Source organism: Tenrec ecaudatus, chromosome 1 (assembly GCF_050624435.1).
Source record: "Tenrec ecaudatus isolate mTenEca1 chromosome 1, mTenEca1.hap1, whole genome shotgun sequence".
Lineage (NCBI taxonomy): Eukaryota > Metazoa > Chordata > Mammalia > Afrosoricida > Tenrecidae > Tenrec > Tenrec ecaudatus.
In genome coordinates, this window is record NC_134530.1 from 221,695,015 (window position 1) to 221,766,059 (window position 71,045).

Consider the following 71,045-nt stretch of genomic DNA (forward strand, 5'->3'; position numbering starts at 1 on the left):
ATATAGTTGAGATGAATCAGTTCTTTTTGGTACAGTGACTCTGTGCATTCCTTCCATCTTTTTTTTATATTTCCTGTAATATTCAGTATTTTGGTCATGGAATCCCTCAACAGTGTTACAAGCTAAGGCTTGAATTTTTAATTCAGTTTGTGTTAGTCTGGGTAAACTAGAGAAACAAATTCATAGACAGTCATATGTTTATATAAAGTGTAATTGTACATTAAGAAAACATCCCAACCCAGTCCAGATCAAGTCCATAATTCCAATATTAGCCCATATGTTCAGTACCAATCTATAAATTCCTTTTCAGATTCATGCAACACATGTAATGGCACTGAATACAGGAAGAGCACAGGCCAGTGGGTGGAAAGTCTTATGGATCCAGTGGCAGTAGAAGCATCTCAACATTGGCAGGGGTCTCCATGTGGCTCCTCCAGCTCCAGAACTCTAATGTAGCTCCATGTGTCTTGTCAGCAGGAATGTCTCACAGGGAGTGAGCCTGTATTTGGTCTCTAGTGAATTATTTATCTCTGTTTTTGCACCTCCCAAATGAGGTCATCAAGTTGCGACCTGATTGACAGGCAAGACTCCCCCCTTCACAAGTTGACAGGAGATTATGTAACTGCCACATAGTTCTTTCAGCATGATTAACATGCACTTCGTTTTTTGTTTGTTTTTTTTGGTGGGGGGGGGCGGCTCTCTAACGTAAGGTCGTGGCACACTTCATCATAATACTCTTTTCTCGAACTGCCCTTTGGAATATTCTGCTGAGCTCTTTCCATCATTTATTCCTTTTGCTTCAGCCACTCTATGTTCAAGAACAAGTTTCAAAGTCTCTTTTGACATAGACTTTTTCTGTCTTTTGAAGACTCTTTTGCTTTCTTCATGTATAATGTTCTTAATGACACCCCACAGCTGGTCAGGTCTTCTGTCAATAGGGTTCAATGTATCATTCCCAAGGTGTTCTCTAAATTCAAATGAGAGACACTCCAGGTTGGATTTGGCCTCTGGTAGATTTATTTTCATTTTCTTCAGCTTCAATCTGAACTTGAGTGTGAACAATTGAAAGTCTGTTCCACAGTTAGCCCTGGGTCTTGTTTTGGCTGAAAATATTGAACTTCATCCTTGTGTCTTCTCACAGACGTAGTCAGCTTGATTCCTGTGTATCTCATCTGGTGAAGTCTTGATGTATAATTGCTGTTGATGTTTTTCAGAAAAAAAGTATTTTCAAGTTGTTGATCTTGCAAAATTCTATCACGTAATTTCCAATTTTGCTTCTATCACCAAGACCATATTTTCTAATGGCTAATCTTTCCTCTTTGTTTCCAATGTTTACATTCCAATCACCAGTGATTACCCATGAATCTTGATTGCATGTTTAATCAATTTCAGACTGAAGAACTTGGTAGAATTTTTCAATTTCTTCATCACTAGCTTTAGCTGTTGGTGCCTAAATGTGAATAAGTTGTATTAACTGGACTTCCTTGTAGAAGTGCAGCTATTATCCTACCACAGACAACAGTGTACTTCAAGGTAGAGCTTCACGGTTTCTTTCTGATGGGGAATGCCCGTGCCATTCCTCTTGAATTCGTCATTCTCTGCCTAGGAAACCATATGATTATCGGTCTCAATACCAGGCCACTTCAGCTCACTAATGCTACGATATGGATCTTCATGCATTCGTTTTACTTTTGGTGACTTCTTTTTCCTAGAATCATCCTGAATACGTTCTATGTTACAACTAGTAGTGTATGTTTGTGGCTGTTTCTTGTCATTTTGAATCCTGCTCCATCAGCAAATGCAAGTGCAGAAAGCGTTACTCTATTGTGTTTGACTCTACCTTGAGGAGGCAGCACTTCCCTATTCATATTGAGTGCCTTCTAATCTGAGGGGCTCATCTTCTGGCAATAGGCGGATAATGAGCCATTGCTAGCCATACATCTCTCAGTAGCAAATCAGACGTGGAGAGCCCATGCCTTCTTCATTGTCTGTTCTTAGTCTGAAAATGCAGCTGAAACCTGTTCACCTTGGGTGACTTCCTTGTTATTTGAGCTATCAGTGACATAGGGCCCAGCCTAAGCCAAGCTACGTTGACCTCCTCCCCAGAAGAATGTAATACAGAGGACAGCACTGAAGATACAGCCTGGGGAGAGAGGCAAGTCTGTCCAGACCACACAGGGAGAGAGAGGGAGGGAGATGGAGAGGGAAGGAGGGAGGGAGGGAGAGAAAACCTCATCACAGCCCACCTAGTCCCAGGGATACTTACTCAGGGCAGCCAATGCACAGAAAGGATCATAGGGTTGGCCCCACTATAAGACAAGACATTCTTCACTGACCCATAGAGCTACAGGGGACAGCACTGAAGACACTCTATGGAAGGTGTGCTTGGTTTGCCCCACACACAGCGGGGGGAAACACAGAGTGTAACAGGGCAGCAAGGGGAACAAAGTAACAAAGTCCCCAAGGAATCCTGAAAATAGACTTCTGACTTGGGGGACAGGGGTTGGCACCTCATCAGACCCAATTGGAAAACACTCATAAGGGTCAGCAGAGAGACCTCAACTGTCTAGGGTTTTTCTTTGCTTTCTTTTTATTTTGCTCTATGTCTATCTATATAAGATGGGCAGGACAAACAATTCTGCGGAGAAAACAATGGGACCAGCAGTCCTGGGAGGACATGGGAGAGGAGGGGGCAAAGAGGGGGAGTGGGGAGCCAACAAACTCAGGGATACGGGAACAACAAGAGATATAAAAATGATGGTGAGGAGGTCAGGTGAAGTTCGAGCAAGTGCAATGAATCCAAGAGGAATTACTGAGAGCCAACTGGAGGGTGATCATCATAGTGAGATAAGAGAAAGGTGAAAGGAAATAGAGGAAGGAAGAAGGAAGCAAAAGCTATTTATAGAGCTATAGCTACAGACATGTATATACAAAAATATATTAATTTATAATGAAAGGGATAAAGGTCAATGTACATATATTTATGTGCTAAGTATTAAGATAGCAAATGGACTTTGGGTCTCTACTCAAGGCCTCCCTAAACACATGAACAGTTTGTTCTAATAACCTGGCACTCTGTGATATTGACCTTGTCAACATGATCACTGAAGACAAAATGGGTGCATAAGCAAATATGGTGAAGAAAGTGGATGGTGCCCGGCTATCAAAAGATAGACTGGGGTCTTAAAAAAAAAGGCTTGAAGTTAAATAAGCAGTCATCTAGCAGGGAAGAAAATAAGCCCATATGGAATAAGCACACCAGCCTGTGTGATTACAAGGTGTCTATGGGATCAGGTATCAAGCATCAAAAGATCCAAAACAAACAATTATATCGATGTGAAAGAGGGGGGTTGGAGTGGAGACCCCAAGCCCATCTGTAGACAATTGGTCATTCCCCCACAGAAGGGTTACAAGGAAGGGGCAATTCAACCAGAGTTCAGTATAGCACCGATGAAACACACATCATTCCTCTAGAGTCCTGAATGCTTCTTCCCACGCCCCACACCCCACCCCTATCATGACCCAGTTCTACCTTACAAATTCAGCTAGACCGGAATACACACATTGGTACAGATAAGAGCTCTCAACACATGGACTTCAGGACAGATAAAACCCTCAAGACCAGTAGTGGGAGTAGTGATATCATGAGGGAAGGGGATTGGTGGTGGGGAACCCATCACAAGGTTGGATATATAGACCCCCTGGGGGATGAATAATAGAAATGAGGGTAAAAGAAGGCAATGGACAGTATAAGACATGAAATAACAACAATATATAATTGAGCAAAGATTCACAAGGATGGAAAGGTGGAGGAGGGAGGGGGAAATGAAGAGCTAAGGCTCTAGTAGAAAGCACCAATGAAACACACAACTTTCCTCTAGCCACTGTCATGATGTCAATTCTACCTTACAAAACGAATTAGACCAGAGCATGTACACAGCTGCAGATACGAGCCTGAAACATAAGGAACCCAGGATAGATTAAACCCCTCAGGACCAACAAGGAGAGTAGAGATACCAGGATGATTAGGGGAGAGTTGGGGAGAAAGGGGGAATCAATCACAAGGATCAATCTAGAACTCCCTCCCAGGGGGATGAATAACAGAAGAGTGGGTGAGGGGCAACAGATTATGTAAGAAATGGACAAAATAATCTATAATTTATCAAGGGTTCGTGAGGGAGGTCAGGCAGGGGAGGGAGGGGGAAGAAATGGGGAGCTGATATCAAGAGTTCGAGTGGGAAGAGAATGCTTTGAAAATGATGAAGGCAGCATATGTGCACATGTGCTTGACACACTGGATGAATGTATGGATTGTAGTAAGAGACGTAAGAGCCCCCGATAAAAGTATTTTGGGAAAAAAAAGGGAAATGTTTTGGAAATGTTGATGACAACATATGTACAAGTTTGCTTAATATAATTGAATGATGGGTTGTTATGAGACTTGTAAAAGCCCCCCAGTAAAATGATTAATAATTTTTTTACAAAAGAAAGAAAAATCAGTGACATGACTTCCAGCATCACAACAAGCCACCACAGGACAACAAAGAGTGATAAATGTGACCGATGGAATGGGTAGTCAAGGAGTGTCCTCTACAAGACTAAGTCATAAAAAGGCACTTCAGCGTGTGTCTTGGTCTCCCTCGGTCTCTCTCATGCTCTCTCGTCGTTATTTTGGAGGAAGTCAACTGACCATGTTCTGAGGGGTGTGGACCATATGGTGAAAACTGAAGGTGTTCAGTCAACAGCTATGTAAGTGATGCACTTAGAAAGAGACCCTTCATCTTCAGTCAAGCCTTCAGGATACTTGCAGACAAGGCCGACAACTTGATTGCAATCCACAATGAGATTCTAGGTGGTTAGCTAGAGCCACCCAGCTGAACTGCTTCCAAATTCTTGACCTAAAGAGACTGTAAAGTAATAACTAATGTTTTAAGCCACTAAATCTTGGAGGTAATTTGTTATGTAACATAGATAACTAATATGGAGTCCTGGTGGTGTAGTAGTTACAAGTTGGGCTGCGGTCCACATGGTTGACAGTTCAAAACCACTAGTAGATCCACAGGAGGAAGACTGGGTTTTCTATTCCTGTAAAGGGTTGTGGTTTCAGAAATCCACAGAGCGTCGTTATGAGTCAATATTGACTAGATAGCAATGAGTACAGATAACTAATACACTTAGTGAAAAGGTAAGCACCTCTGTCAAAGATATACTCAATAAATCAATAACAGAAAAATGAAACCTGTGGCATTTACATGCTCTACTGTCTATGAATTTCTCTAGTTTACCCAGACTAACACAAAACCTTAGTGTTTATGTATCTAAGAAGTATGCTAGCTGATATCCCAAAGTTGACAACAATCCTGTAAGAGTCATGGCATTACCAAGAATACAGGAGCACTGGGGTTGCAGTGGATTAAACACCACAATTGCTAACCAAAAGTTGTGAAGTTGAAATAAATTTTTCTAAATTGTGATTAGCAAAAACATTTTTATTAAAAGTGCTAGAGGAAAGAATATTTTCTTTTTATTCTCTTTATAGATATTATAAAGTTATTACCATATGAAAAAACAAAGATTACAGAAGCAAATTTCCTTCTTTAAGTCTAAATAACTATTCATTTGTTTTTCTTTGCTTCAACAAACAGAAAGTTATTTTCTGATAGTTCAAAAGCGTCTGAATTGAGAGCATTGGCTCTGTGGGAAGCCTTTCTGTGTGGGTTCTCTCTCTTGGGGGGAAGATCCTGGTCTCTTTAGTTTTCATTCCTTGGTGATCATGGTGATCTTTATGTGGTATGACATCTAGCTTTCCTTAGCTCTGCTTACTTGCTCACTTGTTAACCTGTTCTTCTAAATCTTTGGAAAATGTATTCATTTTGCTGCTGTTTTTTAAACAATGCACAGAAAACCATAACCAACCCAACAACCATTCTCTCTCTTTTTTCCTGAGTTGTTCCTTCTCCATTGACATAACTTCAGTGTCCCCTAGAGTTCTTATCTAATCTTTCAAGTTGTTGTTCTCACTTTGATCCCAAAGCTTATAAGAGCACAATGCTCAAAACAGCCATGTTTTACTGGTTATGTTTAAACTATTGCTTAGTTTTAAGGAGATTGCCTTGGACTGTATTCTCTAGAGAAGCAAAACCAATGCAGCTTGGGGCTGTACATAGAAACATTCATGTCAAGACAGTGACTCACACAGTTGGAGAACGTGGCAAGTCTAAGTCCAGGCAGGTCCTAAGTCTATGGGTTAGATGTTAGGCTGGAGGTGTTGCCTAATTCAAGTTGCTGTTGGGGACGATGAACCCAAGATAAAAGGGAGGAAGATGATACGCTGGTGGCTGCAGAGGTGAATAAATCCAAGGTTGGCAGATCACATGGCAAGGCACTGCTGACTCCCAGGATCCGCAGGCAATATGGCAGACCATTGGCTCAACTCTAAAGCACCAAAGGTGGGTGAGCCAGAGGCAGGATCCAGACCCAGGAAGAAGCAAGCAACCTTTTCCACAGCACCTAATTATACTGAAAGCAGGTCATGCCCCCAAAGAAATGCGCTTTCAATTCATTACATTAGGGCTGTCAGCATAAGGATATAGCATCCCATCCCAATCTTCTTACAAATGATTGACTGTTCATAGTAGATCCCATTATGGAGGCAATAACATTGTGTTAGGCCATATTGTGGGGATTATTAGGTCTTAGTCACCAAATCACTGAGAATCCTGGCTTAGCTAACTAGACATAAAACTTAATTACCATACGACTTCTGGGGATGTTGCTAGATTGAGGTTTACAAACAATCTCAGGACAATAGTTTCAGGCGTTCATTCAACCTTCATTGCTCAAGAAATCTGGAGTTCATGAGAATTTGAATTCTGTTCTTCACTTTCCCCCTTTTGATCAGAATTCTTCTATAAAATCTTTGACCAAAATGTTCTGTATTGATAGCCTGGTACCATCCAGCTCTTTTGGCCTCATGACAAAGTAGCCAGTTATTCATGGAAGCAATTAGATACACATGTCATATGAACGGAAACTAAAAAAAAAAAAAGAAAAGAAAAATGGAATTGTTTTTCATAGCTAGGTATTTTTTTTTTACAAAACATTATCACCTTCAAAGTTCTCTCCATTATACTTTATACATTTGTCAAATCTGCTACTCTATTCTTAAAAACACTTTTCAAACTCATCTGTTTGGATGGCTGACAGCACTTCTCTTGTGTTTTCTTCACCTTTTCTATCTTGTCAAATCTCTGTTCTTTCATGTCCCTCTTCATTGGAGGAAACCAAAAGAAGTTGCATGGAGCGAGTTCAGGTGAGTAAGGTGCATGGGGCATGAGAGGCATGCTGTTTTTGTCAAAAACTGGTGCATTGAGATGGCTGTGTGAGCAGATACATTGTTGTGGTAGCAAAACCAGTCCCCCATCTGCCACAAATCAAGCCTTTTTTTGTTGCACACTGTTATGCAATCCTTTCAGAACCTCTAACTAGAAAGCTTGAGTAATAGAGCTGGCGGAACAAACTCCAAATGCACTATCCCCCTCACATAAAAAAAAAACAAATGAGCATCGTCTTGATCTTTGATTTCACTTGACCAGCTTTTGGGGAATGAGGTGACAATGGCTTCTTCCACTGGCTTGATTAATATTTGCTTTCAGAACAGCACCATTTCTCGTCACCAGTAATGACTCTGGGAAAAACCCGCCGGGGTCCCTTTGGAGCTGTTCGTTCAAAGCACAGCATGCTTCGATTTGATGTTCTTTCTCCGGGTCAGTCAGAACCCAAGGCAAACATTTCACAGCAGCACTTCTCATCCCCAAATCAACTGTCAAAATTCACTCAACAGAGCTCCAAGAGTTTAGATGATGTCCCCACCTCTTCAATGGCCTGTTGTCAGTCTTCAAGCACAAGTGCAAGTTGACAGACATCTAGAATGAGGTTTGTCATCAATCAATACTGCACATTTTCACAGCCACAGTGTTTTCTTAAATTGACCATCATAAAAAAACGAGGTTCAAGCAAAACTGCTTTATGAAAAAAATTCACTGCGACCAGAGAGAATCTCCCCAGGTGATGCCACTGGATACACTAACTCAGAATTACTCAATGCTCACCTAGCGGGAAAATGTGCTACTATGAAATCTTCGTTTTGTGTGTGTGTGTGTGGGGGGTACCCCTACCTCCACCTATTCTTGACTCTGCTGTGCTTTTGATTTTTTATTTTAAGCATTTATTGTGGTTTGGGAGGACGCTTACTGAGCAAATTAGTTTCCCATTCAACAATTTATACATATTTTCTGCTCTTTTTGATTGAGCATTTTCTCTGTTTTACTTTGTTGTTGGTGATGGTAGTTTTTGTATGTTTTCCTGTTATGAAATCTAGGGTAGATTCATCTAGAGAGACAGAAAGTGGATTAATGGCTTCTTGGGAGGAGTAGGGTAGGAGAGGTTGGGAAGGTAACACCAGTGAGTACAAGAAAGAAGAGGATGTTCTAAAACTGACTTTGGTGATGATTGAACAACCTCTTAATATGATTGAACTATTAGATTCTATACGATGTGAATTACATGCCAATAAAACTGTTAAAATTATCCCTATTAATTTCCATGTTCCCAATTCAAAAATTTAAACAAAACTTATTGAATGTAAATGTACATAAAACTCAAACCAAGTTTATAATATTAATATCTATTTTAAGTTTAACTCAAAACAGAGAAGCCAATCCTCAGACTATGAAGGGTGATGGTACTTGAAAGATGTCATAATTATTGTTAGAAAACATTGAGTCTCAGCTTCATTTCACAATAACTTTATGTGTAAGAGAGAAAAATGTTTCTTGAGCCTGCACCATCTTTACAATTGTTATGTTTGAGCCAATGGTACAAACCTCTCAGAAATAAATTCCACTTCTTTTCTAAAAAAGGAGGATCCCATCATGGGAGTGATTCTCTAGTGTTAGACCACATCATGGGAGAATCCTGACTTAGCCAAGTTGACACAAAGCCTAATTATCACCGGGGGTGTGGCCTACTCGGATAGGTTGACCCTCTGTGGAAGATAGCCAGCCTCCTTTTTGCTGGTTCAGATTCTGCATCTGATTCATTGAATGGCCATATTGCCTTCTGACCCTGGGAGCTATTAGTGACCTGTCATAGTGCTTATTAACCTTGAATTTATTTGACTCTACAGCCACAAGCTTGACTTTCTGACCTTGGGTTTACCTATCTCTTGCTGCTTCCTCGTTCATCTTCCTGCTTCAGATTCATCAGTTCTGGTAGCTACATGAGTCAGGAAAAGCCACAAGCTTAAAATCTGATACACAGATTTGAAGCAGACGCTTCTGCAACTGTATAAGCGACTTTCCAGATATAAACATTCTTTCTTTCTGCAGATACAGGTTGCTGGCTTTGGTTCTTTAGAGAATTCAGCCTAACCACTCATCAATGTAACAGCACTCTACCCACCACTCTGAGCCTCTCCTTTCCATTCAGCCTTCTTGCTTACCACTCCTGCCTTTTGACCTTTGTTTTTAGGCAAATGTTATCCTTTGGTTTCATATGGCTGTTCTGGGCAGCACACATGCACCTCACAAGTATTATTGTTTACTCTGTAGCAATTCAGTTCTGGTTTGAATGGTGTCTAAGGGTCAGGGGTCCCACTAATCTGTGAGATATGAAATGTGATTTATCTTTAAGATTTAAAATTCTATTCTACATTTTTCTCCCATTCTATTGTGATCCTGAGCAGAGCGGTTGGTAGAAGGATAGCCATGCCCCATCTAGTTCTTCAGGTTACTGGAGGCTGTTGTTTCAGTGGTCTATTAGTCTTCTGGACTAATTGTTTCCTTGAACTAAAACAAAAAAATTTTTTCTTTATTCCCCTTTGTTCTGGATGAGAATAGACCAATGGTCCTAAGCCCTCGAGTTTGTATAACTTAGCCCCTGTACGATCTATCTTGGCTATGTTTACGACACACAGTCGGTCAAGCCTCTCTATGCTCATGATTAAACTCTCATACGCTAGCTATCCCACATCTGGTTGGCTTCCATAGCTACCCATGTATCCAGTCATCCATTATTCGTTGTTGCCGTTATGCAATAGTATTTACCACTGTTGCCTTTTGATGTTAATAACTATTCACTTCTGTGCCTAATTTTAATTCAATAGTTTTACATTTTTATTCTCTTAGAGAGCTCTACAAAGCCTCTGCTCTCGAAGCCAAAATACACGTGACATCCTAAAGGTTCTGGCAATTATTTACTTGAGACAGAATTTCATTGAGACTTCAAAGTGGGGGTGAGGAAGGGAGAGTCTGGCATTGTGCCCTAGGGCTCGAATACTTTAACCAGTCAAGCTGATTCCAACTCATGGAGTGTGCCAAGGTAGAAAGGATTTCCACTGATTTTCTAATGGCTGATCTGTTGGAAGTAAATCTTCTAAGAGGCCTCTGAGCGGACCTGAACCTGTTACCTTTTGGCTAGCAATGGTGCATGCTAATTGTTTGCGCCACCCAGGAACTTTGAGATAGTTTATTCCCTGTTACAAATAAAAGGGTCAGTTCTCCACCCACCACATAGAATTCTATGCCTAGGTGGGGGAGGCGACCTCCATGTGTACTCGGCCCTAAGGCTTCTCCACTGCTCTAGGCTAATATCTATCCCCCTCAATGTCCCTATCACCTGATTATTTTTCTCTTCCTCCTTGGGAGAGACTAACGAAAACTGAGACAGGATAATTCCCATCAATAACTGACTGGCTGAATAAATTGGAATATAGCTTGACAATGAAGTTGGAGCTGCGAAGACCTATACGCACTGCAAGGAGGCCTGGCCGTGCAGCGATTGAGTGCGGGGCAGTGAACCAAAAGGTCAGCTGTGTGCTGTTTGAATGGATCGGATGGGCCCCTCTGGAGGAGAAAGATGTAGCAGTCTGCTTTTAGAGAAATTTCCAACCTTGAAGACCCAATGGGCAGATCTGTCATCTCCAGGACCGCTGCACGTCAGAATCTACTTGACAGCAATGGGTTTACACGCACTGGTTTGCCATTCAAAGTTGCACAGTGCTGTTTTTACTGATCCAGTGCTGCTGTCACAGGGAGGCCGGAAGGAACACACAGACATTTATTTTTCTCACAGTTAGGAGGCCAGCAGTCTGAATTTTGGGCACTGCTGGCTCTAGGGGGAAGGCCTTTGCTCTCTCTTGGTTCTGAAGGAAGAACTTAGTCTCTGTCCGCTCCTGTTCCCCAGCTGTCTTTCCATGACGGGCATCTCTCCTCCCATCTGTTTCTCTTATGCTTATTTCATCTCTTTCACATCTTAAAAGTTATTGACTCAAGATACAGCCGACACCAATGCAGTCTCAATAACCTAGCAAAGCCACTCATTCCCAAACGGGATAATACTCACAGAGAGGTGGAGATTTACAACATATTTGGGGGAGGTGGTCTAATTCAATACATCCTTTTCATTTTTAAATCAGACCAAGGGTCTGTCAAAGTTTAATTGGCTTTTCTTTTCTTTTTTTTCTTGTAAAATAATGGGGCAACTTATAATCAATGATCTGTTAGATTTGATTACTCAATAAAAAGGTAAGCATGTGTCTACTACTCTGTACTGAACACCTTGTTTATGGGTCCTCAGCCCTAGATTTGGTGAAATACGATGTAACTATAAATTACACATAGCATGACTCTCAGGTCAGGGCTGCAGTTTACAAAGCCCCATTAAAATGAAAACGCTTAGGTGCTGGGTTACCATTGTCCACTGTTGAGCCAATTTACGGCGCCCTTATAACGGAGTAAGGCTTCCGGGCAGTCAGTCTGAATGCAGAAGCAGATTTCCTCAGCTTTCTCTCTTGGAGGGGCTGGTAGGTTTGAACCACTGACCTGTTGGCTAGCAGTCCAGTGCCTAACACACCGTGCACCTTTAAAAAGCTCACTGCCAACTGAGCTGATGCCAAGGCGAGCCAGTCCATAGTACAGAACAGAACCGCCCCTTTGGGTCTCTGGGACTGGGACTGTTTGCAGAAGCAGAAAGCCCATCTATCTCCCCTGACCCGGTTCCTTTCAGATTACTAGGAACCCACTTCTGAGGCCTGGTTGACATGGCAATCACAGGTCATTGTCCTGTAAAAGTGGGGGTGGGCCAAGAATTCTAATGTTGAGGCTTCTCACCTTGACGGAGATAAAATCCCAAGTGCGAGGTAGGACCCTTCTGACTAGATAGATGCTCTTCGCTCCTGTGTCAGAGTTGACAGCCAACTGCACACGCCCGAGAGGGGAAAAGGTGCCTGGCCTCCTGTAGGGTCGCTATGAGTCCGAAACGACTCAATCGCAATGGGTTTCTATGGAGTTTATCATCCTGTATCCTTTCTAGGACGCTAACTCAGTCTCCAATCCGGGTGAAGTAAAACGTTGCTGCCACTTGCGTACATTTTTAGGAGTCACTAACTAGCCCAAGGGGATCTTGGACTCCTACTACAGCCGTGTGATAGGTATATTTAGATGCAAAAAGTTAGGATAGCCGAGTATGCTACATTTAGAGGTTATATGAACTTTAAGCAACCACTTATGTGTATTTATAATCAGGAAAAAGATTTTAAAACATTCAGTGAAGCATTATAGGATAATGCTTTTTTAAAAAAATTCCCTCTCCTCGCCCTTCACGAAATTTCTAATGAGCATGAATTACTTTCCCAGTACAAATATTCGTTTTTAAGAAAAGACATCCCCGGCTGCCTAATTTTAGTTCTTCAAATAAACATAAATGTACACATCCTTCAACACTGCATGGCATGGGAAATGTAGAAATTTATACTCGGGGTTCGACTTTTTTTTTTTTAATTTAGCTAACGCATTCGTTAGAATAAACTCAACGCCTACCATCGGGGAGATGACAGTTCCGGCGGCTCTCACATTTGTTATCTCGTCTAATTTCAAAAAGGACTTTTTGGAAAGATAGCCCCAAGAAACCGGGAGCTTTCTAAAAAACGCACTCCCGGCAGACGAGGAAGCCCGGGGCGTAGCGCCTGCCCCACCACGTGACCCTGTGACCCGAGGACGCCATCTCACGCACGGCCTCGCAGCGGGGACTACATTTCCCAGAATCCCTGAGCGTTTGCGTCGTGCTGGCACTTCGACTAGCTGGGCCTTAGAGCCGAGCCCGTAGCCGGGCGCCATCTTTGACGCTGGCAGTCTGGGATTCGTGCTGGTGTTGTTGCTGAGAGGACGGCGGGTGGCAGCGGCGCAGAAAGAAGAAAGACGTGGCAGCCAGCGGGCGCCGGGCATAGTGTCGTCGGTTCGGTAAAGTTCTGTTCTCTGGTAACTAGTCCCGTTTATTAATTCCCGGGTGGCTTGGGGCCAGGGAGGTGGGGAGAGGGCGAGGGGAGTGGCAGCGGCCTCCCCTCGCCCCCGGGTCGCGGCCTAGCCCGGGAAGTCAGAGTGTGGGTCTTTCGGCCCCGCGGCGACGACCCCCTCTCCCCACCTCCCGGCGGCCGCGCTCGCTCGCCGGGCGCGCGGAGAGCCTCGGGCTCCCGCGCACTCCTCATCTACCCTGCCCCCACCCCACTCCCCGGGCGCCTGCTCTCTCCCGGCCTGCCGCCCTCTTCCCCTCCCCCACATCCGGTGTTAGAGAAACTTGGAGCCCCGAGCACCCTCTGGAGGCACCCTGTTCCCCCGACTCCCGGAGAGGCAACTGACGCGAGACCGCTTGCTCCGGGGCAACAGTTGCGCTAGTTGTGGACCCCCGACCTCCTCCTTCCTCCCCTCCCCCCCCCACGCTGCCTAAACCCAAACTGAGTGCCGGGAGCTGAATTTACCTACTCTCGTTCCTCTCCAGGATCCCACTACTTTGGAGCTTTTTCTCAAATTCCACATCCCGAAAGCCACCGACCTCATTCCGGTACCCTACACCCCTTCCCCACCCTAATTACAGTCCCGCCCCAGCCCTCACCTTCGGAGGCCAGCGCTGCAGGGACGCTTCCGCTCTCCTTGTAGGATTGATGAACCCGGAATGAGGAGCACCCCCCAAAACTCCCCTAGTCGGTGCGGAATCTTCCCGGGGAAGCCTTGTATTGTTCGCAGCGGCCAGACCTTGGCTCAGGACCTTGAGGAGGAAAGGAGGCTGTGGACCTAGTGCTAGCGATGCTTTTTAGGGTAAATGTATGTAGGTATTGGGGGAAGGGGAGGGAAAGGCCCCCGAGCAGTGGAAGTGGTGTAAAATAAAGCCCTTATTTCATTTTTTTGCTGCTCGCATAGAGTTCAAATTGTGAGTTACTCATTTACCTCCCGTGTAGCTGCTCCAGTCTAAAAATGTCTGGATACTAAAATTGGATTAACTCTTGATGCAAACAGTAAATTTTAAAATACGGTCTGTAACCTGATTTTATCCTTTTAGTTTCAGGGCTTTTTTCTCTCGCTCTTAAGTCCCTGCCACCCACATTTTTTAAACGGTAGATTGCCTTTAAGTAAAGCCGAAAGGGCTCAGCTAGCATTTGCAGTTCGTGACCAGTATGTGGAGTCTGCTCTAACTTAGCAGAACTAACTTTTTACCGGGTTGTATTGGCTAATCACAATCCTGAATGGTCAATGTTCAATGATGCACAGTGTTCTTGTCTGAATGGAATTTCCTGAGAACATTCAATTTAGGAAGTAAGGGGAAATCAGAGCTGCTGTCATAAGGCATGGTAAAGTACACATAGAAAGAGTCGAAGGCAGATACAGTTCTTGATGAAACAGAAAAGAGCCTAGACTTAGGATTTGGAAAACCCAGCTTCTAGCTGCTGCTGACCAACCTGATGACTCTGGGGGAGTGGGCCCCCATTCTTTTTCTATAACATGAAGAGGTGGGACTGTTTGAATGCTTCAGAACTCAGAGAGTTGGAAGGGAGCTTGAAGCCCTTTAAGAAAGAGTTTGGGAATGTTCTTCACTGCTGTCACTTTTCTTCCAAAAATAGCCTGGCTTGGAAGTCATTGGTCCGGAGGGAACTTGACTCCCCATAGGAATTGGAGAAAAGGTAACCTGAGTAGAGAGGAACTGCTGTATTTCTGCTCAAGTAGGAGACCCACTACAAGATTCTGGGACAGGTTTGGGAGGCGTAAAGAGAATGAGTGTATGTACCTTAAGTGTACCCGTTTCCTCACTGTCTCCTGGCAGAAGATGCAGCACTTTTAGTGGAGCTGGGATTCTGGGATGTGTTCCTATTAATTCTAATACTGATGATGAAGATGTGGTAGAGGGAAAGATGGTGGCCGACGGAGTGGATAGAGAGGCAAAACTACCCTCGAAAAAGAAGAGAAAGAAGGGTTTGCGAATTAAAGGAAAACGCCGCCGGAAAAAATTGCTCCTTGCCAAAAAATTTAGCAAGGATTTAGGACCTGGGAGGCCCAGCGCAGATGCTCCTGCATTGTTAGCTTCTGGTGCCCATGAACAGGATGAAGAAAGTCTTTTTGAAGGCAACATAGAAAAACAGATCTACCTGCCTAGTACCAGAGCCAAGACCTCAATTGTATGGCATTTCTTTCATGTTGACCCCCAATACACCTGGCGAGCTATTTGCAACCTCTGTGAAAAAAGTGTCAGCCGGGGTAAGCCCGGCAGCCATCTTGGCACCTCAACCCTTCAGCGGCATCTGCAGGCGAGGCACTCACCTCACTGGACCAGGGCCAACAAGTTTGGGGTCACTAGTGGGGAGGACGATTTTTCCTTGGATGTGCCTTTATCTCCCTCTTCCCCTGGAAGCAATGGAAGCTTCGAATATATCCCTACTGACCCTTTAGATGATAACAGGATGAGTAAGAAACGGGATAAATCAGCATCTGATGCCCTGCGGGCCGAGCGAGGGCGGTTCCTCATCAAAAGTAACATTGTCAAGCATGCCTTAATTCCTGGCACAAGAGCCAAGACATCTGCAGTCTGGAATTTTTTCTACACCGATCCTCAGCACATCTCAAGAGCTGTGTGTAATATATGTAAACGAAGTGTGAGCCGGGGTCGTCCAGGATCCCACTTGGGGACATCAACACTTCAGCGACACCTCCAGGCCACACATCCAATCCACTGGGCTGTTGCCAACAAAGACAGCGGTGCTGGTGGAGATGGATTAGATGAAGCCGAGACTGAGCGAAGTGATCTCTTGAGTGATCCTCTGCATGGAGACAAGTCTACAGGCAGCCAAGATTTAACAGCTGAGGATCTCAGTGACTCTGATTCAGATGGCCCTCCTGTATTAGAGGTTGAGAATAGAAGATCTGAGAGTCCCATACCTGCTGGGGAGCATGACAGTTTAATGAATGCACAGGAGAGGGAAAGAATGTACTGTGAAAATCCAGTCTCAAGTCAAATTAGTCAAGCAATTATTCAGATGATTGTAGAGGACATGCATCCTTACAACTACTTCTCAACTCCAGCCTTTCAGAGGTTCATGCAGATTGTGGCCCCGGACTATAGGTTGCCATCAGAGACCTACTTCTTCACTAAGGCTGTACCTCGGTTATATGATTGGGTCAGAGAAAAAATTTTCTTAACTTTGGAGAATGTACAAAGCCAAAAGATCCATCTAACTGTTGACCTCTGGACCCATGACCCAACCACCGACTATTTCATTGTGACTGTACACTGGGTCTCATTGGAAACAGTACCTTCTAATAACAGCAGGCTCCCAAACTTGAGAAGATGGGCAGTGCTGTGTGTGACAGGCTTGGCCAAAGACTGTTTGATAACCAACATTTTACAAGAATTAAATGACCAGATTGGTCTGTGGCTTTCTCCAAATTTCCTCATTCCTAGCTTGATTGTAGCTGACAATTCCTCTGGTGTGGTACATGCAGTCAAAGACGGTGGCTTCACCCACGTCCCGTGCTTCCTGCACTGTTTAAATGCAGTCATTCAGGAGTTCTTCAGTGAGCACAAAAGCATTGAGAATATGTTAGTAGCTGCTCGAAAAACCTGCCATCATTTCAGTCATTCCGTCAAAGCTCGTCAAATACTGCAGGAGTTCCAAAACGACCACCAGCTCCCATGGAAGAATTTGAAGCAGGATGAAAGTGGCCATTGGGTTTCTACCTTTTATATGTTACGATGGCTTCTGGACCATTGCTACTCAGTTCACCATAGTCTTGGCAGAGCCAGTGGAGTCGTGCTCACCTCCCTCCAGTGGACTCTGATGACTCACGTCTGTGACATCCTTAAGCCATTTGAGGAGGCCACGCAGCAAGTGAGTGTGAAGACCACAGGCTTGAATCAGGTGCTACCTTTGATCCATCATCTGCTCCTCTCCCTGCAGAAACTCAGAGAAGATTTTCAAGTTCGAGGTATTGCCCAAGCCCTCAATCTGGTAGACAGTTTGTCTCTGAAACTTGAAACTGACAGCCTACTAAGTGCCATGCTCAAATCCAAACCCTGTGTCTTGGCTACTTTGTTAGACCCTTGCTTTAAAAACAGTTTGGAAGACTTTTTCCCTCAAGGTGCTGACTTAGAAACTTACAAGCAAATCCTTGCAGAAGAGGTTTGTAGCTACATGGAATCGTCGCCAGAGGTCTGCCATATTGCAGCTTCAGAAGCTTCGGGTCCCTCCACAACAAGCGGAGCGGATTCCTTTACCTCATCACTAAAAGAAGGGCCCTCCAGTTCCGGCTCCAGTAACAGTTCACCTGCATTTACTGTTGCCATAGGGAGCAAAGGCTTCATGTTTCCTTCTGCACTCGCAGTGGTGGATGAATACTTCAGAGAGAAGTATTCCGAAATCTCAGGAGACCGTGACCCTTTGACTTACTGGCAGAAGAAAGTGAGCATATGGCCGGCTCTGACCCATGTTGCTGTGCAGTACCTGAGCTGCCCCATGTGTAGTTGGCAAGCCGAATGCAGCTTTACTGCAAATAGTCACTTTCATCCACAGCAGAGCGTGAGCTTGGACTTTGACAACATAGAACAGCTCATGTTCCTGAAAATGAACTTGAAAAATGTTAACTATGATTATTCCACATTGGTTCTGAGTTGGGATCCTGAGAATGAAGTGGTTCAAGGCAATGAAAAAGAAATAATATCTTAATTTCTTTTTCCTTTTTCCATTTAAAATGAGCAATTTTTTGCTATCTTAGTGTGTCCTAATTGCTATAGTTGTTATATATAGTCATACTAATTAATCTATAAACAACAAATCTGGGGAAACCTGAAAACAAAAGGGCTGAAAACTCAGAAGCAAGATAATTTTGCTAAAATGAAGATTACAGATTTCACTGTAGTAATTCTATATAGCTGGCACTTGAAATTTTGTGTATCAGTTGAGGGAGGAAAGATAAATTTTTATTTTAACTGGAAAAATGTTAGTGCAGCATTGAAAGGCCTTACACTTCTTTCTGGCTGTTAGATTGACCTAGTAGTGATTGGTTTGAAGTGAAAATTTCCCCCAATGTGGGGAGTGTGATTCTTGTGCACCAAAAGAGTGAGAGTAAAATATACTAAGCTGCTAATCGAAAGGTCGGTGGTTTGAACCCACCAGCTGCTCTGAGGGAGAAAAGATGTGGCAGTCCACTTCCATGAGGATGACAGCCTTGGGAACCAACCCAGTGGGGCAGTTCCACTCTGTTCTGTAGGGTCACTGAGTTGGAACAGACTTGACGGCAATGGGTGTGTTTGTTTTTATTTTTAAAAACTGATGCTTACAACTTGGCAAAAAGAAAACCCATGAAATTGTTTTATATTTGGAAATTTCTAAATGCCTCCTCATACTGGTCAGTTTTGTAATTTGAATTTAGTGTGATTGAGTTACCCTGTGTATTTAGGATTGGATCGGTATAAAACTGGGAAACATTTAGAAAACAGTAAGAAAATGGGTTTTTATTCTTTGAGTTTCCTTTTTTATAATCTTGTTGCAATAGAGTACAATTATATAATTGTATAATTCTTGGGTAAATTACATAATACCAAGCTTATAATAGATGGAAAAAACTGAATGGGAACTGGAATGTAAATTCCATGAATGTCCTTTACAAACTCAGTATGCATCTCTCAGAGAATATTTCTCTAATTTGAAGTGATCTTAAGCATCCTCTCTCTCTTTTTTTTTTTTTTTTTAAAATTTATCGAATGACCCACAACACTGTATTCTGAGGTACCTTTGAGATTGTTTTGGCTTCTGTGTTCTTAACGCAAACAAAGCAGTCCGTGTTTTCATATGTTAGGAACCAGTGCCTCACTGGTGAAGTGAGGGAGTGGATCCCAGTGACCTCTAAGGTCACTTGCCCGCTCCCTTATGTATGTCTCAGCCAGAAAAAAAATGATGACTTTTAGTAAAAGTCGTATGAAACGTTTCAGACTGAATTAACTAATGTAAGATCCCAATTTTTCCTTTTTTTCATTTTAGATTTGGGGATATTCCCTGCCCAAAAAATTCCTGGAATATTGACTAGTATTAAGTGTGAGTAAAAGGTGTCCACTTTTTAACATTTTTGATTTTAGTTTTGTCTTGGATAGTATTGGGCAAGAATTAGCCTAGAAATTATGTAGTGTTGATTACTTGAGAATCCAAATTGCTTTGTTACTGGGCTGGTTTCAAATTTTAGAACTCATTTTATATATCAACATAGTTTTTGTGGGTTTTTCCTTTTTGTTTGCTTTTTGAAATTCTAAAATGGTAATTGTACCATTGTGAAATGCAATTTCAGCTCCAAAAGTTCACCCTTGAGTAGTTGAAGTAAACGATGATTGATTACATCTTTAACAGTAGCCATTAGTAATCAAGAATTTGGAAGAAGCCTGCAGAAGTAAGCCTTTGTAGGGCCAATGTTGAATGTCATCGTCAGTGACGTTGGTGTTCGTATAAAAGGAAAAATGCTCCCTTAGAGAAAACTTTCAGTGTCCCAGTGCCAGTTCAGGATGGCTGTGATGCTGCTCTGCCCTCTACAGCGTGCTGCGCCTTTCTCTAGTTACTCGGGAACTCTACGTTGCTACCTTTCCTGGTTAACACTCCCTGAAGACGGTATTGATGATACTATACATACATGTTATACACATTCATATTATGTTTAAGGATTTCCCTGCATCTTTGTTTTGTTGGCTGGGCAAAATTTGATCATTTGATAGAGAAGTGAGTTCACTATTTTTATAATGAACCCAATTCTAAAGGCTTTTATAGTGCATTTTGAAAGGGAAACATACCAAGTGTTTTATTTCTATACATTTGTGTATATGTGACTGTGTATAAGCCAGTTAGTATCTGCGTGTATATATATTATATACATAAGACACTATATTTTTACATACCAGTATGCTTTTATTATACAGATAATAAAGATGGGGGAAGGTTTCTGTTTTTTTTTTTCTTAATAGGTGAAGAAACCTTGAAGACCAGAAATTGGATCTTAATGCATTTTGGTGTTTTTAAAATTTTTTTTCTCTTTTCTTTTTAAAATAAATTGTTCGACTACCGAAGATGGATTTTTAAACATTTTTTAAAATAACTGTTTGAATCTCGAGTTCATTTTTCAATGAACTTTTTTGTGCTTTGTTTTTTGTTGTTTTGTTTTTTGTTTTTGCTTTTGAGGAGATAACTAACCCCAGCTGTCTCCAGTCTGACAAAGGTTATTCGAATGGACTTTATCTCCCAGTAGTTTGGAGATGTTTTAGAAGCACGTCCTGTGTTTGAATTGTGGCTGAGAGGTTTCCTTGGCAATGTGAGAAGGAAAATTCTTTCTGCCTCATCATTATTAATTCATGGATTGAGTGTTGGTTCGACCTACAGGAGTAATAGATTGGAACTCAGTGAAGACCCAGACGTTCCTGTTGAGATCAGCCAGCTAATGTAAGTGTGGCAATGTGGTGATGTTTTTTCCCTTCATCAACAGAGTGCACAGTTGTGTAATTTAAGGCATAATTTCCTAGGATTATTAAGAAACTCAGAGGCCATCATCAAGATATATTCACCAACTTTTAGTTTTTGGACAAAACATCTTTTTGAATGTATGTGTCACAATGCATGCCTGTTTTTTTATTTTTTTTTAAGTCTGCAAAAACTCAAAACCAAACTTACCTGCCATTAAGCCAATCCAAAAGTCACAGGTAAGGTGAGAAATCTCTGTAGTGCCATCTCTCCAGAGAAAATGCCCTTAGTAGTTCAGAGTGCATGCGCACAGCTCTTTATAAAATCACAACCTGGTGTCCCATTGTGGAGGTGCCGTGATGTAGCTTCTCTCTCATTCGTAGATGCTTGCAGTTTTGCCATTAACACGAAAACTTTGACAGCTCTTCATATGTACATCCGTAGTAACTTACTTTTAAGAGCTGGTTCTTACATGTGTATTTGTAGAATTGTCATTTATTAGTCTCTAACAGACTGTCCCAATCTGTTAAACCACTGTGAAGGTTTTTGTTTGTTTTATAATTTTATAAAAGCTTTGTGTCACATATTTAGCCATGTTGCTGGAATAAATCTTTTGCTGTTTGAGTGTTTTTAATTGTAGTTCAGTTTTTTATTGCTGAGGTTTGACAGTATTTTATTGGTAACTTTGGTAAAGAAGGATTTTTCACTCTAAACTTGGAAACAAATAGAACTTTGCATTTTCTCTCGGACCTAGATGATTATGTTTTTTATATTTGAAATGTAACTTAAATGTTCTAGTTAATAAGGTATCCCTGCTCTTCCTTTCACAGGCATGGTAGACATTGTCAAATATGAATTGCCTGTGTTGTTGGGTGTCAAGTTATTTTCAACTCCTAGCCACTCCATGTGACTGAGTAGAAGAACCCCTCAGGGGTTCCTAAGCTGACTGCTAGATTCTCCCCTGGCGTGGCCGAGTGGGTTTGAACTGTGCTTAACACCTACCACACTAGGACACCTTCTTCTTCCTCCCATCAAGTCAATTCCAATCTGACCCCATAGGGCAGGGTAGAACTGTTGGGGCTTTCTGAGACTGTAACTCTTTGTGGGCATAGAAAGCCCTATCTTTGTCCCAAGGAACTGGTGGTTTTGAACCACTGACCTTGAGGTTAGCAGCCTAATTCATAACCACTATGCCAACAGGGTTCTTACCTCTTTTCATAGTAGAGTGGATTTTGACTTGAATTTCATTCCCTACATGGATCATTTTAGAGAGAAATTGCATCTTTTAAACCTCCACTTGCATCTCCATTGGTCCAGGTCTTTTGTGCATTAGTCACTTTTTCTTCAAATGGGTCTTATACACTTGTTAAATTTCTATCTCTGGATAGTAATAGTTTTTTTGTGACTGGGACTCTAGTTGTCATGTGAATAGTTGCTGATATAGGAAATTTACTGATTTTGTATACTTAATTACTTATCTAGCTACTAATACTATTTTCAGTATTTTTTAGTCGATTGTTAAATTGTCTAGTTGGCAAGCATAAAATCTGCAGAACTGGATCTTTTTTTTTCCTTTTTGGTCACATTTTGCTTCAAAAAGTTGGTGGAAAAATTCCATTATCATTTTTTTCTTTTTATTCAGTTTCCCCATGGACTTTGAAGCTCCCTCGTGTGTGTGTGCGCGCATTGTGTGTGTGTGTGTTTGTGTGTTTCTTACTGCCTTTTAGAATCTCTGAAACTGCAGTGCACTTCTAGTGTTTTACTGGGTTGCATGCACTGGTGGCGGCTTATGATTAAGGGCTCTTAGTCTAAGAAAGTTCCTCCTCATTTCTCAGGTTTTAATTTTTAGTTTTTAATCAGGAGTGCATGGTATATTTTAGAGTTATTTGCCCCCTCCCCTGCGCCCACAGGCCCTCTACGATTTTACCTATAAAAAATAACAAACCCCATCTCACCCTTTTTTTCTTAGTTTGTCCTCTTTTCCATTTTTAGAATCTGGAGATGACCACAAGGCCTCTGCCGTTAGCATAATGAATTAGTAGACTATATAATGTTAAACCATTCTTAGCCTTCGAGGAAGCCTGTGTGTGTGCGCGTCTGTGTGTTTATGTGATGTGACGATAGACTACTGGTTTGGTGTGCTAATGTTTTATTTAGGATTTTTCATCTGTAACAGAAGTCACATGTCGTTAGCAACTTTAAAGCTTTTGAAAAAGTAGGAAAATTTGTTTTTCAGTCCTTTTCCCCACATAGACACCCTTGAGGAATTATTTCCAAAACTACATGGAATACATAAATTTATATACATTTTTAAACTTTGTGTCTGAAATTTTCTTCCTTGTCCTGAACTGACCTTGAGTTGTAGTGTGAAAGGCTGTGTCTTTATAATATTTCTTGAATGCATAGCATAGTTATCTTTTATAAAAGTTCAGGGAGAAATCTAATGCTAGAGGTTAAAACGCTCTATGTAGTCAATCTGCTTTTTCCTAAAAGTCTGTACGATTGCAATTCAAACAGTTCCCCTGAATCCATGTGTAGGAAGATGCCTCTTTGGAAAATTTCGGCCATGGACATCTTTAATTTTAAGGCTCAAGCCTGTCCCGTATTGAGAAATTTACTTATGTTGTTTCTTTTATTACTATCTCTATCAGTACCATCACTTTATTTTAGAATTTCCATTGTAGTCTCTTGGATCGGTTTCCATGCCATATGCCTTTTCCCATATTTACATTTCTTTCTGGGTTTTTGCTTTGCATTCTGGGTGTTCTGTCAATGATACTTAATCATACATTTATTTAATTTTCTTTGATACTTACTTTGCTGTTGATAGCCTCTACTAAAATTGCTCTCTTTTAAATATTTTTTTGTTTTGGTTTTAAAAAATTGATTATTAATTGTGAGTTAATACAGTTATCATTTCATAATTCGATCACATCATGCAGAATTGTACAGTTGCCACCACAATCAGTTTCTAAACATTCTTTTTCTTCCTGAACTCCTTGGCATTGTGTCCCTTTTATTCCACCATCACCACCACTGTACCCACCATGCCCCCAAACCTTATTCTACTTGATTTTCCTATAGCTTCATCAATCCTGGGTTTCATATACCAGAATACATAAAAACATAACACAACTTCATGAGGGTGACCTCCAGTGACATAATAAGTTCAGAGGTACACCGTAATGTGAACAAACAAAACAAAAATACAGAAAATGTTGAAAACCCTATCAGATCCAGCATGTATCAGAGTGGGGATCAATAGACAAAAAGTTTTATCTCTTTAAGTCAGATTGATGCCTTTGGTGTTCTATGCTCAGCTCTCCAATGCACTCTGTTGAGTAACCACTTTTTTCCATCCCTCAATTGTGGATAGAGGGAATTCACCAGAGGCTTGTTCCTATGGAGTTGCCGTGCGGGAGGAGACTAGATCATTGTTTTTTTCTTTTTCCACATAAGCTATTTGTTCACACCCTTTGTCCATAGTGTGTTCATTTATATCAATCCTATATCCTTCTGAAAGTATGCATTATATGAAAAAAATTTTCCCTCCTTTTCATACATTAACTTAGGGTTGGGGAGGGAGAGTACTATCAGATTGTTACCGTCTACTTTTAAATAGCTATCTTCTGTTGGAAGAAATCAGGATTTTCTTGGCAACTTAGATATTTATTCTTCCCTCTTAAAATTTAAGAAGCAATTTATTGGTTTTCTATATGGAGTGGCAGTGATTCCCAATAATGTTTAAAATTCTGATTTCTATAAAGGTTTTCTTGAATAACAAGCAATCCATTGTCTCCCTTAGTCCAACTACAAGAACTCAACACATACAGCATTCATAAAGGAGCTCTTCTGTTGAACAGAAAGGCTGTGCCCGTCCATTCCACAGTTTCCCAACACTCCTACCTGGAGTTGAGGGAGTGTTACTGAATCTAACTGGAGAAGAATTGCCACCATTCAATTCATGCTGGTCTATTTCTTAGCTGCAGTTTGTTGTTTGGTTATGATGTTGGGGCTTCCCTGAAAACCAGGAAGTTTTCACAGATGCTTTTTCCGGCTGTTGGTTTCAGGTGTGAAATTAATGTTCGGTCCCACTTTTCTCCTTTACACCACCACCACCCTCCCCCCCAAAAAGTTAGGGTAACATTTTCTTTTGATCATGTTAGTACGTTTCTTTTTTGCACTTAACCCCCAAAAAACCCAGAATTTTGTTTCAAAGCTATGCATTTAATTTTTTTTACAAAGCAGCCGTATCACCTTCAAATTACTCTCCAGTCCACTTAATACATTTGGCAAATCTGCGATTCCATTCTTAAAGGAAACATTTTTCAAACTCATCTGAATGGATGGCTGACAGCATCTCCCTCATTTTTTTTCTTCATATCTTCTATGTCTTCAAACTGCTGTCCTTTCATGTCCCTCTTTATTTGCTGAAGCAAAAAGAAGTCACAGGGAGCCGAGATCAGGTGAGTAAGGTGTGTGGGGCATTAGAGGCATGCTGTTTTTTGCCCAAAACTGGAGCACTGAGATGGCTGTGTGAGCTGGTGCATTTTTGGTGGCAAAATCAGTCTCCCTTCTACCACAAATCTGGCCTTTTTTTGTCACACACTGTTATGCAATCTTTTCAGAACCTCTCAATCAGGGGTCCTCAAACATTTTACACAGGGTGTTAGTTCACTGTCCCTCAGACCTGTTGGAGGGCAGGACTATAGTTGAAAAAAAAACTATGAACAAATTCCTATGCATACTGCACATATTCTTATTTTGAAGTAAGAAAACAAACGTAGCAAAAACATCTGGTAGGCCCCATGTGGCCCACGGACCATAGTTTGAGGACACCTGCTCTAAATAGAAAGCTTGATGAACAGTCTGACCTGGTAGAATGAACTCCAAATGCAGGTTTGTTATCAATCAACATTTCACCTTTTTTGAAATGAGAAAACCACTGGTACGCTTGAGTTTTTCCCATAGTGCTGTCCTTGTAAGCTGTGTTCACCATCACAACCATTTTTATGGCATTTTTCCCAAGCAGGAAACAAAATTTCACAGCTGCATGCTGTGAATTGGCCATCACAAAAAATGAGGATCAAGTGAAACTGCTTTTACAAAAAAAATTCACTGTGACCTTCCCAGAAAACCTTCCCAGGGGATGCCAGTGGGTACACAAACTTAAGGCAAGTTGCCCAATGCTTGCCTAGTGGTAAAAATTCAGACCATGAAAGGTCTGCTTTGTCCACTGCAATTCCGGTTTATTTGGGGTACCCCCTCGTATGTCACTACAATTTGAATAGCCCTTAGAGCAGCAGTTCTCAACCTGGGGGTCGCAATCCCTTTGGGGGCCGAAGGACCCTTTCACGGGTCACCTAATATATCCTGCATATCAGATAGTTATCTTAAGATTCTTAACAGGAACAAAATTATAGTTATGAAGTAGCAATGAAAATAATTTTATGGTTGGGGGTCACCACGACATGAGGGACTGTATTAAAGGGTCATGGCATTAGGAAGGGTGAGAACCACTGCCTTAAGAGACCTGGTCACATTTGAGGCAGTTTTTTAAACTTTCGGTGTGTAGAATGCACTCCCTGGTTTGGGGAGCCTACCTAGTGGTTCACTGAGGTGCTTTTAAAGGTCTAGCCAGACAACCAAACCACACCCACTGCCTGCCAGTCAATTTCTGGTCCCATAGGGTTTTCAAGGACTAAATACAGGGGTAACTTACCAAATCTTTCTCCTATATAATGACTGGTGAGTTCAAACTACCTCACATTTGGTTACAGCCAAGTTTTTACCCACTGCCACCAATGTTCACTCTAGCCAGATAGGACACACTTAGATTTTTGTTCCATCTGTGTTGTATTACATTACAGATACTATATTGTGCTGAGCAGATAAACAGATTCATCAACTTAGCACTGACTACTGTTAACATTTCAGTGTGTATTCTTTCTGATTTTGATTTGAGTGAGAGCTGACAGAAAAAATTGGTTTTCCTTTGAGCAGTTTACACACATTTTGTTTCATGACATTTATTGCAATCCCCATAATGCAACATCGCTTATCACTTCCTCCCCTGGTTACCATTGTCATTCATCTTTTATCGGGTCCCTTCCTGCTTTCTGACCTTTATTCCTGGGCAGGTGCTGTTCTTTTGTCCTTTAATGGCTGATTATTCGTAAAGTGTGTACCTCCTTGGTTTAATTGTTCACCCTATAGACTTGTATTGGTTGATGGAGCCATGGGCGGAGTTTAAGTTTTAAGCATGAAGAGTGACTAAAGGGCCAAGGTATTTCGAATTTCATATTTTTCTCCCACTCCATCCAGAACCTCTTACTGTGATCCCTTTCCGGGCCATCAGCAGTGGTTGCTGGAACCATGTAGCTCTTCTGGTCTCAAGGTCCTGGACACTGAGGGTCCTGTGGTTCATTATCCCTTTAGACTAGTTTCCGTTCGTCTTCGCTTTTCTTCACACTTCTTACCAGTAGATAACCTAGATAACTGGGATGTTTTTCCCCTCTTAGCATGGTTTTATGTGTATATTTTTATATGTGATATGATATTTTTAAGCATCCATATTTCTACAGCACCAATATAATCTTAATGCAAAAACTCACTGCCATTGAGTCAATTCTGACTCATACCAACCCCATGGGCAAAATAAAATTGCTCCTGTGGGGTTTTCAAGACTAAATCTTGAAGGGAGCAGCTATATTATATGGATGTACCATAATTTTTTGAAAATCTCTAGTATTTGAACATTTAATTTCTAGGTAGTGGTTAGTAGAAACAAGATGGTGATAAACATCCCGGTATAGTAGCTTTTTGCTGACTGTTTACTTTGGTATATAAATTCTAGAAATGAAGGTGTTAGGTCAGGCTAAAGGTTTTAAGTTACACTGGTGGTAAATACTTATTGATGACTTAGATTAATGTCGAGGCTGGGTTTCATTCTGCAGTGCTATTATCAGAAGATGGATTTGGATTTCCAGCTGTGCCCCAGTGTTTCTGAAACCTGGCACTTGCTACAAGAGTTATAGAAACGTCTCCCTTATTCTCATGACTTCTTATCCCACAGAAGTGCCCGTGGACACTAATAGGGATCAGCGTTATGGCAGGAACTGGAGAGGAGAATATCGAATCTTTTTTGTGGTTGTTGTTTCACTATTTTATGGGAAGAGCGCCAAGAAATTTCTTCTTGTTTCTGTCCCCTCCCCACCCCCATGACTGCTTAAATTGATTTTTTTAACTAAATAACATATACACATGGTACAGAAATGAAAAACTTATTTTTCCACAGATCTATAAGTAAGAAGGATAAACTCTCTTTTTGTTTAAAAATAGTCTACCTGTACCCACTGGCCTGTGCTCTTTTCACCACCCATATTTGATGGGCACATTGTGTTCATAGAGTGCTTCCTCCTCTTTGCCCTTTGCTGCAGGACCCTCTGTTAACATCAGTGTCTCATTTTGTTTGGTGTGTGTATGAAGCTTTTTTCCCCTCTATATTTATTTTATTGAATTGCTTACACAGCAAAACATACTCCCATTCAGCAGTTTCTTTTTGTAACTTTGTAGCCTTGATTTCATTCTGCTGGTCATGCTGCCATTCTCACCCTGCTTTTCTGTGTCCCCGTTCCTCTCCCCCAAAAAACGATGAACAAATTACTATGCACTCTGCACATATCTTATTTTGAAGTAAAACAAAACGGCAGAAACACCTGGCGGGTTGGATAAATGTCCTCAGCGGGCCGCATGTGGCCCACAGGCCCTAGTTTGAGGACGCCTGGTATAAACTCACTGGCCCCTAGAGTTCCTATTGAATCCCTCAAGTTGCTGTTGTCGTCTGACCCCATATAAGTAGTGTGTAATGCTTAAGGCAGATCTTTTGTTGCTAGTTAAACTATTCATCAGTTTTAAGAACACTTCAGGATTATTTTTGGTTTGAGGTTGAAAGATTGTCTCGGGGCCGTAGTTTAAGGATCCATCCTGAATGACTTCAGAAAATCTAGGCACTCTGAGTATTTGCAATTCTGTTGTGCATTTCCCCCCCTTTGATCAGAATGTTCAGTAATAGTAAGTGGACGCCATCTCGCACTTCGGGTCTGATAAGGGAGGCCGTTGTTCATAAAGACATTTAGCCGTACATGGCATGTCCTCCTCCTATGCCTGATTTCACCTCTTCCTCTTTTAACCCAGGCGCTGCCCTATGAGATAGGTAGTTGAAAGGTTGCGTGAAACATGCTGTAAGGCCAGTTACTGAGTGGTCAAACCCATAGAGGTTTGGTTGTACACACGCAGCCTCAGTAGCTACTTTCTTCTCTTTGCTGTTGTAAGAAAATTTTCTCCCACAACTTTAGCCAGTACAACTTTCTTATAGGCATGTACCTTACTGACAGTAATTATAATGATCAGTTGTACAACTCTACCCTTAATTAATGTCATTTCCCCCGTCATTGTTAAACTCCCCTTTACCCTTTCTCCTGGCCCCTGATAACCATTGCTTTCTTTCTTGTACATTTGTCATTTTAAAAATCTTTTTCTCTAAACAAGGTCATACAATATTCTTTTGTGATTAACTTTGCTCAGCTTTCTCTTTAAACTCCATCTATTCTACAGTATTACATAGTTACAAAATGTATTACACAGTTAACAAAGCTCTAATATGGACCAAGACGCCATTTTTCTGACTGTGTGAGCAGTATTCTATTGCATGTATGCCCCCGCGTTTTGTTCATCCATTCAGTGGTTGAAGGACATTTAGGTTGTTTCCACCTTGGAGCAGTTGCAGTAGTGCTGCAGTGGACATTGGTCTACAAGTCTGGGTCTGCGTTCAGGTCCTGTGGGTATTGCTGGGATGGCTGGTTCGTGTGCTGGTTCTAGTGTTGTTTTTTGGAGAACCCCCCACACTGGTTTCCACAGCTGCTATCACATTTAACCTTCCTCCAGCCAGGGGTAAGTTCCAACTTTCCTGGAATCTTCTCCAACCTTTATGATTTTCTGGGTGTTTTGTTTATCTTACCATCTTCTGGGAGTGTAGCGGTCAGTTATGCATTGAGCTGCTAACTACAGTGTTGGTTCAAATCCACCAACCACTCCACCGGAAAAAGATGAGGGTGTCCGTTCTGTAAAGATTTAAAATCTCCCCAAAGAAGCAGTTCCACCCTATCCTGTAGAGTTAGACTTGACTTGATGGCAGTGTAGGTAGTTGGATGGCTAATGATGCTAAGTGTCTTTTCATTTGTCTTGTGGCCATTTGGATGTTGCTTTGGTGAAATCACCTTCGTATTCCATTTTTCAATTGCCCTCTTATTTTTCTTCCCATTTCAGTTGCTTTCACCCTTGCCTGTTTTTTCCTGTTCTTCTTTGCGTATGTATGCCAGGTATGCAATTCTGTAGCCATCTTCCTTATATAAAGCAGTTCTATAGGTGTTTCCAGAGGCACCGTTTCCCCTGCCTAGTTATTAATGGAGTTTGAAATAACAAAAGTGCTTGTGAAAATACTGCAACTTTTGTCAATTAGATAAAAAGCACCTAGTTTGCCCAAAATGTTCCATTTGAGAAAAAATTAAGTCCCATTAATAATGTAAACTGTGAATCGTTTATTGAGGTAGCAATGCATGCTCATTTAATTTTTTTGTGGAACAATGTAGTGCACTGTAAGAAATATAAAGAAAGGACATAGCTAGTCCTTAACAAAAATTGCCATTATATATTGGCATATACATTATCACATAAGAATAAAATATGAACAAAATGTTTTTAAAACTATAGGCAAATACATATTAATATAATTGAGATTTGCTTTTAACAGTATAATCTCATTGGAATGATTTATTTGGAGGAAGAAAGTTGGAAGAATTTACCTGAAATGCTTTCATTGTCTTCTCGTTTTAGGATTGCATTTTAAAGACGATTTCTGTGCTTGAGTGTTGTTGTGCAAGATAAAGCCCGTTTCCAGAGGACCTAAACCTGTTCCAGAGCCCTTGGAGCTGGTCCTCACTTTGAGGAAGAAGTGGCTTGTGCTCAAGAAGCCACTTCTCATCTTGGGATCCACCCAGCATGCCTAATCAAGGAGAAGACTGCTATTTTTTTTTCTATTCTACATGTACCAAAGTAAGAATGAGTATCTGAGTCAGTTCTTTCCTAGTGTTTAGGGTAAAATCATCCTAGCATATTAAATTGGTTTTACATTTTCTTTTGCTCAACTATTACCTACAGTACCTTGAAAACCTCAGTGTGCTGCTCTAATTTTACCCTCTTTAGTGAACTCATCTCCCTGTGTTCACTACTAGTGAAAAAGCCGGGCCGTATCATCACTGAGTAGTTATTCCCTTACGTTATCAATCTGTTTGGGGTGCCTTTGGAATTAAGTGCTGCTAACTTTGATTTTATTTACTTTGTCTTAAATGAGCAAGTGGATTGGATTATATAAATATCTTGAAACCGTAATGGGTTGAATTTTCACTTAATCACCCCCCTACCCCCACCCACACACCGATTTCTTCCTAACTATTAAGCATGCATGTTGTCAGCTCAGATGAGAGGCACCGTTAAGAAACACATTTGAGGAAATGAGAGGTTTCCATCCTCGGATTGGTCTTCACCCATCTCCGTGGGCTTCTGCCTTGCCTGCCTTTGCTCAATCCTTTGTGCTTACCTACACTTCAGGAGATTCTGACTATAGACATTCCACCTACATACTTTGAGGCCAGGGTTGCTTACCTTGTGCTTCTCTGTCTTTACAGGGTGACAGCTGCCCATTCCGTCACTGTGAAGCTGCTCTAGGAAATGAAACTGTTTGCACATTATGGCAAGAAGGGCGTTGTTTTCGACAGGTGTGCAGATTTCGGCACATGGAGATTGATGTAAGTTTTGAGTTTGCGTTCTAATAAGTAGTTTGGGGTGATGGGTAGCCCAATAAAAACCTAAACCAAAAATAGAACATTTTATACATCTCAGCGTGGGTTGAATTTCAATTTACTGATGATTCAATGAGATGTGTGTCTTGCCATGCTGCTCATTTAATGTCTAAATGGTAAGAAGCATAAATCGGTATAATGTTCTCTGCATGGCAGTTTGGTCATATATCTAGAGCCTGAGTGTGTGTGCGTGTGTGTGTGTGTACATACAGGAAGTATTTGTGTATCTATATTTATTTTAGGAAATGATTTCACACTTCTAAGTTTTAAGTGCAGTATTACTAACCCTCACCCCACCCCCGCCCAGCTATCTGAGAGTTGCTGCCATGCCAATCACCTGCGGATAGCTTCATGAGTATTTCCCACAAACGAGAAATCGTGTGACATAGCCAGACTATTGCCATCAAGATTAGAAAGTTAATATTGCTCCCTCCGTTTAATCCTTAAATCCCATACACATCTTGCCAATTGCCCAAGTGAGGCCTGTTATAAATAGCAATACGGGTGAGTTCAGAGTCAGATGTTAACATTCATTGTCATGACTATTTAGTCTCCTTCAGTCCAGAATAGTTGCTCTTTCTTTCTTTGCCCTTCATTAGCCTCGACACTTCCGTAATTTCAGATGATTTATTTTACACTACATCCCTCAATTTGGAATTGACTGCTATTTCTCATGGCTAAATTCAGGTTGTGTATTTTGGGCAAGAAGCTCAGAGATGCCATAGTCTGTCTACTCATTGCGTGACATCAGGGAGCATTTAGTTTTATTTCCCCGTCACTAGTACTGCTACTTGCGATCACTTGATTAAGGGAGTGTTGGCTAAACTCAGCAAACCTTTTCTTTTAATAATTAGTAAGCACTATTTATTAATGAACTAAGATGCTTTGAGATCCTGTAAATGTCACCCCACCCCCCCCCTTTTTTTTTTAACCAAACTTGAAAATTCTTGCTAGCTGTATTCATGCTAGTGTGAACTCCTGGGTTTCTTCTTTTGTTCAATGTTTGTTTTTCTTTTTCTTCTTTTGTTCAGTGTTATCATTCATTACTGTCATTTTGTTTTCATGCTCAAAGTGACCAATAGGGTGTGGCTAGTAGGGCTTCCAATTGTCCTAGCTGACGTGTTCCCATTTTTCTTGGAGCACCTCTTTTTTTTGGTGACCTACTGAGATTCTTCGGGCTCCTTTTGTACTTTTCCTATTCCAGCCTTGGAATCAACCATTCCTCCAAGGATCCCTGGTTCCTTTCAGTGAAGAATGTTTATAGAACTTAAGACCATGGCTGCGCCTGCTGTGTCACTGGCTCCAGGTCCTCTCAGTGGACAGAGCTAGGAGATACATAGATGTATATACATGCTCACACTTACAGCATCATGTATTAAAATATGTCATGATGGTGCTGGTGGAGGTGATTTAGTCTGTTCTGACTCGTGGTGTCCCATGCTCCATAGGGTTTCAAGGCTGGGATCTTTTGGAAGCAGTTTGCCAACGCGCTGGTGTGAGCCTTTCAGATAATAGTGTAGTTCTTAACCATTTGTGCCACCAGGGTTTGCTCTCCTTGCAATATGTATTGAAATTTATGAGTTCACATAGATGCCTCTAGTTCCAAGTTCAAACAACGGTTCTTCTCTCCAAAAGTGAGAAACCTTGTCTCCATCGCAAATGCTAGCTTTACTGCTTGGTCAGCTCCCCATTATGTAAACCACTATTGTAGCATAGCTTTGCTTTCCCGCTGCCTCTTCACACAAGAGGCTCCGATACAGAAACAGTCCTTTTGCTTTGTGTCAACTCCAGCACTCCCTGCCAGACTTCACGAGGACCCCTTCGTCACCCTGCCGAAGCTCCCACTGCCGTGCAGAGTGTTCTCCTCAGCCTGCTTGCTCTCCAGCTCTGCCGCCACTCTCCCCTCAGGGACACCTTGCCTTCCTCCCCTGCCTTAGTCTTTGATGCCCCTCCATGGTAATACCCCCTCACCCTACCTTGAACTGGTCTGCTGCACAGAAGCCTGCTGAGGCTCCAGCGCTGTGCATCGGGCAGCTTCCTGTGCATATGCCCTCGTAACCTGTCATGTGGACATTGTCCTCAGTCCGGTCAAGTGCCAGGACCCTAATCTGGGCCACCATGTGCCATCCTCATCCAGCATGGATGCCAGCCACCTGCAGCCCCACCTAATGATTTTGGACTGAATCGCTTGGGAGGGTCTGGGTAAGAAGGACAAGGCTGTGTGTGTGTGTGTGTGTGTGTGTGTGTGTGTGTGTGTGTGTGTGTGCGCGTGCGCGTGCGCGCGCGCGCTCGCCGTGCCAGGGGCCACATAGTCTGGTTCCAGATTTCTGTTCTCTTAATTCTAGGCTGCCAGTCTTCCAAATAGCAGTGAATTCCTTCAGTAAACTCAGAGATACAAATACTTTGTACCTTATGAAAATGTACTGTGATATCATTGGTGACATGTAAATTGGCACAATTCCCATGGCAGGTGCGCCAGGGCCCCCAAGTCAGCCCCTATAGTTAGGGTTTTGAAGGTCGCAGCATAGCATGTTATCCATTATCTATGGTTAAGATTTAATAGTTAGAACACATAGCTGATCAGAAAGAATCAGACTCAGGAGTCTGGGGGAATGACTGGCTGCACAGTCCCTTGCAGGCTCTCTTCTTCTCGAAAGAGGTGGTATCATCGTGGGCACACTCTTGCTTCAGCAACAAAAGTGCACCATGTGTGCAGAGTTTCGGTCCAAGGGAGTTTGTTCAGAGACTCAGGGCCTGAGAAGAAGACAGGCATTCAGCGTAAAACATTATTTGCACAGTCTGGGGACCTTAAACCCCTTATTCATCAACTGTTGACTGGGAGCATTCCAAGAACCACCTTATGGGATGTCAACCCCATGCTACTCTCCTCTTACTGGTCACCGTCTCCAGCCAGCTGTGTGAAGCTCTGCTGCACAGAGGTCAGTGTGTCCACCTCCTAAACTCTCTGCAGCATAAGTCAGAGTAGTAAAATTGGAAATAACTGTTCTTCAGTTAAAATAAATTCTGATGTAATGGCATTCCGGACAGCTATTCACAAACGTTTTTAAAAGGAAAATTCTTACATATTGTTAAGAAAAGATCAACGTATTTTGAGCAAAAGAGGCAAAGTGTTTGGCATTATCATTTATGGAAAAAGGATAATCTGTTTTTGTTTGCCGCATGCATTTGAAAAACAATTTTGAAGTAAAAGGAGTAACTTAATAATGACTTGTAGGGAGCATGGATAGAAAAGAACCATTTACTGGTATCTCTTATCTGTGTCTGAAACATGTGCTATGTTATGTGTTAATAACTGTGTAGGAGAAGCGTGTTTGTATGTGGGATGTGCTGCTCACTGAGAAGTCTACAGAATTATGTGGAATTCCTTTCTTTTAAACAAGTGTGCATATGTGTGTTTATGACAAAAATAAACGTATTCTATGTAAAAATAAGTGGTGCTCTTTGGTATTTTAGCATAACAAGCCTCTATTTTCTGTTTTTCAAGTATTTTCATGTTTATGTTTTTAGTTAGAAATAAAATCCTGTAAATGTTTTAAATCAAATAAATGTCAGGTAACTCTAGCATAAAGAGGATACTATTACAAACGTCATTCTATAATTTTAAAATTGTTTCCCGCAAAAAAGAACTCACCCGAGTAAGGACTGGTGATTAGGTTCTGGTTTGAGGGAGAAATAATTGAAAAATTGTTACACATTCTTAGCTAAAAAGCAATGACAGCCATTACACCTACATTTGGATCAGAGAGGAAACTAATTCTACTTTTGAAAGGTAAAGATACTTGCTGTACATTGTGAATAATCAAGCATGAGGCATGAAAATGGGGCCATACATTACTTTTTTTCCAAATTACCCTTCAGAAGTGTTGAATTAATTTAAGTTTCTGTTAGCAGCTTGTGCGCAGCCTGATTTTTCCATGCCTCAGAAAAACATGTTATCAAATGTTATCAATCTCACTTCACTAGGTTTTGCTCTTCACCGTTTTTGAAGCCTTTCGTGCTTATTGTTTCTCTCATAGGCCTCCATATTTTAAATTTCTGCGTTACTATTGCTGGTCTTTGCTGGAATTGTAAGCCTGAAGCTGCTGGTTGCGATGAGAGTCAACACATGCAGATAACTAATCAAAGGGCAGCTATTTGTTCAGAAATGCTTGTTACCTCTGAATTTTCATTTTTGTATTTAAGTATATGATAGAGAAAATTAGAGGAATCAGACCAGACAGATGAAAGAATTTTCACAAACTGACAGCAACCCAATCAAGAAATGGGGCTTTGCCAGAGTTGTGTGTGTTGTCACTCACTGACCTCCAGGGCTAGTCCCCTCTGACTGCCATGGAGAGGTTGTGACTGTCTGGAACTCCATCTAAACGGAATCATAGAATGTGTGTGCTTCTTGGCACTGCATCTGGGTGCTCCATACAGCAGTGGCTATTATTGGACAATATTCCATGACTATTGCAAGCTAGCCTTCCTGCTGCTGATGGCCTTGTGGGTGGTGTGCATTTTGGAGCTATTTTGGAAAAGTATTGTTTGGACATCCCATTGAGGGGGTGGGGGGAACTATTCTTTATAGGGGTCATTTTGAGAACCTGATATTAGTGTGACCCGGATGCTTATTCCCAGGTGTGCTGCGAGTGTGCTTCATTAAGGGCAGGTGACCTTGGGAAGTAGATATGCCATCTCTAGCCTGTTAGGCAAGCCTTACTTTGAAGTCACTAACAGGGTGAATTTGCTGAAAGCCTTGAATTCTTGGCTCCAAATTATCACTGCAGTTTTGTTAGTCCTTCCTCTTGCCATACACTTTGCCGGGCAAAGTTATATAATCATAAGAAACCAGCTGGTCTAGCTAATGTTTTTCCTACTTTATAGCCGAGAAGACTAAGGCTTCAGGGGTATAAGATGATTCGTCTAAAGGCCACGTGACCAACAGCACAATAAATATGTCGGACCTTGTCGCTTACTTTCTGCTTAGTTTTGATGACTACCATCCTACTCTCAAGGCTTAGGCATTTAGAGACTCTGGGATGAGGGCAAGGAGGAAAGTGCATCAGAGAAACTCCTCCCTTAGCACCTCCATCCCCTCACCTGCCTTAAAGTGTGTCACGTTCCACAGCAACTAATCTTCCTGCTCGAAACCATCTCAGGGCCTCAGGTTTCTGAACCCTGTTAGGGATTTTAACCCCACCCCAAAATTCCCCGATTAATGTATGTATCACTCCATTTTTTTTATTTGAGGGAAAAAAATATGTTTGTCTTTCCTACAGAAAAAACGCAGTGAGATTCCTTGCTATTGGGAAAATCAGCCCGTGGGATGTCAGAAGCTAAACTGCGCTTTCCATCACAACAGAGGACGTTACGTGGATGGCCTCTTCCTGCCGCCAAGCAAAAGTGAGATGCTTGTCATTTTCAAGAGCGCTTACTGCCTCACAGACTCCTGTCTGCTCTATAGAGAGCACATCATTAGGGCTTTCACTCTAGTTGAGTCTAGATTCAGTGACTTGTACGCCATTTGCTGTAAGCCTTGCTTCTTCGCAAATGTTTCTTAGAGTGACGGTTTAATTCATTTCTCATTTTCCTACGAGACCTAGAGAAGTTTTTAAAAGACACTTGGGTCTCTAGGCCCTGCTGTAACAAAGCTAACCCTCCTCCTGTTTGTGAAGTCAAGTTTTACTGGAACTTAAAACATTCTGTGGCTGGCTTTGTGCTGCAAATGTAGAGTGGTTGAAAACAGTGGCTTCATAAAGTTTGTGGGAAAACCCCCTTGTATATGACCTGCAAAGCTTAAGATATTTACTGTACAGCTGTTTACAGAAAAAAGTTGCTAGCTAGGCTGTAACCTAAAATAACACTTGCACCTGACAAAAAACTAGTTTGTTTTGGGAAATGCAAATTGCAAATAAATGTTACTATAATTTGCAGTGGACCCAATGGCAGTGGGTCTGTTTTGTTTAGGCTTGTAGCAGCAAGCAAGGAGCCTTGTCACACTATGGGTGAAAGGTCAATGGTCCAAACACGGCAGCCACTTCTTGGGAGACAGACCTGGTAGTCTGCTCTGATAAAGATGAAAGCCCCTGCTATTGAATCAATTTGGACTCATTGGGATCCTATAGGACAGAATAGCACTGCTCTATAGGATTCTGAGCATGGAGAGCTTCCTGGGAGCAGACAGTTCCATCTTTATCCCTTGAAGTGGGCATGTGATTTTAAACCACTGGCATGAAGCCCAACACTTTAACTGTCTTGTAAAGCAATCTCATTGATCAGTTACTCTGTCCTGTAGACTTGCAAGTTGAATTGATGGCAGTGGGATGTTGTTTGGCTTTTGGTTCATTTTATCAGCAGTGTAATGATTACCCCTTTTTAAAAAAAAAAAATCATTTTATTGGGGGCTCATACAACTCTTATAATCCATACATATATCCATTGTGTTGAGCACATTTGTACATTTATTGCCATCAAAACATTTTCTATTTGAGCCCTTGGTATCAGCTCTTCATTTTTCCCCCTCCTTCCAAAATGAACCCTTGATATTCTATATCTTAGCAAAAGGCCGAGAAGCGATCCCCTTGATAATCTATAAATTACTCTTTTTTTCATGTCTTACACTGTCCAATGTCTCTCTTCATCCACTTTTCTGTTGTCCGTCCCCTAGGGAGGGGGTTATATTTAGATCATTGTGATGATTCGCCCTTTCTCCCCCCCACCTTCCCCTAACCGTCCTGGTATCACTGCTCTCATTTTTGATCCTGAGGGGTTTATCTGTCCTGGATTCCCTGTGTTTCGAGCTCCTAACTGTACCAGTGTACATCCTCTAGTCTAGCCGATTTGTAAGGTAGAATGGAATCATGATGGGGGCAGGAGGGAAGCATTAAAGAACTAGAGGAAAGTTGTTTCATCGGTACTATACTGCACCCTGACTGGCTCATCTCTTCCCCGCAACCCTGCTGTAAGGGGATGCCCAGTTGCCTACAAATGGGCTTTGGGTCCCCAATCTGCACTCCTCCTCATTCACAATGATAGGGCACCTCACGATCACACAGGCTGTTCTGCTTCTTCCATGTGGTCTTTGTTGCTTCTCAGCTAGATCACCACTTGTTTACCTTCAAGCATTTAAGACTCCAGACGCTATATCTTTTGATAGCTGGGCACCATCAACTTTCTTCACCACATTTGCTTATGCACCCACGTTGCCTTCAGCGATCATGTCAGGAAGGTGAGCATCATGGAATGCCAGTGTAATAGAACAAAGTATTCTTGCATTGAGGGAGTACTTGAGTAGAGGCCTAATGTCCATCTGCTACCTTAATACTAAATATATATATTTTTTTTTTTTCACATGTGCACATACCTGTATTTAGACCTCTATAAATGCCCTTTGCCTCCTAATTCTTTCCTCTATTTCCTTTGACTCTCCTCTTGTCTTACTATCATGGTCAGCCTTCATTTGAGTTCCAGTAGTTCCTCTTGGGTTACATTGCCCTTGATCAAGCCCTATCCAGGCCTCCATCCTCCTTGCCATCAATTTTGGATCACTTGTTGTTCCCTTGTCCATGGGTTTGTTAACACCCACTTCCTTTCCTCTGCCTCCCCCTCTCCTATGTCTCTGGAACCTTCAGTTTGCCTCCAGCTTGTTTATCCTGCCTGTCTTATCTAGGGAGACCTGCAGAGATAATATGCACAAAAAAAAACAAGACAGAACAAAACTAAGAAACAAAACAAACAAACTGGGGCCCCAAAAAAACCTGTAAATTATTCAAGGTCTGTTTGTTGACCTTTAGGAGTGTTTTCCAGTTGAGTCTGATGGAGTCCCATGCCCTGGCCTCAAAGTCTATTTTTTTTTCACTCCCTGGGGACTTCGTTGTTCTGTTCCCCTTGCTGTGCTGTTGCACACCCTTAGTGCTTCACCTCAGTGTGGTGGGGTCACATCAGGCACAATTTCCACACTGTTTCCATTGTGGTCCCCCGTAGCGCTGTGGGTCAGCGAGGGACATTGTGTCTTGTTGTGGGGCTGACCCGATGGTCCTCTTATGTACTTTGGCTGCTCTGAGCGGGAATATTGTCCTCAGGGCTCGGTGGGCCAGGAATGATTGCCCATTTTGAGTGTGCTTATGTTCAGTAAAGAGCTATTATTAACTAAGAGCTTACTTTCCACTATTTAATTTGGTTAAAGGACATGAATGGTAGTAAGGAAGATAAAACCAGCTTGTGATATCTAGGTAGGGGCTTTTAATACATCAGCATTGTATCTTCTATTTTTGATTGACTGCTGATTTGATGTGTTTAGCTGTGTTACCCACTGTGCCTGAGTCAACAGAAGAGGAAGTGAAGGCTAGCCAGCTCACAGTTCAACAGAACAAACTGTCTGTCCAGTCGAACCCTTCCCCTCAGCTGCGGAGTGTTATGAAAGTAGAAAGTTCAGAAAATGTTCCTAGCCCCACACATCCACCGGTTGTGATCAATGCTGCAGATGACGATGAGGATGATGATGGTGAGTTTGCACTCCTACCTTTAAAGCAAATAAATAGCCAGGGCCACTTAGTGAACTGGGAGGAATTTGGATGAAAACTCCAGGCTGTTTTTTAATTCTAAATGTACCTTAAATGTTGATGCTTAGATCAGTTTTCTGAGGAAGGTGAAGAAACCAAAACGCCTACCCTGCAAGCAACTCCTGAAGTTCATAATGGATTGCGAGGGGCTCCTTCTGGCCGGAAGCCCGGAGTCAGTTTAAAGCAAGGTAAGAAGAGGCTGTTGGTGCTTGGCCCTCGTAAATCGCACCACATTCTGGATTATCTTTGTGTAAACTATTTGCATTCATTTGATCTTAGTTTGTGATCACCACTACCTCCATCTTCCCTTCCCTGTGCCCTCCTCACCTACGTACTTGATCTTAATAAACATTCATTTAGGAAATATGTCAAAGGCTGCTGTGCTGTGTATAGAAAAAACACATAGGTAAAAGGGTGCTAGTTCCTCTTGTGATTCATCTTTTGGTTTCTCAGGTGAATGTTTGGATTTTGGAATAAAAACTCTTGAGGAAATCAAATCAAAAAAAATGAAGGAAAAATCCAAGAAGCAGGGTGGTAAGTCGTGGGTTTTGACACAAATTATTGCATGTTGCTAGAGAAGAGTCAGAACACTTCTGAAAGCAATAATCAGAGTGAACAAATACAATTTTACTTCCGTACCTTATTTAAAGTAAAACACAAGAGTCTTTCGAATCAGATTTTTGGTCTTGAGAAATACCCCTGTAAAGCATAGCATTTTTTTGTTTGTTTGTTGTTGACTCATAGGGAGCCCGTGTGATGGAGTAGAACTGTACCTATAGGGTTTTCGTGGATGTCAACTTTACAAGAGCAGAATTCCAGGTCTTTCTTCTACAAAGCCATCGGATGGATTTGAACCGCCAATCTTTTGGTTAGCAGCCTAACTGCTGAACCTAAGAGCTCGACTGTTGTACTACCAGAGACTTTTAAAGAATAGCCAATTAGAACTACTGGGGGGCTTGAAAAGTTTATGGAAAGTAGAATATTAAAGGATAATAGAATTTTTACACAAATGTTGAAGTTTCCTTGTATAATCATATTGAGACGGAAGAGTTTATTTTGTCGTAGGTGAGTTCTTCCTTAAGAGTTGTTAGAATTTCCTTCCAAAGTGTTACTCGGCTTGATTGATGTGCATTTTCAACATTAAAAATTACAATCACTGTGAAATGTATTCGGAGGGAAGCAAATAATGGGTCTTAAGGCCCCCTCTTTCTCAAAGCTTATTCTTGGAAACGTGAAGTTGTGTCCCACAAGTGATTAAATTTACAAGGAAAAGGTTCCATCAACACATTTGATGGCTAGTGTACTTTTGAGCAAGGAGCCCTGGTGGCCCTGTGAGTTGGGCTCCTAACCACAAGGTCAGCAGTTGCCCCTCACCAGCCTCTAGGAGAACAACGAGGCTGTCTGCTCCTGTACAAATCGATAGTCTCAGAATAGGGCGGCTATGAGATGGAACCGACTCGGTGGCAGGGAGTTTGGTGTGGTTTTACAGTGTTCTAATGATCATTTTAATTATAAAAAAGGATAGCCCAAAGATAGGTAGTTTATTATTTTATAGTTAATACATAGGACTAATAAAAGAGGTAAACAAAACTAGATTGTTTTGAGAGCTTTTAAGTATTAATGAAAAATAAATATTACCTGACTTAAAAACAATAAAACTATTATTTTTAACATTTCCATATTGCTTCTTAATTGACATGCTCACTTCAAATATTCTTCACTTTTATCTGAGCATCATCAGCTGTGTGATTTATCCTAAACCATCTTTTCACTCTAGGAGTAGAATCCCATTCCTTTAGAAGTAGGCCAATTAGACTAACAGTCATTGTGTTTAATATATTGGAAATAGTTAGACAACTTTTCTGAACATACTATATGTGTTAGCGTTCTCTAGAGAAAACCAAAACAACTAGATATATATATATAGAGAGAGAGAGATAGAGATAGATATATGCAGCACAAAGGAATGTAATGGCTAATTAGCCCACACAGCAGTACAGTAGGACTCATTTCAACTCACTTCTGTGAAACAGTTAATATACTAGAAGTTCTTCAACTCAAGAGGGCTGCTGGGTCCAAGGTCAAGGAGGCAGACAGCTGAGTCTCTGTAGAGCCGTGCAGGCAGTCTGGCTATAGGCAGCAAACAGCAGGGTGGGTCACCAACAGTCACCAGCAGTGTGGTGAAGCGGGTGTTGAAGGAACCTCAAGCTGTAGCGACACCATCCACAGGTTGGCAGTCCCATAGGTAGTGTAGCTCACAAGTTGAAGGCAGAGAACTAGCAGCGCACACTGGTCCAATCAGAAAGCAAGAGAAAGAGGCGGGGTTCATTGAGCCATTTATCTCTTTGCAGGTATGTTCTAAACCCATCTAAAGATCAAATTAATGGCTCCAGGCACAAACTGTATTTTCATACTTTCCCAAATCATTTCCATACATCCTTATATCCACAGTAATAAGCAGAAGAAAACAGTATAAACCAAGTGGAATCATATACTAAATTCTTAAAACAGTCAAGTTCATTCCTTATTTAACTTACCAAAATCTTTATGTCAACTATTCTGTTGATAAAAAATCTGAGATTAGGTCTCTGGGAGCATCCAAACACCCATGCTTTTTGTCAGCCGTTTTCTCTAAACAGCATGGTTTCTGAGAAATTAAAATGATGATTTCTACCCCTGAGCTCAAAGTATATATTAACAACATTTTCATCACCTTAAACAGGAATAACCAAAGACTACAACAAAACAAAATAATCTATACTGTAACTTCCCATATTCTTGCCAGGAAACAACCCAGTAAAGTGCAAAGACATATCTGACTTCTGGCTAGCCAAAGAAGAAACACTACCATGTGGCCGAAGTCAAGCAAACATCCACTCTCCATCTTTATGATTTGTTTATCTAGTACCCCATACTTGGTACCATAATGTGTTAGTCTGGGTGGACTAGAGAAACAAATTCCTAAGCAGGCATATATGTGTAAGAAAGAGGTTTATATGCAAGAACAGTTGAATATTGAGAAAACATCCCAACCCAGTCCAGTCCAAGCCCATAAGTCCGATATTAGCCCATATGTTCGATACCAATCTATAAAGTCATTTTCAAACTCATGAAACACATTCAGTAACACCAAATGCAGGATGATAACAGGCCAGTGGGTGCCAAGTCAGTGAGTGGCGGGAGAAGCATTGCTTTGCTGGCAGGAGTCTCCATGTGGCTCTCCAGTTTCCAGGGCTGCATCAGGGTAGGTCCATATGGCTTCTCAAGGATGTCTCGCAGAAAGTGAGCTGAGAGAATTCTCAGGAGAAGACCATGCCTACAAAGAGGCTTCATTGGCTATGATCCAGTTGACAGAGTATACTGCACCCCTTTCACTCTTAAGCCTCTCAAGTTCCAAATTGACACCACATTATGTAACTACCACACTATGTTCATCTTTGAAAAACCCTTTTCATCTTTTGTTGAGCCTTAGCAGAGGTTATTCTGACAATATTTTTAGCTTTTTTCTGTTTAATTCTGGAAATTTTGCAAACTGTTTTCTGTAATCATTAATATCAATATGGTAATTTAAACTGTCATTAAGTATCAGCAATTATTAGCTGCTCTCCATGGAACTAGTATATCTTAAATATTCCAGTTGCCTGACTCCAAAAATTTGAGAAATTATAATTAATTCCCATGTTGAAACTGGCTACAACTTTTAAATGTTCACAATCCATTAGTCTCATTTTCAAACTTTTTACAGTTTTTTCTAAAAGTTTTCCTCAAGAAAGCCCAACAAATTGCTGATTTTTTTTTACAAATTTAATTTTTTTTTTTTCTGTATGGACCCTTTTATTTCTGTTGCTTCATTGTGTCCAAGCTTTTCCTGATTGGAGAACCCATAATATCTCATGGAAATTTGGGGTGTAGCACAAAACAAATGAATGACAGCGTGTCACCCTCTGGTTGGTTGACACTTTTTCTGTGGTGTTATATGCTTGTTTACTGAAGTAACCAATGCAAGGGTATAAAAAAAGGATGCTTTCATCGGAAGTACAATGAGTTTTTATGAAGTGAATAAATCAGATTCCTATGGATGCTTAGAATATGCTGTGGCACAGGTGACAGAAAAGAGTCATGAATGTCAAAATGGTGTGATTTCCACCCTGGCAGCTGCCTGGCCACCCCCTTTAGAGAGCACCCTGATTATACGTGCTGCTTTATCCGGTTCACCGAACTCGGCAAAAAATTAGGTATCGGTTCTACCAAACCAGTGTCAGCCAGCTGAATTCCTCCACTGTTTATTGCCTAGGTCACTCAGAAACAGCTTGTGTATTTCATTTGAAAATCATGCTCCAGGTAAATGAGAACTGTGAGTGATCTGTCTCCCTTCCCATCACTACCCTGTTTCCTTAATAGACAAGCAGGCTTGTAAATTGGCTTGTAATCATCTTATGTGTGGATTTGACCTTCCTGGTCGCAGAATAGAATTTCTTGTGCTTGCATTATTTCCCATAAACCGTTGCTGTCTTTGGCTTCCCTTTATTCAGAAGGGACTTCGGGAGTGGCCAGCCTTGTGCTCCAACCCCAGCCTGTTCCAGGTCCTGAAAAGGAGAATGTCCGCACTGTGGTGAGGACAGTCACTCTGTCCAGCAAACAAGGTGGGTTAGGGTTGGTTTGAGAGTGGTCACACATTTATGCTTTTGGAGAAGAAACAACAGATTTGATTCTTATTATTAAAAGATTGAACTTCTCATTCAGGCAGCCCCTGCATTGATGCATATTTAATTTTCACATACACTTTTCTATCCAGTCACCAAATCTATGACCTGTTCATTAGAAGTAACGAACGGTAATAAATCTTTGAAGTAGGAAAATATTAAAATCTTCCATAATTTGAAACCGAGTAATGGATAGGAACATGTACCTGTAGCGTATGGATGCATTTAAAACTTTGTGCCATTTGTACAATAAATCTGCGTAGAGTGCTTGCTGGGTGATCGAGGAAATCTTTGAGGTAGTGTTGGAGTAAGAGGGCGTGTCTTTTGACATCATCAATGCCACCAGCCAAGGGGGTCTTGGGTTTTATAACTGATTGGCAGGAACGCAAACTGCCATCATATGCCAGGCCGCAGTGACTCAGAAGGACTGCAGTGCTGTGTCCCTCTAAGGATGGGCACCTGTCTGTTTACAGAAGTGTTTGTTAGGTTAGGTTTGTATTTTTTCTTTTCTTTTATAATAAGATAGTGTTTGTTTCTAAAGACCCAAGATAAAATTTCCAAGAAACTTTGTGGACAGGCTCATTAATAACAGGTCATGCTTTGCACCCATTAGTAGTTACTGATAGAAAAAAAGTCGGCTACGGTAGAGACTCTCTTATTTTTGCCATTTCAGGAGAAGAACCTCTGGTTAGATTGAGTCTCACCGAGAGGCTGGGGAAGCGAAAATTACCCATAGGTGAGATAAACGTTTGTTTTCTGCCTGTTGATGCCTGAGCCTCCATAAATGCTTTCCACAAATCCACAGTCATGGCTAGTTTGCCAGGTGTCGCACTCCCCTCTCTCAGGGACTGCATTACATTTCCTCACCCTTTCATGTGCACATTACTCCCTTTGTTGACGTTCTAGACATTTAAGTTAGAGTCTAATTCTGGTATGTCAGCCCTTAAGAAGGCATTAGGTCTTAAAAACAGTAAAGATTAGCTCTGGATTGGGGGTGGGGACTGGATGACAAATTGAAATTTGTACAACTTGATATTAACAGTTTGCATTGTTGAATTCACCAGGACTGTTTTCTAGTTGGGAAGCACTTTACCATATTACTGCAAATTTTTCATATACCTATCCAAGTGTTTCTGTCTCCACAGAGTACTCATGAAAAGCTGGCTATGGGAGATTCCTTCATACTCTTATTTATTTATTTACTTAAATATTTAATCATTTTAGTGGGAGCTTATAGATATCAAAACATTCCACAGTTCAAAACGTGCTTGCAAATATGAAACCTCATCACCATTCTGTATTGCCTTTGGTGCCATTCTCACTACCTGATCTTTTCGAAACTGTTTGATTTCAAATGGCCAGAAAAATGTGTTGATCAATTATGTGGTTATGAAATTATTCCCTTTGGGTAGTAAAAGGTACTTGTAAAAAAAAAGTTTTTGTAATTAAACAGTGTGCCTATAAATGAAATAAGGTCCTTGAGTATCAAAAACCGTTTGCACTCCAAATTGAGCCTAAAGAGTGGCAGTTGGAACATGCTCAAGGGAAGACCACAGAAGGAAGACGGGAGTGGGGTTGGGGTGGGCCTGGCCTGTACAGATGACAGCATAGGGATCCTGTGCAGCATTTCTGCTTTGTAATGAGCACATTGAATCAACCGGATGGATAACAATGGATTTGAGATCTTTGTCTTGAGGCTACTGTTTGTCGGAGTGCTTTTCCTCGAATCCTTTACTTTGAGAAAACCCCAGGCTCAGTGGTTACATTTAATACAGTTAAGTGAGACTATTTCCTGCGCTGAACCTCAGATTCAAGAAGGGGGTAAGTAATGGGTGCCTTCATTAGCGTCCCATGAATGTACTCCAGATGAAATAGTCAGTGTTCAGAAAGCCCCTCTATCTTTTAAGAACTAGCCTTACTTCATCTTTTGCTAGTGTTCGATTGCAAGAGCCGTGTTTGATCAGCTGTGCTGCTTTGCTCTGGCCCAGCAAACAACGTACATCTTCAGAAGTAATCAAAGTCTTCTTTGTACTTTTTCACCCGTAAACAGCTTGACTAGTGTAAGGCCATAAACCAGGAGACAGGAAATTTGGATTTGTGTATAAGCCTTTGTTATTTGGGGTAAGATACAGGCTCTTAATACTTTAGAACCCTTTCTCGAAATTGAAGAGGGTCTATTTGGCCTCCATAGTATCTCTGTAGGGGAAGAAAAAACAAGTTGATTCATTTGCTAATTTTCTAATCATTCAAGATGTATTTGACATGGATTTTCTTGCAGGTTAGCACTCCACCGGTTATTTTTGTGAATGAAAGTTTTCCACGTTTTCCTAATTCTGAACTTCAGCTTTATAAACAGGGCTTAAGACCCTAGGTCCCTGGTGTGAGTCAGTCACTTGGTAAATGGTGGTTTGCTTCTCCTGGTCCCTTGTGTCCCTTTCACTCTTTCTTGAAATGTTCTTACTCCTTCCTTGACCCTGAGTCTAAGGAAGCTGGTTAACCAACACACAGATAAGCGCAGAACACTTGTACACATGATGCTGTGTGCTTTTGCGTGCATGTCATTGCCTGGCTGAAGACTCGTTTGGATTCTTAGAATTGCCTCCTTGTGTTATAGGTGGTAATGGTGACCCTCCGTTAAAGCGTAGCCTTGCCCAGAGGCTGGGAAAGAAGGTTGAAGCTGCAGAAACCAACACTGACAAAGCCTCAAAGAAAGGTGTGCCTTTGCTCTAGTATATTTGTGTGTGTGTACACATGGTGACACTTGTTTTCTTAATGCTCGCAGACAGGGTTGCCTTTTTTTTTTTTTGCTCAAGTAAATTGATTATCTTCTAATAGCTCCTTTATTTGTTCAACAGACATTGGTGCAAGCATTTACTCTGCTAGAGTCTAAGTAGAAACCATTGAGCACAGTAAATACTGTCAAACCCCTGTGGAGTTTATGATGTAATGGGAGATAGAAATAACTTGAAAGGAATGCCATAAATTCTGTGATGTAAGAAGCATTTGGTGCTGTGGGAGCACAGAAGAAAGGTCCTGAGTCTTGCTGTCTCTCAGGGTTAGGAATTAGGTGCAGTTGAAGAGGGCTGGAGTTGTGTCAAAATCCAGGCCTAAGAAAGTGCATTGTGCTCAAGGATGTGGGGCACGGCTGACACAGAGCCAAGGGTCTAAACATGGTGGCTGGAGAAGGGAGGTGAGACTGGATCACGCAGAGCCTTGGGAGCCATGTTACAGAGTTAGGGCCTGCCTCACCTGGCAGCACATCAAGGAAAGGTGATACACAGGAACCAAAGGCTCGGACTCACATTGTGGGACCAGCACCCTCTTCTCGCAATAGTGAGAAAGACCAGCTGGTGACCGGGATATGAGTTCACAAGCTGTTAAAGTAGTCCAGACAGGAGGAGTTCGCGTACCAGAAGGAGGTATGGCGCGACGTGGACTTAAATCAAGAAGTGTTTGGGAGGTAGAGTGATTTGTAGTTGAAGGATGTGGTTGGCTTGGATATTTTCTCCTTGTATGTATCTCCTTGTAGTTCAGCATTAGAGGTCATTCCTTTGAAAAGAATCTCTCTCTCAAATACACACACTCACAGTGCTGCTTAATTTTAATTGGATAAGAGCTTCCCATTTTTTTTACAAGCCCAAGATGATGCTCTTGTTTGGGGACTTTTGGGTGTTAATGTTGTCTTTGAAACCAAAGCCCCCCCCCCAAAAAAAAGAAACCAAAGCCCCTTCCTGCCTTCTCTTCTCGTCTCTCAAGCAAATCATCACGAATGAGCACACTTCACATAGATTTATCTACAAGAAGCTTTTGAAGTCACCACGATTTTAGAAACAAAATTTTCTAGTAACAAATGTACTTCGCTGAATCTCAAGCTGCTGCTGTGAGGAAAGGTAACTTCTTTGTGAGCTTCCCAAGGTGCTGCAGGGGACCCGTGATGCTCTGTGGAGAAGAAGAGGCTGTGACTTGGGAGAAATGTGTAGCCTGATTTGTGAACTTTGAAAAATCTACTTGATTTATAGAAAGTCTCTGTTCAACTTTGTTTTCTGTTTGTTTGTTTGTTTGTTTAAGTAGGTTTTTTGTGTGCTTGTTTTTAACAGTTCAAGTTTCCAAGTCTCTCAAGGAGCGGTTAGGCATATGCGCTGATCCAAACAGTGAGGAAGCTACAGGTGAGTCAATTGTAAGCCAGCTCCTGAGACTTTTCTTGTTATGCGGATCTTTGCTTTCCCCTCAGCTCACCTGTTGTACTTAGATTAGGACTTGTGCTTTGCTTTTTTCCTCCATGTGTATATGTGTGGTTTGTCCACTTGTAATTTATTCACTGTTGGGAGTTTTGTATTTAGAGATTGTGAGCTGGTTGCGTGTTGCAGAATTCATAGTGAGAAATTAGAAACCTAACTGTCCAACCAGAGTGGCTCCACAGGAGAAAGATGAGTCTGTCTGCTTACCCGTTAGTAGCAGAGACCCCGGGAGCAGGTCTAGCCTGTCCTGTGAGGTTACTGGGTTAGAAATGACCCGTTGACATAGCATTTGATTTGAGGGTTTGGGAGACCTCTTTATGTTTTAGTCCTTCCGTTGGGCTTTTATTTTGGCATCTTTGTTTTTATTTTCCAAAACTTTACTGATTTTGCCTTTCTTTCTTTTTTTTTATTTTAACAATTTATTGGGGCTGATACAATTCTTTTCACAGTTCATACATATACATACATCAATTGTATAAAGCACATCTGTACAGTCTTTGCCCTAATCATTTTTTTTCTCTTCTTTTACATTTTATTAGGGACTCATACAACTCTTACCACAATCCATACATATACATACATCAATTGTATAAAGCACATCCATACATTCCCTGCCCGATTTTGCCTTTCTTATAATGTGTTTTCGCTGTTCTAGGGTTTGTAATTTGAATCTTCAGGGGGAAAATTATTGTTGGAGGGTATGATTATAACTTCTTAATCATGTCGCTTGGAGGTTTTGGGGGCTCATTCTTAATTTTGTGGTTTTCAGTAGTTGTAAGTCCCTGGCTCAGGTTTCCTCCATGGTTGTAAAAGGCTTTTTCCCAAGAAGTTTTCTTGGCTGACTGATAGCTGCCAAAGTGAAGAGGGTGTATTAAAGGCAGCTAGTGGCACTTAGCACAGTCAGAAAGGCTTCTTATGTACAGAGGAGAGCTGACTTTGCCCTTTTCTGCCTTGGTCTGCCCTCTCGCCCTTTTCCCGCATGCCAGTTTTGAAAGCCTGGGCTTGCATGCTCTGCCTCAGCGTCTTTAAGTGGTGTGGCGCTCCTTTTCTGCACCAGCCTGGTTCTCGGGGAAGGGGTCACGGCCAGCCCAACTGCCGTCGAGACGGTCTGTGAAGTTTCTGCCCGGTGCTTAGCCCAGAGCCCATTGTTGCTTTTCATGCCACGTGGCTCAGATGTGGCAGTTTTCTTTGGTGCTATTGAAAAAAATAGCTCTCTCATCCTTACAATGAAGAAATCTCAAGATGGATGCTCTTCCTTACACCCTTGTTTCCAATGCTCTTGTGCCTTTTTTTTTGTTTTAGTTTTAATGGATCCACAAGTATTTCGATGAAATTTTGGTAGGAAACCATTCTTACCGACTTTTCCTAAGATGGTAAATTTCAGATCAGTCTTAGCATCTTGAAATGGAAGAGTATATCATTTTCACTTACAGAGTTCACTGTTTGTGTTCTTAATGTGATAGGTATTGTGCTGAAATATTTAGGGTAATAAACTAGTCGCTGTTGTCATGCTGTGTGTCGTATGGTGAGGATAATCCATTACGGTGCTGTGACCCGAGAGACCAGCAAGGTGTAAGGATGTGAGGTTCCACCGTGAGTCCTGAGTTCCGTTCCTCTGAGCAGGCGGCGAGGGACGTGAGACTGGTAGGAAGTGTGCTTGTAGCAGGGACAGCACATCTCCAAAGGCTCAGAAGACAGCAGAAGGGATTTAAGGTGGAGAAAGGGTACTTTTTGTTTTTGTTGAATCACTTCTAAGAATGCTGGGGATTTAATTAACAATGTGTTATATACCATTTGGACTAATTGGACACCACATAGTATGAGAGCGGGCCTTGCACCTGCGATGCAGTCTAGGGGGGTTTATAGTCCAAGGGACAAAGCAAGTCCCAGTGGTTTTTATTAGTCTTTCAGAGATGTGTCAAAATGTCTCTTGAAATCTTTTCTTCCTCAGAATCGCATGGCTAAAAAGACAAGTCACACAGGTCGGAGGGGTCAGTGCCTGCCCATTCCAGCTTGTCTGGACTGTAGCGCTATTCGGAAATTAGTTAGTTACTATCTCTAAAATTAGGTTACTTAATATCTTAAATGTTTGCCTTGTGCAACTAGGTGGCAACCAGGTTCTTCTGGGCTTGGCATAAGTAACTATCTTATTTAGGCGTCCACAGCCACAGCTTGGTGTTCCTTTTTCTGGAAAAGTTCAGTGATTACATATGTGTATGTGTTTATCATTTTGAAATTATTCTGCTTATACCACACTACCTCATTAGTTCTTGTTCCTTTTTGTGTATATTTCATTTATCTTGCTTTGGCACAGCCACACACCACAGAATTGTTTCCTTTGCATAAATAGACCCGGAGGATAGGTTACAATAATAAGTGTCTCAGTTGGCATTGTACTTGCTACCAGATCTTGAAGGAGACAACATGCAGTGAGCGCTTCATTGGCCCTCGCAGCTGCTGTAAGCCGCTCATTGGTTCTTTTCCTGCCCCTAGTCATATGCCAACAGTGAAATTTGCTTTTTCATCTAAGCAGATGTAAAATGATTAAGGTTTTATTAAAAATAGCTGTTCGGTAGGTTTCAGAGAACGTCAATTTCAGGTCTTCTGTTTTCTCCTTTGCGTTATTTAGATCTCCTCTACCGATCACTTCCTTTGAAAAACTTATTTAGAGCTAAGCATTAGTCTTTCTGCTCTCTGCCTCTGGGGCAGTTATTACCACACGCTCACTGCTACGTCGGTGTTGTTTATCTTTCTGTTAGAAGTTGTTTTTCACTTACCACTGTTGTAGCATCATGCTCAGCGCATGCCTGTATGTACACATGAATGGAAGAATGAATTTATTGCTACTTTTAATGGCGTTTAGTACTCCTAGTAGAGCTGAAGTCTGGGTATTGCCTACGAATGCTGCTCCACTGGAGAACAACGAGGGTATCTGCTTCTGTAAAGGTTTACAGCTACATAAGGCAGTTGTGAGTCAGAATGGACTCGATGGCATTGGGTTTGGTTATGGGGTTAATGAATGGTAATAAATGGTGCATACCACTCAAACTACATGACTTTTAGGTGCCTTACAAATAAAACCATATTGTTGAGAATGAAGGAGGGGTCAGAGCAGAGACCCCAATCCCATCTGTAGACAGTGGGACAGCTGCTCACATATGGATCACAAGGAAGGGGTGAGTGAGTCAGCCAGGCCGCAGTATAGCACCAATGAAACACACAATATTCCTGTGGTTCTTGGAGGCTTCCTCATCCGCCACTGTCATGACCCCAGTAGTGCCTTTCACTGCGGGTAGACTGGAGCATGCGCACAGGTACAGTTAAGAGATAAGAGCTCACTACACAGGGAATCCAGGAACAGGAATAAGCAATACCAGGAGACTAGAGGGAAGGTAGAGAGAGGAGGGGAAGAAGGGGGAACCAATCGCAATAATCAACACTAATCACCCCACACACCCCTCAGGGGGACAAAAAACAAAACAAAAACACTGTGGGGGAAGGGAGACAGTGGCCAGTTTAAGATATGAAAATAAAAATTTATAATGTGTGAAGGGGTCGGGAAGGAGGAGGGAAGGAAAAAAGAGGGAGCTGATACCAAGGGCTCAAATAGAAAGTAAATGTTTAGAAAAGAATGACGGCAACATAAGTACAAAGATGCCTGATACAGTGGATGTATGGGTTGTTGAAAGAGCTGTAAGAGCCCCAATACAAGGATCTTTTAATTTAAAAATAAAAAGAATAGCTTCTGAATAAAGATACAAACAAGTTTATGTCTTCAAATGGAATGTACCAAATCCAAACTCACTGCCAACAAGTCAGTTCTTGACTCATAGACCCTAGGGGACAAGGTGGGACTTAACTCCCTGTGAGCTGGGGAGTAGAATGCCCGTCTTCCTCCCGAGGGAGGGGCTGGCTAGTGCTGTGAGAGTGCAGCCACGGCGTCCTCGTGAGCTAAACGAGAGGCTGAACCCAGTATGATCATTTGTGTGGCCTGCTTAAGTGATACTTCTCAGCCAGGCATCCAGTGACATATTCTTTCCCCTGTGAAAACAGAGAAAGTTATGAAAGTCGGTGAGATCCGCGTGAAGACATTAGAAGAAATTCTTCTTGAAAGAGCCTGTCAGAAACGTGGAGAATTGCAAACAAAAGTCAAGGCAGAAGGACCTTCAAAGGCTGCTGATTCCACTTCCGGAATTAAAAGCTCTTCCAATGTCCGAATCAAAACCTTCTCTGAGGTCCTGGCTGAAAAGAAACATCGGCAACAGGAAGCAGAGAGACAAAAAAGCAAAAAGGATGTAACTTGTATCAAGTTAAAGACTGAGAGTGAAATGAAAAAACCAGTGGTTTTGCCACCTACGGGTGCCAGCAAAGCACTGTCTGAGGAGCCTGCCGGGAAAACAAAGTCAATGCAGGAGGTGCACATCAAAACGCTGGAGGAAATTAAACTGGAGAAGGCCCTGCGGGTGCAGCACTGCTCCCCGGAGAGCAACTCCAGTGCTCAGCCCCAGCCCCAGCTTGAGGAAATGCCAGGGGCCCGGCGGCTGCTGCGCATCACCAAGAGAACAGGTAACAAAAGCTGATCTGCTGTTCCACCTCCCCAAATGTTACTCCCTGGGTCAGGATTCACAAGGTGCCCAAGAGATTGTGAAAACTTGTTTTTGCTTTCAAATACTTTGAAAAGTAGCATAATGGCCTAGCGTATTAATGCATTGAACTGTTCAACCACAGGGTCTGCAGTTTGAACCCACTAATTGCCCTACAGGAGAAAGATAGAGCTGTCCACCCAAGTGAAGATTTAAGCCCGTAGGGGAAGTTCTGCTCAGCCCTCAAAACCAAACCAAACTCATTGCCATCTACTCGATTCCAACTAATCGTGACCCTCTAGAGCAGAGTAAGACTGCCCCTGTTGCTGCCCCTAACCCTGTGGGTTCCCAAGACTTCCCAACTCTACAAGAATGGAGCCTGGCCGTCAGCAGCCCAACAAGGAACCCACTGTACCAGCAGGGCTCCTCAACACTGTCACACAGGGTTACCATGAGTCATAATCGACTCGGTGGCAATGGGACATTAGTTTCCATTAAAGTTGAGCTGGTTTGGCTTAGCAGCACCATTTACACCTTTGATATCCTAATAAACCTTTTGAGACTTCATAAGAGGGTTAATTGGCTTTATCTAAGATTTTCCCTTATTATTTGCTTAACTTACCATTTTGTTTAACTGTAGCTACCATAAAGTTGCATCTGTGACATGATGACGTGTTTAATATGAATATAGGTATAAAAGAAGAGAAAAAGCTTCAGGAGGGAAGTGAAGATACGCCTCAGAGCAGTGTTCCCAGAGCAGAGGATAGAGAGGTAAGGGCTAGATTAACGGTGAAGCTTGCTCTTTCAGTTTTAGCTTACAATCAAGTCTTTATACACTTCGCTGATTATATATTTTACTGTGTTTATAGTTTTCTAGAAGGAGTCCTGGTGGTTTAGTTGGCTAGGCTTAGGACTGCTAACACCAGCAGTTGAAGCCCACTAGCCACTCCTTTGGGGATAGATAGACGGTGAGGCCCTCAGCACCTGTACAGGTGGACAGCCCCAGACACCCGGGAAGCCCGCTGTTGTACACTGCCGGAGAGAGCCGCTGTGAGCCGGGCTTGGTTTTCTGTGATTGTTTTCCCCACTTAGAGGTCTATCAGTGTCTTCTGCCTTTCGAAGGTGGTTTTTAATTGGCTGTCGATGTTTTTAAATTTTTATTTCTTGCTTTTGAGAGTTATGGGGCTATCAAATGGGAACTTTCATAACTCCACAAACCAGATGTCATCAGCTCCCCTACCCCTAATGAATTTCCTTTCAGCTTTTTGTTTGTGTAATGAAGGGACTTCAAAGAGGTGTGGAAAATTTGTGCTTTTTGTTCTGTTTTCCCTGAACTTTTTGAAGCTCTCAGGTTATGTATGTATGTGACCTTGTTTAATATTGAGTTCCTGTTTATAACATGATTGAGAGAGAACTCTACAATGTGTCTTGTAGCTTGCTCTTTTTCTTTTTAAGCAACTTTACCAGATTGAAAATTCTTCAAAATGCTTTTATAGTTGCTTGAACATATTTCTGAGAATTTAGATTTTGTTTTATAAGATTGTAAATAATAACAATGAATATCTTTGTACATACTTCTTAGTGCAGGCGTTTGGCTATTGAGATGTATTCATATTTGACTTAAGGTGGTTAGCACGAAATAACTGAGTCCTGATTGGGCCATGCTTTGATTCTGGTCTTACATTTCAGCTGGTCATTGTCTGTCTGTCTTTCTTTTTAGCACTTTATTAGGGGCTCGTACAACTCTTACCACAGTCCATACTCGCCATTGTCTTTCACAGAAGCTTTTTCTCTCGGATTCTGGGTGTGTCAACCTGTACTTGACTTAGATGGTACAGGTGTTTATTCAGTCATGTTTATCGTGTAGACAACTTTAATGGTGTCACGGACACTTGCCCGCAGGTTCCCGATGAGTCCGCAGGAGTTAGCACCCCAAAAATTCAGGTCAGGAGATGTGAGACCCTGAGAGAGAAGCACACGCTGAAACAGCAGGACCAGGGAGCGCCTGCGAAGGAGTCCGTCTTGACACCCCTTCAGAGAGACGCCACTACTTTAAATGCCCAAGTGCTGGAGAAAGCAGTGCTTAGCACTGCCCCTAGCACCTCTCGGCACCCAGCAAAGCGACCACCCCCAAAGTTACCCCAGAAGCTGGAGCTGGAAACCTTAGGGATTGGGGATTCAATATTGAATGTGAAATATGCGACACCGCCTTTAGAAAAAAGGGCGAAAGGTGAGTTTTCTTACGGTGCGTTCTGCTTGTGGGTTTCAGCATTACCAAGGTTCAAAACCCCAGCAAACAATTGGGTTGAATTAAATTTGCGTATCGCCCAAGACTCCTGGTGGCATAAATGGTGAAGCCCTTGGTTGTTAGTCAGAAGGTTGGTGGTTCAGGTCCACGCAGCAGCTCCATGGGGAAGGAAGCAGACTTTCCTGATGGGAAAGTAATACCGGGCCTCTGGGGCAACAGCTTGATTGGACCGCTTGGGGTCCTGCATCACAATGAGCCGCACCGGCAGCACCTACACACAGCGTGTGCACGGGGAGTCTTGTGCTTTTTGTTTTTAAGACAAAACTAGATGAATTCTTTTCTCAGAACTTAACATTGCCTTTTTAAAAAGCTCTGTCTAAAAATGTCTGGTACATTTTCCCTCTGTTTCTGGAGAAGAACCTCCCCCCACCCTCCCGACAGTGGAAGAGCTTTTGAGAAAGAGGATTATCTGACTCTGGATCTCTGTTTTGGCCAAGTGGGGAGGTTTGGCTGCGGGTCATCTTGAGATGTAGCATGTGTTACGTCTCTGCCATCCCTCTTCTTTGGAGGACTGGGAGCACTTTATTCTGAATAAATGTAGAAGAGAAATTATCCTAGCCAGTAAGCAAATACTTTCTGTCCTTTGTAGCTAAACCCAAAGTGAACGTGAAACCATCTGTGGTCAAAGTCGTCTCGCCCCCCAAATTGGCCACCAAACGCAAGGCTGTGGAGGTCCACCCAGCTGTGGTTGCAGCTGTGCGGCCGCTCAGCGCCAGCAGTACCTTGCTGGGGAGCCCGAGCAAGAGAGCAGCTGCGGTGAGTGCCTGACAACCCCCTGTACTGTGTTCTGTCTGGCAGGAGAGCAGGGCAGCTCCATGCCCCCTCGGAGCTTCATCTCTGCGCACTGGGTTTCATGCCATGCCCTTTGCTCTGCCATCGTTCATGTTGCTACTGCATTTTACATATGCACAGTTTGGGGATAGCAAGGTATTTTGCATATTTGTGCGCTTAACTTTTGGATTATTGATTGTTGAACTCCCAGACGTTAAGAAAGATAACAGAGAGCGGCACGAGAAAATGAGTACTGGGAACAAAGGCCCAGGCTCACCTGCCGCTGTTCCATCTCCTTCTGTAGGCCGTGGTCCCGCTCCTCTCGGAGGAGAAACCTGTCACTGTGCTCGAGACAGAAAAACCTCAGGACAGGTAATGCCTCCCAGTCCTTTGCCTTCGCACTTCTAACACCTCTGTTGTTCATGCTCTCTACAGAATAACTCTGCTAAATATCCATAAACACTCTTAAGTTTGCCACGGCTAAATAAGCTGTATGAACTTCAAGTTAATTGCAAGTAGACATGAGATCCAGTGTTTCAATTCCCTGCTGAGTGCCATTGTTTATATTTTGCCAGTATTGTCTACATGATGTTCTTTAACACCTGGCTGTTTCTGAGAATGCTGCAAAGCATGGTTCCAAATCCGTTTTTGATAAAACAAAAATAAACCCTCTTCTGTGTGTCTTCAGTAACAGCTCCTTGTGAAGTCTTTTGACCCTAAAACTAAGTGGTTCCACCAAAGGGCTGCTTTCAAATCTTTTTTGTCCTCTTCCAGCCCCGTGCTGTCTCCAACTCAGTCCTCTTCTGACCCCTCACCCTCGGAGGCGTCCAGCTCATCCTCATCCCAAGTGGCAGCCAAAGCGCGCCGGCTGAGCTCAGCGTCCACAGGAAAGTCCCTGCTCTCCATGGAAGACGACTTCGAGAAACTGATATGGGAGATTTCTGGAGGCAAACTAGAAGCTGAGATTGACCTGGATCCTGGGAAGGATGAAGATGATCTTCTGCTTGAGCTGTCAGAAATGATTGATAGCTGAAGGTGGTAGTGGGGGAAAAACTTAAAAAAAAAAAAAAAAAAAGCCCTCACCAAAACCCTGGCCTTGGTTTCATCTGTGTTCCCATTTTCCTGAGGAGATCATTTACGAGTCTAGAACTTGCCCCGCATCAGAAGTGGAGCTCGGTGCCAGCTACCTGATGTGCCCCACAGTCTTCGGGGCTGGTTCTTGATGTCACTCACTTCATTTTGTTCATTGGATGCTGTTGTTTAGCATCTGTGAGATAAAGTTCTGATTTACCTTTACCTTCCACCACCCCCAAAAAATGAGAGAGAGGTTGAGAGGAGGATCCAGTCAAAGGGTGAGGGAGAACTAATGACTCCTTGAGGTGTTTGTCAGTTTGAGGTTTTACGTGTTCTTTCTTTCATGTGTTGTCTTAATATGCTTAACATCTGGATTTGAGAAGGATGAAGATAGCTGCTACCATTAAGGACCAAATTTCATGCTACCACTAAACAAAAAAAAAAGTCACTCTGTTAAATTGTCTGTGTCTTTTGTAATGTACTTAGAGATACAACTAAGCTTTAGAGAGGGCTGAGCAGCTCGGCAGCTGGGCAGCTGGACATCCCTTTGGCCCTGATTTTGATGTTCCTGCTGCTCGGTAAGCTCCTGAAGAGCAATAGTTAACGTATTATGTTGTCGTTGTCTTAAGGCTTTAAAGTGCCTCGGGAGCCCCCCACACAAATTTTCTATTTCTGGGATTCCCTGGATTCTCTGTAAGAGATGATGACACCGTTAGAGGAATTCTTTTTCAGTACGAATTCAGTTGTCCCTTCTTAAGACTTGCCTCCTTTCGAATTGAGGTATCTGAGGGACAAAAATTGGTTCATTTTTAAAAAAATTTCTACCTTGCCCAGTATTTATTTGGGCTGTGTAACTAAATGAGGGGGAGTGGACAGTGAACTCGTGCATGTTGCCCATCTTTATCTGTGGTCTGCGGCAGCACACCAACTCTGCTGTCGCAAGGAGACAGAGACACTCTGGGGGTGTATTGCATACCTTCCAGGCCTGCTCTTTATTTCTGAATTGAATTTTACTTTCTTGGTGTTGGTCTCCTTCCTATCACCTCAGAGATTTAGTTAGACTTGCGATATCAGAAGGAACAAGCGTGGTGGGGAGTAACAGTCTTGAAAGGAGACGTCCTGTACGTCATCGGGAGGACAGGGAAAGGACTTGACCGTTGTGGTTTTTCTTTGCTGGAGGTGGCCAGTTTTGTTTCCCACAGGGAAATCTGACCCCCGCCCTGCCCTGCTGGCTCGCTCCTAAGGGACTGCCGTTGTCAGCTGCTCATCAAGAGTCGGACTTCATGGAGTCTTGTTGGGACTGTTGACCAGGAAGAAAGCCACAGGACTGCCGTTCAGGTCTTGGAAAGATCTGGATGATTCTGCACAAGCAAAAATGACTTGAAATGTTTGTCGCCCCCTTTCTGCCAGTCCATGTGAATGCTGTATGATAGCGCTCCGAAGCAGGGCGGGTGATCTGGTTTCACAACAGATTGTCTACTCGGTTCGGTTTTGGAATCCCCTTCCAGATTCCAGGCCCCTTTTGTATATAACCTTTGTTCTTTTGTTATTTTTAAAAATAACTTTGTTTTATATTTAAATGCCTTGTATTAGTGATTCATGTTCATTATTTCAGCCATTTGCCATTACAGAAAGAGAAATACTTATTTGTGTTTTAAATAAAACTGGTGTAGGAACGTCTTGGTGTTGTGAGCAAGTAGCCTTACCTTTTGTAAACATAGACTGCCTTTACAGAAGCCCAAATCAAAACTTTGTAGTTTGACCATAGCTAGAAATTGCACATTTTGAACTCAGTTGTCTCAAGATAAATGACCCCCAAAGTTAAGGCCTTATCCCAAAATACAATGGGACCTTTAGGACCAAAACATGAGCTTATTTTCATCTCAGGCAACACTAAACATGTATTGAAGGTACCTGATGACAAAGTTTTTTCCAAGTTTCCATAATCCAGATAGTTTCAAACTGCTTCCATTGATCTTGAATTTATCAACATGATACTAGTTACGGACATGAGCTCAAAGATATTTGGTCATATTCTTCATATGGTACAATGTTCAGAAAATCGTACACTGTACAATAAGATGGGCGTGAGTTAGGCAATGACATGGTAAAAACAGCATTGTAGACATCAGCTATTTTTAATTTTAGGTTCCAGAGGATTTGTTGAGTTTGTCTATCAGTAAGCAATTTACCCTTGGTTGAGTTTGTAACTGTTAGGGTGTGGCAGTCTATGGAAATAAGCCAGAGTCGTTGGCACTGAAGTTTTCCCTAGGTTTTTTGGTCTTAGACTCTGTCCTGAAATGGGAGGAAGCTATAGAGTTTAGGGTCAATGTAAACATAATGCAGGTTCTGAGGAAGGGCACAGGTGAGGGTGGGGGGATGAATGGTCAAAGGAACACCTCATTTGACTGCTTTGCTTTCACACCTTGTAGCCACTGGCTTTGTTTTGGTTTTTGCGCTTTTAAAAGGCTTGTGGCAGCTCACGTCAAGCACTGTTTCCCCAGCGTTTGCTCCCTGTGCTGCTGTGTACACATAACAGACTAGTTGATTCTAAACGTGACTCATTCGTGTCCTGAGAAACCAATGAACATGTACGACTTTATTGCCATCTGCAACTGGGCCCATATACACTGCCAGGTCTGCCTGTCGTTCAGGTATGGAGTAGCGAAACAGAAAGAGTGTGTATATGTAGATACTGAGGCCATGTGTCCCGATGAGATCAAGGAGGGTGCTACTGTGAGGATACATAATTAAATTGATGTGTTGCTGCTAGGTAGCATTTTAGACTCCTAGCCTTGTGAGACTCTTACTGCTCCCCATGGGAAGGTGAAAGAAGGCCTCGCCTCTGCTGTGCAGTTTACAGCCAAGGAAAGCCTATGGGGCAGGGCTGCTCTGTCACAATGAGTTTGAATCGGGATGCAGCGGCAGCCATCAATGGTCCCTTGAAGAAGCCCAGATCAGAACATTGTGGACTTAGGCACTCCCTTGAGAGGAAAGTGACAGGCGTGGACAGTGGTGTCGAGAGGATACATGAGTGAACCTGGGTCTTCGAGTTCCAGACCGCCCAGGGTAGGCTCCATGTGAACGCCCGAACTTTGGGTGGCTTGGCACAGAAGACTGGAGTGCCGAAGCGGGCCGGACTGGTGAGGCGACCGTTTTGTCTTCCTAACCACTAACCATCCCATTGGTACTCTTCCTGTCTCCTCCTCACTCTAAGTTGGCTATCGGTTATTCTACCTAAGTCTAGATACCCTTCCTTTGGCTAATTCCTATCCACCCACCCTATGAACTTCTTCAGGCACCCCTTGCCGCTCTTTCTTGCTTGGGAAATGCTGTAAATCAGCGGTTCTCAACCTGTGGGTCACGAACCCTTTAGGGATGGAACAACCCTTTCACAGGGGTCACCCAATTCCAAACTAGCAAAATGACAGTGATGAAGTAGCAACGAAAATCTGATGGTTGGGGGGTCACCACCACCTGAGGAACTGTATGAAAGGGTTGAGAACCACTGCTGTAAATGGGTGTGGCTCCTGATTCCTTCCAAGGAGTTAAGAGAAGGTTTGGACTAGACTGACGACGGCTGACGACGGCCCCACGTGGACAGAGTTGTATCTGGCGTTTTGCAGGTGATCGTCTGTGGCGTTTTCAATCGTGGGAGATTTCTGCAGCCTTTAAATAAGGTCTTCTGTAGAATCTCATCACTTTGTAGTTCAGTCCTCCATAGACGTTTTCTATTTTCAGGCCATATTCTGGTTTCCAAATCAGTGTTCCCCAAAGTGGCAATATCGCCCTCTGAGGGGCACTGCAGTGATGCAAGGGGAATTATGGCCTTTAGTACAAAAACTTTTCATTGCCAGGAGGGGCGCTGAGTACTTTTTTTTTTTTAACACGGGCGGTAGATCAAGTACATTTGGGAACCTGTGTGTTAAATTATACTTTCAAGTAGGCATTGACCAGGGGTAGGTGATTCTTTTACAGAAGTAAAATAACTCTGGTATCATAAGCTCCCCAGGACACTGCTTTGGAAACAGCTGTTGCCATTGAGAGACTTGTGTACGAGGCTTCCAACACCAGGGTACTAAGGGCATTGGAAACAGGAGTTCAGGACCAAGTAAAGTCATGGATGGAGTGCTAAGGGACAGGCACGGAGGCTTTACCGCTGGTGGGTCATTCCCCAAATGGTGTAAAATTCTTGTTTGCAGACCGTTCTACTTAAACAACAGCTGGGCACAGCAGGCCACTTCTTGACTCCCTTTCCTACTGACCCCTAAGTGACTACAGTAGGGAGACTCCAGCTGTCATGTGGGGACATGAGCACAGCATCTGGCTCGTTCCTGCTCTACATCTGTTTGCTCCGTAGCGCCCATGCTCCTGCTTTCCCCCAAGAACACTTGATGTGTTTCTACACAGTGAGTTGGGAACTCACCCATTATAATGGTTTGTTTAGTAACGACAACCCCACCCCATCCCCAAAAACTCGGTGTGTACCCTGTCGGTTTACACTTTTTACTTGTCCAACTCAACTCTCACTGCCATTGAGTAGGTGCTGATGCACAGCGACCTTACAGGGCACGGTAGAGCTGCCCCGTAGGTTGATTTCTGAAACTTCATATGACTAGAAAACCGGCTCGCCCCTGGAGCAGCTGGTGGTTTCAAACTGCTGACCTTGGGAGTAGCAGCCCAGCTCATACCCACTGTGCCACCAGCAGAGTATAAATTCCTTGAGGCAGAGACATTTTAAACCAGAACAACTTATTGAAGTTTATTTTCTTAATTCAAAAAGAGCTTCATTTGCATTTAGCTTTCTGTGCTATGCCTTCAACACTCCAAGGGCGCTTCGCTCCTTATGAAGGAAAGTGTGCTCGATCCTGTGCTGCACACAGTAGACACACACAAAGCCACCACAGGCCCACACGACAGGTTTTCTTTTGTTTGGACAACCTCATGAGGACTTCAGGTCTCACGGCATGGACCCCTCGAAGTTGGCCTGGGTGTATACCATGGGCAGTCTGGTGCTTTACCAGCCTTCTCCGTAGACTAGCAGACAAGTGTATTACCATGGCAGCTTCATCCCATTAGTGGCTATAGGTCAGGCACCAAGCCATTGTGAATGCCTCTAGATAGCATCCCCAGAGAGGAATGAGGCTGAAATTCTTATCATATGTCCATCTCCAAATATTCTAGATCACCCTTCAAGAAATTCAGTTAAATTCAATTTAATGCCTTGTTACAGCCAATGTCACAGGAAGCCAAAACTAGAAGCTGCAGTTTACTTAACAGACATTGCAAATCAGGCTAGCATTTTGACCCAAACTCACTGGCATCTAATAGATCCCAACTCACGGTGATGCTCCGGGACAGGGTAGATCGTTTCCAAGATGATCTTTACAGGAGGAGAAAGCTTGAGCTTTCTCCCACAGAGCAGCTGCTGGTTTCAATCTGTTGACTTTGCAGTTAGCAGCCCAGCACCAAACTCACTGTGCCCCCTGGCGCCAACCATTTTGATGAGAGAGTCAGAATCCCAAGACACGAGAACCTTGAAACACTCTTGCGACTCCAGAGCGTGTTGGCATTGCCATGGGAAAAAAGGGACTGGGACAGAACACACCTGTGACCTAGGAAGATTTTCAGGGCATCTTTTCCTACATTAAAAATATATATATATATATCTCCTCTGTTCATGAACTGATAAAGAAAATTGTACTCTTCTGTTAGGAAAACCACATGGAGAAGTCTCTAAACGACACAGACAACTTCAGCTGATGCCAGCCTTCCACAGACACCCGCCAGGGCCTGAAGATACAGCTCCTCAGGCCAAAGAATTACCCAGCTCAGCCTTGCCCAAACGCCTAACCCATGGAATCTGCCACGAGAGTGAAGTGGTGGTGGCCCCAAACTGCTGCGTTTTGGAACCGTTTTCACCATAGCACTAGGCAACAACATCTACTTAACGATGAAGTTCTAGGAGCTCTCTATATTCGGAGAACCTGCCATTTGTCACAGGAATTACAAACATAACCTCCCAGTTCCTTTGACTTTGCATCGTGCAAAAACTTACATCATGTTTCCGTAGGTGATTTTCCTTCCAACAACCAGCTGGACATACACTCCTGGGAAAGACTCAATTGTTAGAAACAGGAGAGGGGAAAATAGACTTAGTTCAAGAAATACACAAGCCAAAAAAATTTTCTGAAAAACAGATTGAGGGATTTTTAATACTCGATCAGTTTAATCTGAAGTTTATACGGAACGACTAAGCATGGCTATGGAAATCCTACCGACTTTGAGTTCATTAAAACAAGAACATGTTTTTATAAAGCTACAACACAACTGTAGTAAAGGAGAAGTTCATAAAGCCTTTTTGAACAGAAGTAAATGGTTGGATGAGACTTGCCTTTTTGCGGAATGGAAATGTTCTTGTTACTTGCCTGTCTGAGGAATCCCTGTTTGCTTAGCAACAGTCCACAAGCCAACTCAGACCTTTCACAGAGTGTTAGTCTGGGTAGACTATAGAAACAAATTCACGGACGCTCGTGTATAAGAAATATACAAGAACAAATTGATATTGAGAAAACATCCCAGCCCAGTCCAGATCAAGTCCGTAGGTCTGATATTAGCCCATATATCCAGTACCAATCTATAAAGTCCTCTTCAGACTCACGAAGCACATGTAATGATGCCAAATGCAGGAAGATCACAGGCCGGTGGGTGGGAAGTCTTGTGGATCCAGTGGCGTCATTGTAAGCATCTCGGCGCTGGCAGGGGTCTCTGTGCGGCTTCTCCGACTTGAGCTCTGGCTCCATCAGCTTCTCTCCATGTGTCTTCTCCACACAGATGTCTCCCAGGGAGTGAGCCTAGAGAGAGAGCATCTCCCACCTCCAAGGAGGAAAGGTAGGAGTTCTCAGAATCCTCAGGAGAAGGCCATGCCCACACAAGGGCCTCATTGGCTATACCTGATTGACAGGATAGACTCCACCCCTTCACTCTTAATCCTCTCAAATTGACAAACGATTATATAACTACCACACACAGGCTCCTGATACTTGGCATTTTTGATTGCTGAAAGTCATGGGAATGAGGAAGCGGTGTGGGTGGTGTGGTGGCTAGGCACTGGGCTGCTAACCAAAAGGTCAGTAGATCAAAGCCACTAGGTGCTTCTTGGGGAAAAAAAAAATTAGGCTTTCTACTTCCCTAAAGAGTTACAGTAGAGGCAGTTCCACCCTGTCCCGTCGGGTCCACTGTGAGTCAGAATACACTTGACTGGAGGCTTTTCTTTTTGAATAGGCTGGTTTCTTTTTATGGCCAAGCCATGATGTGAAAGAAATACACTTTAAGGGAAAGAATCTTGACACAGGTGCTTCTGGGAAGCAAGGCAAGAGAGAAAAAGCTAAAATGATTGTCAGACGAGCCTCTGAAACTTGTTCTAGAACTTAAAGATGCTAAAGTGACTGGAAGAAAAAAGGACAGGAATGAGCTGAACAGAAATTTCAAGGGCAGCTCAAGAAGACAAAGTATAGGACAATAAGGGTGAAGACGGAGTAGAAAAGCAAAAGGGAAGGACATACTCCATGTTCCTCAAGCTGGAAGAAATGGAGGGGGGGTGAGGGGGAGCCAGATCTCAGCATTATAGGGTTCTATGGGCAAAATAACAAGTGATATAGGAAGTACCAAAAGAAGATGGAAAAAAATACGGAGTCACTGTACCAAGAAGAACTGGTCAAAGTTCAGCCCTTTCAGGAGGTGGCAGATGATCAGGAAGCAATGGTGCTGAAGGAAGAAGTTCAAGCTGCACTGACTGAAGACAATGGCCAAAAACAAGGGTCCAGAAATGACAGAATACCACCTAAATTTTGTCAACAGAGTGAGACAGCGCTGGAGGTACTCCCCGTCTCCACCAAGAAATTACTAATGGGCCAAGAGATCCATAGTTGTGCCCCAAAGAATAGCTAACCAACAGAATGTGGACCTTTTGGAACGCTATGATTACTATCACACCCAATTTGAAACTTTGCTGGAGACAATTTAAAAATGATTGCAGCAGTACATGAGCGGGGAGGAGCCAGACGATCAAGCCAGATTCAGAAGAGGTGGAACACGGCTGCTGTCAGCCAGATCTTGGCTGAAAGTGGAGCCTGACAGACAGACGCTTACCTGTGTCTTACTGAGTATGCAAGGACATTCAACTGTGTGGATCGTAACACACTAGGGGTCACACTGTAATAAGAGGGGATTTCCAGAACACTTCATCTGTACACAGGTCGAACCGCTACATCGATGAGCCACACAGAACAAACAGATACTGAGAACAAACGGATACTGAGTGGTATGAAATCAGGAAAGCATCCTTTCACTCTATCTCTTCAATCTGGATATTGAACTACTAGTCTGGGAAACTGAAGGAAGGGAGAACTCAACCTCAGACTTGGAGGAAAAGTCCTTAACAACTGACAAACGAAGTTGACAGCCTTGCTTGCCGAAAGCCAAGGAGACTTGGAAGCACTTGTGGATAAGGATGAAAGACTTCAGCCTTCCCTATAGGTGACATCTTAATGTAAAACAAACGTCTTCACAACCAGAGCAGTAAACAGCAGCCTGCTAAATGGAGAAAAGATGGATGTTTCCAAGGGTTTCATTTGACTTGGATCCACAATGGACGCCCGTGAAGTGGCTCTCCACAAATCAAACGTCTTGCATTGGGAAAAGCTGATGCACAAAATCTCTTCCGTATTTAAGCGAGAAGATGTCACGTTTAGGACCCAAGCCATGCACTTCCAATCACGGCTTTTGCTGGGCAATGAAGGAGGAGGACAGAAAGAGTCGACACCTCTGACTCATGGTGTTGGCGAAGCATCCCAGAAGCTCCATGGAGGGCTAGGGGGATGAAGACATCTGTCTTAGAAGTACCACCAAAATGTTCCTTAGGACGGGGGTGGCGAGACTTCGTCTCTGGTGCTGTGGACATGTCATCAGGAAGGGCCAGTCTCTGGAGAAGGACATCAAAACCAGACTCACAGCCACTCACAGTGACCCTGTAAGGACAAGGTAGAACTGCCAGGGGCTGTCAGTCTTTACAAGAGCAGAAAGCCTCGCCTCGCCTCGCCTTTCTCCTAAGGAGCAGCTGGTGGGCTGGAACTGTTAGCAGCCCCCACAAAATCCACTCTGCCATCCCAGCTCCTCGGCTTAGCTTCCATGAGTCACACTGATACAATGGCTGCCACGATGGGCTCGCCCGCAGCAAGGGCGGCGCAGGACCTGGCAGTGTTTGGTTCGCTGTACACGGGCGGCTATGGCTTGGAACCAACTCGCCAACATCTAAAACCAGCCAACAGAAAAGCCCAGAATTAGTCCATTTTACTGACACGACATAGGAAAAGCGACACTTTCGGCTCTTTGGCCGAGTCAGATACGGAGGCCATGCCTCCCTCACCAGGTCCCGCGGCGCCTTCTTCCTTCTCCCTCCAGGGGGCGCTGTAGGACCGGACCTGGTTCCAAAGTCCTCAGCTCGACGGAGGACGTAGAGCACAGAGAAAGCGAACTCGGGGCTAGAGAGACTCTTCCCAGGAGTCCTCGCGCGACCTCCATGTACTTCCGTTTCCGGTCCTGGATTCCGGAAGTTGCTTTTGGAGCGAACGTGCGGCTCAGCGTGGTCTCTCTGAGCTTCCACGATGGCGTACCGCGGCCAAGGCCAGAAAGTACAGAAGGTGATGGTGCAGCCCATCGTATCCTACGTGATTGGTCGGGAGTAGGAGATTCAGGCCAGGAAGCAGAGAAGTAACAGGCCGAGACTGCTAAAAGAGTAGTGCGGATCCTATCCCATGAGCCCCCGGGGCGACCGGGGCCGGGAGAAAGCGCGGGTAGTTAAGAAACGGTGGTGGGTGGGAGGAGAGCGTGGACCGACCCCTGTGGGGGTGGGGGGGGGAGAATGTCGGAAAGCGGCATTGGGCGGAGGGAGGACAGGGGTAATTAAGTACTGAGTGAAAACCAGATTAAGGGTTGAGGGAGATGGTCCCAACGAAACTCCTGGAAATTAAGAGAATGGGATTCCTTCCGTGTTTGGGGCACTCAGGCCTCAGGTTCAGAAAGCTAACCCCCAAACGGCGAAATTAGGTGAGACCGGTCAGTTTCAGGAAACAGAACCCGTGCTGTTACTGTGTTTTTCCCTTAACTAAGTGGTGCAGAACCTCATCTTCAGATACTTGCAAAATGTACGTAAGTTCTTTGTTGCTGATTGTTTCATAATTGTTTTGAGTAAAGGTTTATTAAACTTGTGTATGTCGATTGGCTTGGTATGTTCTAGCATTAAAAATAGATGAACAGAGATGAGGGTGCGGGGAGGATGGAAAGGAGGGTGGTTGCAGAGAAAGGGTACAAAGAACGTGACAAAATGTGATGTATATCTGCCAACTTGGAGGATGCAAAGAGTTGTCATTTCTTTGTAAAGACAGAATCACTAATTTCGAAAGTTACTTGCTAGCAGATGTGGTGAGGGTGTAGCATTGGAAGAAGCACCCGATGGACTTATGTTATCTTATGTTCTAAGATTATGTGTTTAGTGTTTATGGAGAGCAGTAAATTCAAAGGGTATTCATAGCAGCCTGATTTCCTTTGGAGGTAACGTTGGGATTATTGGTATGTTTCTCAATCTTTGCACCAACAAGTCAGGTTTTATCATTATCTCCGAAAAGAAATATTCCCATTGTCCTTGCCAAGTATAATGTATAATAAACACGGATGGAAAATAAGTTGATTCCAAGGCATTGTAATATGTGATCATCAAAACTGGGTTGCGGTGTTGCAGTCAAGAAATAACACTCCTTAATCTTTACCGCTGAAATGTACTGTTTTGTGCCACATTGTCACCAATTTTCAATCTTCGTGTTTTGGGACATTAAACAGTAAGAAATATGAGTGAGTTCCAGGATGAAAGGCAATTTGCCAAACTGAATGGTCTTAACATGGCATTTATTACATGAAAAGCTTTTAGGGGCAAGTATTTCTTAGATTTGGGCCTCCTGGTTAAACTCTTGGCTTATGTTTATCCAATAGTTTTTTAATTTAAGGAGTTGTAGTTCCAAAACTTTAACCAATGTGATTGAATTGTTAATTTTCCTTTTTACAATTATTTCAGAGATCCCGGATTCAGGTGTGGCTTTATGAGCAAGTGAATATGCGGATAGAGGGCTGTATCATAGTGAGTAACCAGGATATTTTCTCTCTCGGTAGTTCGTTCATAAAGAAATGACTCCCTGAAAATGGCCAGGCAGAATCACATGCAAAAAGTCAAAGATTGAACCCAAGAAAAGTTTTTCAGGGTGGACTAGATACCTTGCTTCCTTGTTGTAGTTGTTAAGATCCAGTAATTTTCAAAAAGAGGGACAATTAAAATTTTAAGATGATTTGAACAGTACTAGCATTTAGGGGAAGACACAAAAGAGATAAACTTGTTGCCGTAAGTCAATTTTGACTCCTAGTGACTCCATAGAACAACTGCAACGGGTTTCCAGGCTAAAAGCGCTAACGCAGCAGCAGCAGCAGCATCTCACCCGTTTGCTTAGCATGGCAAGCGTTTGCCCACGGGACTGTCAACACCCCCTCGGAAGAGAGAAGCATGAATTAGAAGAGGTGATTCAGGGAGTGTAATACTCCAAATAACAGCTAAAATAGGGTTTCCCTTGTAGGCGCGCCCCATGGCATCATAAGTTTTACCAGCAGTCATCTCCATTTGGTTCGTGGCAGGTGAAGATAATTGTTAGCTGGACACGTGCCCTCCATATGGATTCAAAATAGCCCCACATTCCCTGCCATTGAGTTCATCCTAACTCAGAGCAACCCTACAGGGAGCAGAAAACCGCTTCGGTCGGGTTTTGAGGCTGCCGACCTGTAGGGGAGAAATCCTCACCTTCTGTCGGAGAGCAGCTGCTGGGTCCCAACCACTGACCTTGGCCAGCAGCTCAGTGCATAAGCTGTAACCTTTGGAAAGAGGCTTGGGGTAAACATGGTCCTTCCGTTTTCCCTGCTTCAAGTGAGAGTTCACTACGGGGTGGGTTTCTGTAGTTGGCATTCTGTATCTAGGTAGATAACACATTTTTAATGGTTTGATGTGCTCTGACTTGAAAACGATCATCAATTGACTTATCTTTCAGGGCTTTGATGAGTACATGAACCTTGTATTAGATGATGCAGAAGAGATTCATTCTAAAACAAAGTCAAGAAAACAATTGGGTAAGAATGTAGAAGAATCCTAGAAATTTTTATTCCGTTGCAGAGATTAACCAGCGCCAGCTTAATTTATGCTTAATTTACTTTGCATTTCAGAAGTTGTTTGGGGGAAAGGAACTTTTGAAAGCATCCCCATGCTTTACTTGATTTCTGCTTCTGAATCCAGTTGATGTCAGTCTTCATTGTATTGAACTTTAAGCTGCCTTTGACAAAATTGTCTACTCCCTCCTTACACCACTTAGTTACCTTGATTCTGTGACACCACACTCTGGATTTTATTTTCTATATTTAATGATTCTTTTTCTGATTTCTGTAGACACATTCTCTTAGACCTCTCACTCCCTGCATTGAGTGGATGCTGACCCACAGCGGCCCTCTGGGACAGGGAAGGCCTGCCCCTGTCAATTCCCGGGGCTGTAACTCGACAGGAGTAGAAAACCCTAGTCCTTAAGTACTTGAGTGGTTCTAGGTTTCTGTCTGCATTCCCCTGTCACTCAGTACTGTCTTTAGGGATTCCAGACTACAGCTTCAGTGATCGGAATGTTGACCATCAACTGGAATTGTGTAGCGCAGACCTCTTCAGTTTGTCAGCATTCCCAGTTAAATATCTCAGAAACTTCTCAGAGTCAGTTCATTGTCCTCGCCCACTCAGTGGAGCTATTGTGTGTCCCCGACTTTGCTGGGTGGCGCCACTAGCCACTTAGCCTTTACTCCCCTCCCGTTGGCTCTGCAGACTGTCAGCAACCAGCTTTTAGAAAACTGCCGCTGTCATCTTGCCATACCGTTGCTAGAAAGTCTTGCTCTCAATACTTTTTTTAAAAAATCAATAAATAATTCATTGCCATTGAATCGGT

General features: G+C 42.7%; 3 protein-coding genes across 17 annotated transcripts in view; all 3 read left to right on the forward strand.

Moving 5' to 3' along the window:
* The first annotated feature begins 13,164 nt into the window (after nt 1-13,164).
* ZC3H11A (zinc finger CCCH-type containing 11A) lies at nt 13,165-59,652 on the forward strand. 14 transcript variants are annotated; one of them, XM_075529152.1, is made up of 20 exons: nt 13,221-13,298; nt 19,358-19,411; nt 20,735-20,794; nt 30,140-30,192; nt 30,707-30,925; nt 31,558-31,677; nt 37,014-37,137; nt 40,034-40,237; nt 40,364-40,483; nt 40,749-40,829; nt 44,828-44,938; nt 45,672-45,734; nt 47,613-47,711; nt 49,096-49,164; nt 53,290-53,802; nt 54,511-54,590; nt 55,722-56,049; nt 56,717-56,883; nt 57,203-57,270; nt 57,673-59,652. In XM_075529152.1, the coding sequence occupies exons 5-20, from the start codon at nt 30,872-30,874 to the stop codon at nt 57,929-57,931; spliced, it is 2,460 nt and encodes an 819-aa protein (XP_075385267.1). In that variant the 5' UTR covers nt 13,221-13,298; nt 19,358-19,411; nt 20,735-20,794; nt 30,140-30,192; nt 30,707-30,871; the 3' UTR covers nt 57,932-59,652. The 14 variants fall into 14 exon arrangements, with proteins under 14 accessions (XP_075385256.1, XP_075385271.1, XP_075385278.1 ...); XM_075529144.1 differs by having other exon boundaries at nt 13,233-13,316; XM_075529140.1 differs by lacking the exon at nt 13,221-13,298 and adding an exon at nt 14,066-14,150.
* Nucleotides 19,409-20,316, forward strand: LOC142424111 (uncharacterized). Its single transcript, XM_075529171.1, has one exon. The coding sequence runs from the start codon at nt 19,870-19,872 to the stop codon at nt 20,020-20,022; it is 153 nt and encodes a 50-aa protein (XP_075385286.1). The 5' UTR covers nt 19,409-19,869; the 3' UTR covers nt 20,023-20,316.
* A 7,911-nt stretch (nt 59,653-67,563) lies between the features above and the next one.
* Nucleotides 67,564-71,045, forward strand: part of SNRPE (small nuclear ribonucleoprotein polypeptide E) — a 5,285-nt gene continuing 1,803 nt past the window's right edge. Inside the window, exons 1-4 of one of the 2 annotated variants that reach the window (XM_075529179.1) lie at nt 67,564-67,691; nt 68,151-68,177; nt 69,101-69,163; nt 70,116-70,194. In XM_075529179.1, coding sequence (XP_075385294.1) covers nt 67,638-67,691; nt 68,151-68,177; nt 69,101-69,163; nt 70,116-70,194 — 223 coding nt within the window. In that variant the 5' untranslated portion in view covers nt 67,564-67,637. The remainder of the gene's footprint in view (nt 67,692-68,150; nt 68,178-69,100; nt 69,164-70,115; nt 70,195-71,045) is intronic. The other variant, XM_075529189.1, reaches the window with a different exon arrangement.

Coding starts and splice junctions, on each gene's coding strand:
- LOC142424111 (XM_075529171.1), top strand. CDS start 19,870: ATGGCTGTGATGCTGCTCTGCCCTCTACAGCGTGCTGCGCCTTTCTCT.
- ZC3H11A (XM_075529141.1), top strand. CDS start 30,872: ATGCCTAATCAAGGAGAAGACTGCTATTTTTTTTTCTATTCTACATGT. Junction 37,138..40,033: donor CTTCCTGCCGCCAAGCAAAA/GTGAGATGCTTG, acceptor TGATGTGTTTAG/CTGTGTTACCCACTGTGCCT. Junction 53,803..54,510: donor GCGCATCACCAAGAGAACAG/GTAACAAAAGCT, acceptor ATATGAATATAG/GTATAAAAGAAGAGAAAAAG.